We start from the raw sequence: 72089 nt of genomic DNA, 5'->3' as shown, positions 1-72089 counted from the left end.
ATTGGTACCCATTTACCAGGAACCAAAATCGAAAATCACGATTCCTATTCCCTTTTTATTGGAACCGATTGGAGTTGGGTCTAATATGGAATCTAACCAATAGGAACCAAAACCATCAAGTTCTATCCGATGGGTACCCGTGGGTTCCTAGAACCGATTTATTTTTACATTATACATGGTTGAAGGTTTTCCTATGTTTTAAAATAAACATATATCATATAAAGTTTTTCAAATTTCATATAAACTTAATATTGGAGCTTAAAATAGGTCATTTCTTCTTAAAGTTATTACTTGTTAAAAAGATGAATTTTAATTTTTGAAAATAGAAGTCATTAAACCATTTATTTAGTGTAACAAATTATTATTAAGTTGATCTTTGTAAATAATTTGTTAATTTTTAAAAGGAATTTTTTTTATATAATGGCTTTGAAATATTTTTTCCCATTCAATTCTTGAGAACCAAAACTGACAGGTACCCGTGATTTTTAGTGGTTTTGATTCCACTTATTTTAAAATCAGAATCGCAAAAATATAGTGATTATGGTTCTAATTTTCATAGGAACCAAACCATTGACACCACTAATATATATTAAAATAAATAATAATAAAAAATGTTCTCCTCATAAATACATAATCAAATAACTTAGTCAAGTATCCGACCAACTTGGTCCATTTAGATTGACTTTATCGAGTTGACAAAATGATTCAAAAAGCTGGTTTCAATAAATTTTGGGTTGAATCACCTTAAAATCCTATTAACTTGAGTCAAGTTGAAATAATGAGTTATGACAACGGATGCACCCACTTACTTTGTTTGTGAGTAAACTATTGTTGTGGTAACCATCTAAGGGTTGGTGAGATGGCCAAGACCATGCCTCAGGAAGTGGAGGTCTTGAATTTGAATTCCCCCTTAAGAGTCATCCTTAGGGATTTATCCAAGAAATTACTTAGTGGGGAGGGAGGTGGGGGGGGGGGGGGGGGGGGGTCTCCAAGGTGCTCTTGGGGAGGGAGAGTGGGGGGGGGGGGGGATTGCACATTCTCCAAGGTGCTCTAAGAGGTCCAAACACCACAGTGCCAAAAATAAATTAATATTGTTGCATTATTAGTTCATATATTTACTATTATAATGAGGGAAGGTGGACTAGAAGTGGTTCAACACCAAAATTTGAGTAGTCATAAATGCCCCAATTTATAATCAGATTCATTCAGGTCAAAAATCAAGAAAATTGCAATCTCACATCTCTAAAACAATGCTGGTTTAATTTTAAATATTACAAAATATCTTTTTTTACTGTGTAATCCTTACAATCACCCTTTAATTAATATTTTAAATTACAAATAACCCCTTCAACACATGTCACCTTCTAGTGAATTTTAAATCAAAAAATGGATTTTGGTTCAAGAATGAAATCTTACTGGAACTGTCCGTATCCGGTTCATCCTTCAGAACCATATCACATCCCATATCTGATGAAATATGATGAATTGAGACAGTATTTTGTAAATATGTAATTATCTTGAATAAAGTTGGTATATCACTCAAATGAGATTTAAAAAACAAAAATACTCATCATTTTTAATTGTCAGAAACTAGCATTAATGATATGTGGGGAAACCAACAACACTTGTAAATGGAATGGTTTCTGTGGAGGAATAAATCTTTGAGCCTCAGGGTCATCGCATTAAGTTAGAAGACCGCCCGATATATTGCATGATCGGGAAGTTCAGATCCCTTACGAGCCATGGAAAATCTGGTGAAGATTAGGGAAAAAAGATAACGCTTGAAAAGAGGTGCGCAAATCCCTAGATATTTGGGATTTAAGCGCAATATCCTAAGAAAGTTCCTATTTTCTAGGAATCTAGCTTTTCTTATCCAAAATAGAAAGGAGATAAGAAGGGAAACTCATTCTCTATAAATAGAGGAGAATAGTCATAACACAAGGTACGCAATCCTAACCCATAAAAACTTATGTCAAAATTTCTACAAGATCTAACTTAGGCATTGGAGGTTTTATGTTTCAGGGAAGAGGGACGATCTAAAAGGGATTCAGCGCACGAGTGGATTTGGACTTCTAGGTGATCACAAAAAACGTTTCTACAATGGGCTCCATCCGTGGGAACGATAGAAAGAAACACAACGTACATATGGCAAATAATAGGAATACGGGTAGAAGGATTACTGCGAGGACAGAGCCGTTGGGAGCGGAGGCCGCTGACTTGGCAACGACAATAGAAGCAGTAGTGGAGGGGCAAGACAACTAGCCCGTTGTAGGTGTTCAACAGTTATTAGCACAGATTAGGGGCAGTTCTGCAATGGAACCTGGAGCGGCAGTCAAAAGAGATACAGACATTGAGTCACGAGAACGAGCGTCTGAGGTAGCAAAGAGGAGAAGAATCGGGGAACCATGGAAGAACCGATAGAGAAGGAGGCCAGCATTCTAGAAACCATGACCCTGAAGGGAAAAGCAAAGGAAATCGGGTTACTACGGAACAATACGTACCACCAAATCCCCTCAGCCTAGGTGAAGTAGAGGATCTTCTAAGGCGGAGAGAAGATGACGCTACAAAATGAGGAAAAGTTGGGTGACTTGCCCAATCGGTCATCAAAGATTTGAGAACCTCCCAATTCACCGCCACAATACAATATGCGGAGCCACCGAGGAAGTTCCACATGCCAAAGTTTGACTCTTTTGACGGGACAAGAGATCATGTAGAGCACGTAATGCATTACAGGAACATGATGATCTTGCACCAAGGAGACGACACATTGATCTGCAAGTTGTTCCCCTCTACCCTCAGATCGGGTGCACTCTCCTAGTTTCAGGGTCTCCCATCTGGGTCGATCGAAATTTTCCAACAGTTGGAAGAACTCTTCGTGGCCCAGTACATCCATAGTAGATGGAGGAAGGTCAAAGTCAACATTCTATTTTATTTGTAACAAAAAGAAAATGAAAGTGTCCAGGATTTCACGGTTTGGTTCAAATCACAACTCCTATCGGTCGAAAGTCCAAACGACAACATGGTAGTTCAGGCGTATGTCAATGCAATCATACTTAGTACTAGACTGTATGAGGAACTGATCACAAATCTTTTGGAAAGAATGGAAGACCTTTATATGGTGGCCGAGAAGTTCATCATTCTAGAGGAGACCTTGGAAAGTAGGGCTCAGGAGATGGTAGCTATGGCAAGTACTGCACCCCCTACCAACGTGAGTTAAGGAAACAAAAGAAAGGAAGAGGCCAAAGGGCCAGATAGGAAAAAGGCAAGGGAGACAACGAGTTTGAATTCATGGAATTCGAAAAGAATCCTTAAACCACTGACAATAAGGCCTTCCGAGATACTGAGGCATATTCAAGATGACCTAAGCTTCCAACAGGCACCGACGAACTACAAGGGGCAGCCAGGGATGCCATATTGCAAATACCACATAGTGGAAGACCATCTGACAAACAACTATTGGAGACTGAACACATTATTCAAGACATGATCGATAGAGGCAAGCTCAAGAGATACGTGACAGCTACCACAGAGGAGCCAATGAGACAGGATTTGCCACCCCTACCTCTATGAGACCTTCCAGTCAGGAGGAAAGAGACCGGAGGGTGGTGGACATTATGGTGGTTGAATTAGGATCCGATGAAATGACTGGGGTTCCATATCGTGCTAAGATTAGAAAGTCACAGCATAAACAAAAGGTCTATCAGGTCACAGAAAGAGCAACAACAGCTCGAGTACTAGAATCGGTCTGGGGGAGTGAGGCAACGATTTTCACTCCTGAAGACTTGAAAGGGGTGTCTAGTCCCCATAATGATGCTCTAGTCGTTACCTTGGAAGTGGGTCTGATAAATTTGAAAAGTGTACTTATCGATACGGGAAGTGCAGTCGACACTTTATTTATATCAGTTGCCGAGCGAATGGGCATAATCGGGGGGTTAAAATGGTCAGATATCAGTATTTACAGGTTTAATGGAAGCCTAGGGCCTGTTTGGATACCAAGAGCAGAACTACTCTTCCAAAGAACATGAGCTGAAGTACTCTATGGAGGAGCTGGAAAAGTAATTCTGTGCAGAAAGGGCGTTTGGCAATCAACTCTGTGAAGTATTGGCAAAAGTACTTTTGTGCTGGAAGTTTGTTTGGGAACCATACTGACTTCTCATGACTTTTAGAAAAAAGACCAGAATACCCTTATATTATACTAGTTACTGTTTTTGACATTTTACCTATAAATATTAATATAATATAATATAATAAATATTTTTTTTTGATAAGTAATATAATATAATAAATATTAATATAATATAACATAATATTTTAAATATTAAATATAAATATAATATGTTTAAATCCATTATACTCAAAATTTTTAAAAAAAATTGACAGACTGTTTTTGACATAATATGACATAATATTAAAAAAAAAATTGACAGACTGTCTTTTAGTGTCATAATATGCCTTCAAACTATATTATTTTTGACATTTTAACTATAAATATTAATATAATATAATATAATATATATTAATATAATATAATATAATATATATTAATATAATATAATATAATATATATTAATATAATATAATATAATATTTTAAATATTAAATATTAATATACTGTGTTTAAATCCATTATACTCAAAAAATTTTAAAAAAAAATTAATATTAATAAATGTTTCTTTTGTTTGATTTAAGGGCAAATGAATTAGGAATATTTTCATAGAAAATTAATAAAGTTAAGAGTATTTTGGTAAAACGAACCGTTAGATTTTGACTCCCCGCAAGATGAGTTTTGAGAAATAGGTTTTCTCGACTTCTTCACAAAGAGTAATTTCTTGCTCTTGCGCGGAGTAACTCTTCGAAGGAGTTGTTCATCCAAGCGCATCCAAATGACTTCTAACTCCCCGCAAGAGTCAGAAGTAGCCAAGGAGTCCTATCCAAACGCCTACCTAGTGGCTCCCGCTAAAGAGATTACCTTACCCGTGGTGACTGGGCCTGAGGTAGTCATGACCAGGTTCGTGGTGGTCAACGCTAGTTCGATATATAATGCCATCTTGGGAAGGAGATGGATCAACTCTATGCAATCATTACCATCTACGTTCCACCAGATTATGCGTTTTCCGACCCACGAGGGTCCCATGGAGATACGAAGAGATCAAGCAATGGCTCAGCAATGTTTCTCCTGTGTAGTAAAAGAGGGGAGAAGGAAAGAATATCAAGAGAGAATCGATGAGGTAAGGGTTGACCCTTCCTCCCCAAAGGAACAATAGCAATTAAAAGACACGATATTGCCAAACTGGATATCAATGGTAGAATGGGTAGTAGAAATAGACCTGGGAGGAGACGGCACGCATCGAACCTACATCGGGTCAGAGATGAAGAAAGAGGAGTCAAATAGACTGATCGAATTCCTGAAGAAGAATAAAAATGTCTTTGCTTGGTCATTAGAAGATATGCCCGGCATAGATCCTCAGGTAACGAGCCACCAGTTGCACGTAGACCCCAGTTTTCGACCCATTCAACAGAAACCTCGGAGATTACCACCGAGGTTAAGACAAGGAGTAAATGAAGAGGTAGCCAAATTGTTGAAGGTCAGGTTTATAAAGGAAGTATAGTTTCCAACATGGATCGCGAACATCATGGTAATTCCCAAGAAAGACGGTTGGGTAAGGGTTTGCATCGATTTTACTAATCTCAACAGAGCATGCCCGAAAGATGAATTCCTACTTCCGAGAATTAACCGTTTGGTAGATGTTACAGCGGGGCATGAGAGGCTCTCATTCATGGACGGGTACTCAGGCTACAACCAAATCTCGTTATCCCCCGAAGACTAAGAAAAAACCGCCTTTATCACTAAATAAGGACTATTCTACTACACAATAATGCCGTTTGAATTGAAGAATGCAGGGGTTACATTCCAAAGGCTAGTCACAAAAATGTTTGAAGATAAACTTGGGGACACTATGGAAGTCTACATCAATGATATGTTGGTAAAGAGCAAACAATCGGAAGGCTATGTGTCCCATTTGGAAAATATTTTCGCCCGCCTTAGGGAGTACAAGATGAATCAGCTAACTTCCAAGGGTTAGAAATGCATATTCAAAGTATTCATAGATATACCCGACCTTATGAGTCCTAAGTAAATGCATGAGAGGCTGGAGGCTATTCACAGATGAATCGGCTAACTTCCAAGGGTTAGAAGCGAACATGGTATTGATCACATCCAGCAACGATCATCAAGAAAAGATAGTAAAACTCGTATTCGAGGCTTCAAACAATGAAGCGGAGTATGAAGTAGTGCTTGGTGGGTTAAGAATGGCACAAAAGTTAAAGGTACGGGAGCTACGGGTTTACTTAGAGTCTCAGCTTGTTGTTGAGCAGTGCAGAAGAACATATCAGGTGAAAGACGATAGGATAGCCAAATATGTGGAACTTATCAAAGAGGAAATGGCTAGCTTCGAAAGGGTAAAAATATCCAGAATATTTAGAGATGACAACCGCCACGCAGACTCACTCGCATACGTAGCTTCAATGCTTGGAGATATGGAAGTCTGAACCATCCTTGTAGACTTTCAAGCTTGGGCAAGCATTAATCCAGAGAGGAGAGAATTGCATGCAAGTAAACCTAGGTCCAAGCTGGAAAGATGGGATTGTTAGCTACCTTAAGTTAGGAGTGCTACCGGAAAGGAAGAGAGCAGCCAGGAAGTTAAAGCGAAAGATGAGACGTTATGTCCTCATAGAGAGAGAACTCTTCCAAATGTCGTACGGGGGCCTGCACCTAAAGTGTCTAAGTTCAGAAGAAGCACAGTTGATCATCGGTGAGATACACGAAGGGACCCGTGAAAATTACTCAGGAAGTAGGTCACTGGCTTACAAGGCTCTTTCATAAGGATACTACTGATCCTACATGCAAAAAGACGTTAAGAAATACGTCTAGAGGTGTGATAAGTGCCAAAGACAGGCACACATGATACACCGACCCACAGAAGAGCTCCACCCGATATTCAGTCCCTGGCCCTTCTCCATATGGGGGTTGGATATATTGGGACTATTCCCTTGAGCTATTAGGAAGAGGGAATTCTTGCTTGTTGGAACAGACTATTTTACTAAGTGGATATAAGTTGTCCCGTTAGCCCAAATCCAGGTTCGAGATACTATACACCGTCATAACCGATAATGGGAGGCAGTTGATAGGTAAGTAGGTCCTCGCTTATTGTCAAGAATACGAGATTCGAAGGATAAGTTTGACCCCAAGGTATCCCTAGGGGAACGGGCAAGCAGAGGCATCCAATAAAACGATACTCGAAAACTTAAAAAAGAGGTTGAATGGAAAGAAAGGACGACGGGCAGACGAGCTACACAGCGTGTTATGGGTATACCAGGCTACCATGTAAGGAGGAATGGGAGCGTCTCCATTTTCTTTGACCTACGTGATGGAAGCTGTAATCCCAATAGAGGTTCAAGTGCCTACAGTTTGAACAAAGGTGACCGGTGACATATTGAATGAAGAGCTACTGGCTCAAAACCTGGATTGGATGGACGAAACAAGGGAAAAAATATTAGAAAGGCTTGGGAGGTATTATCAGGTATTAAAGAGGTCATACGATCAGAAAACATGAAGAAGAATGTTTAACTAAGGGGACCTTATGCTGAGAAAAGTCTTTTGGAACACACAAGAACCAAACAACGAAAAACTTGGGGAGAAATGGGATTGGTCGTACATGATAGACAAGATCGGACAAGCTGGTGCATATTACTTAAAAACAATGGTTGGAAACTCGATCGAATCGCCATGGAATGCCTTTAACCTTAAGAAGTATTTTTAATAAAGATAGGGTAAAGTCTGGTAAGTAGGTAGGTTTCATTTTTCGAACAACTCAGTTTACTTCCTATGTCAACGTTTTGTTAAGTTTCTCGATGCTTGTTTTTTAATCCTTTTATTAGAGATTTATATTTATTGATCAAAAGTGTAGACATCGAATATGGCTAGGTCCTCACAGACCTGAGCATCATTCTATGCAGTGAGTGATACGAGACCTAATATGGCCAATTCCTCACAGACTCGAGCATAAAGCTATGTGATGATTGGTGCGAAACCCAATATGGTCGATTCTTCACGGACTCGAGCATCACTATATGCGGTGAGTGATGCGAAACTTAATATGGTTGGATCCTCACCAACCCAAACATCACTTTATGCGGTGAGTGATGTGAAATCTAATATGGTCGGTTCCTTATGAATCCGAGCACCAATCTATGTGGTGATTGGCGCCAAATCTAATATTGTTGGTTCCTCATAGACCCGAGCGTCAATCTATGCAATGATTGGCACGAAACCTAATATGGTTGGCTAATTATGTGATCTTTAACATGATCATTTCTTTACGGTCCTGGGCCTCGTTCATAGAGAGGGTTGTGCAAATTTTTAGATAAGGCAACAAAGTCAAAATCAAGACCTACCGAAGAAGAGAAATCATTACTTACGATTATATATTTTGATGCCAGAGGAAGAAGGATCAACATCAGTAGGAGTAGGGGGCAATGAGAGAGTTGTTGGAGGATGAGAGGTCGTTCAGATAACGAGAAGGTCAGCCTTTACCTTGGTGGTCAACCTCCTCTCCTCTTCCAAAGCATCCTCCCATTCCTTTACATTTTCATCCAGCTGACGTTGCAGGTCAGCTCTTTGCTCATCTAATATCTTGATCTAGAGCACTTTTTTCTCCTTGGCTTATTTCTTTATTCGATCTAGCCGACTTTCAAAAGCCAAAGTGCTTTAAGTCAGCTGGGTCTAAAGATCCTCGAGTTTCTTTTGCAAACTCTTAACCTGACCCTTGAGTTCAGAGTTCTCTTTTTTCCTTCGCTTCCAGGGAATAACGACAGGAACAAACACCCCTAAGTGCATCTGATCGGCCCCTTGCAAGGGCAAACAACCCATGTTGAACTTGGAAGACAGACATCGTCTAAAAGCAATTAAGATCGGAAAGCTATTTTGAACCAAGATAATAAAAAGGTCACAGAATAGGTTACCTGGGCCATCTGGCTGCAGAGGTTATCAAGGAAGGAGACCTAGTCCTTCTCAAGAAAGTCAGAAGTTACCTTCTTGTCACCAAAAAGAAGGCTTCCTTCTATCAGCCCGCAAGCGACCTTGGGGTTAAACAAAGCCAATGCCCTGAGAAGAATCTTCACGATAAGGATTTTCTCCTTGGGAAAGGCTCCTTAGGTAGGGCTTCCTCCTGGTTTTTGGACCCTCTAACATCATTGTCCTGGTCGATTGAAGGAAGATCTCTCTTTTGCTTTTTGCTCTGATAATCAGACCTGGGGCGTGCCGTCGGGTTTGTCTGGATGTCGCCCGTCAAGGGAGGTAGTGTTGGAGGCAACGGGATAACAGAAGATGAGTCAGAAGGAGGAATAACAGATACGGGTATAGGGGGAGTTTCAGAAGCATGGCATTTTCGCACGGAAGGCTTTTGGGTGATTAGTTGAGAAGACATTTCTTCCTCGGAATCTGAATTAGAATGCCCGAGGGAGAAAGAAGATGAGGTAGTAGAGGAAAGAATGGTAGTCTAGGAGAGGTGGGATGATCCCCTCCCTGGTCATAGAAGAGTGGTGAGGGGGAGAGCTGGTGAAAGGGAAATAGGTTTGTCCTTGAACTCTCTATCTGCAAGGATGGACTCGAGAACGGGGCCAGAAGGAGGGTTCCTGTCCTTTACTCTTGTAGAAACAAAAAGATAAAGCATGTTAGTCTAAGAGTAGAAAGATCAGAGCTCATACTTAGTGGAATGTACTCTGGTTATCCTTACTAGTCCTGTAACACCCTGTGTTTTAACTCGTATCTCGAAAAAATCAGATAATGTTAATTTGAGGAATATTCTGAAAAGAAAACTTAGAGTAAAGTACCCGGATTATACTATATTCGTTTTTGTTGAAAACCGACTTCGCCATTAGTTTCAAAATGATTGAAATATATACTTTAGCCTATAAGCAAGTTTGAATTCAAGATCAGGTGAAAAAATTAACAAATCCTCGAATTTCGTGTTGAGCGGGACCTAAAATAGAGAATTTTTGTTAGAAGGAGAATTAGGAAGATTCGATTACACCATTAGGACCGCAACGAAAAATTATTCGAAATGGTATACTCGTTTATCATTTTTCGAGTCCGGATAGTCAAGTTACGATCGAAACTAGAAATAATAAGGAAATTACAAGTATGCTCTCGCCCTTATTATAAAAGAAAGTGATTTTCTTTTAAGTCATTCTCTTTCTTCCCCAAATCACCCAAAACTCATATTTTCCCAAACTTAGGTTCTCCTCTCTTCTCCTCAAGATCTGTTGAGAACGAATAACCGTTGAACCCCGACGAAGAAGACAAAGTTGTCGGCTACAACGATAGCTACAACCTCGCCCTCTTTGTTAACTCATTCACGTCCATTTCCTCACCCTCCACCAAAAATCAGCAAGTACATTAGGGTATCATCAAACTCGAAGCTTCACCTTGTTAGTAGAGGCTCGTCTTCTAGGGTAGAAGTGAAGAAGAGTGTCGTCATCAAAGGAGTTGCAAACCCTCGCTTACTTTGCATCAAACTTAACTCAACATTGACTCTCTTGCCACCAACTTTGATCCTTGAACGAGTTCATTACCTTTAGTGTCCACAAAACAAGTAGGGGACTTTCGATTCCTATTGGTAACTTTAGATTTCGAAATGTGCATTTAGGTTTTGAAACAAAACTTATAATTTGCATTTAAATCGTAGAAAGTTGTTGTTTGATTTCAAATTCATGGTAGAAGTAGATATTTTGATTATGTTTTATCAAGTTTTAACCACAAACTCGTGGGTGGGTTGAATGATTCAAAGAACGGAAGAAGAATCCGAAAAAGGGATCGAAAATTCGAAAGTTCGAGTGAGGATTCAGTGCGGTCGGCGAGAAGGGTCGGTGCCACCGGCACCTACCGAAGGCATTCTGTTGGTCCCATCGACAGAATCAGGGTTCTACCACCGATGAACCCAAAGCTCGCGTGAAATTTTATGCTGTCGGCAGGAAGCGTCGGTCCCATCGACATCTGTCGAAAGCTATATTGTCTGTCCCACCGACAGAATCCTGATTCTGTCATCGACCATCTGCTGACAGAAACAGTTCTTTAGAACTGACTTCTGTCTTTTGTGTTGCCCTCCTCACACCTTGTAGTTGATTTCCCACCATTCATTTCATTTAAACCATTTAAGTAAATGGATATTTACTTTAAGTTCTTTAATGAAATTAAAATTTTATTTCCCATTTTGGAACAATGGGAATGGTTTCAAGATCCAAATCTCAATGGATCAAAATCCGAATTTTGGTTTCAAGAACAAAACGTAGTTTTCGACAAGTTTTCAAAATATAATAACTTTCGCATTACTTTGAATTAGATTACAAAAACTATATGGTGTCGAATCTCGTGATCGAGGCTTTCATTTCCAAAAACCCGTTTTCAATTTCGAAAACTTTGAAAATTTGAGTTTCCGACACTTAGCCAAATTTTCACCAATTTTCCTTATTTTTAACAGCTTTGGTCCCGTGCATCGCCGGGACCTCGTTTTGACTAAAACTTGATGGTTTTCGATGGAAAGACCGAAGATGACTTTGAAAGATTGGAAATGAATGGTTTGACTTGAAGAGACGAAAAGTGAGAATGTCTTGAGAATGGGCAAATGGATGAATCGGTAAAATGTCAAAGTCACACCCGAGGGGTGACGTCTACATTTTACATTGTATGTTGTGTGTAGGTTGGTGAAAGGATATCCAGGTTATTAATGAAAGGGTTTCATATTTATTTATGATTATGTTAGCGCGTGCGCTGAGTACTGTTATTTATTTTTAGGCCAGGTGGCCACAGTTGCATGGTAGGAACTGGATATCCATTCTCAACCCTGTTCTGTTAATTTCTTTTTTGTTTTAAATGAAAAAAATTATATATATACGTAGTTATTTTGTGAGCTGTTAAAGGGTTTGTGAATGTCTGAAGGGATAGTGCGTCACATCATCCGGAGGGGTGCACTATCCTAGGATGTACGGTAGGGACCACCAAGCTCATACGTGGTATGGGACGGTTATGAGAGTGGAGTCACAACTGGAATCCGGGTACATTCCTTTCTTATCTTTACCAGTGAACGTGTATTGTAAAAGTGGTCGTATACGAGTAGAGTGTCATTTTGGGAATCACATGCACGCCTAATAGGCATAGACGAAGATGATTGGTCAGTGATCATTAACAATCTAGTAGTAGTCGAACGTTCTGACACATCGAAAAGTAACCCATAGCTTACGATCACGTCAAATGGCCCGTCTGAGCCGGATAAATGGTCACCAATGTGGTAAGCGCAGCGACCGACCACAAAATCAGGAACTAAAAGCTAGATTTATGTTGTAACATCATGTTCCGACTGGGAACGATCCAGTCATGAATCCCAACGCTCAAATTCCATTACTTCACCACTTGTATTATGTATCTGTATTATATTTCGAATTATAAACTGAAAAACATGTCTATCTGTATGTGTCTACTATATTTGCATAAATGGAAAATGTATAATGAGTATGGATGATTGATGTTATGTGTAATTTTTAAATTGTTTAGTTACTCACCTTGACTATATGTACCAGTTAATCGTAGCTTCAATTGTAAAACTTGCATATTTTGAAATGATGCAGTATGATTATTCGATCACGTTAGGTTTGGTTATTAGTGGGAATTGTTTGTGGACCTACTGAGTAGCCATTGTTACTCACCATTTCCTTCCATCTTTTTTAGTTGCAGAGCCTACAGTTGGCGCAGCGGGTGTTGAGCTATTAGCTGAGGAACATCTGGTCGGTCAGATTGACGACCAGAGTCCGTTACCCAGTGAGCATTATGACTACTTCTACTAGGAGTCTGTTTGTCCTAGGAGAGGTCTATGTTTTTGGGACCGAGTGCTAGGTCTATGTTAGAGTGAGAAAAATTTTGTAATCCTGTATAACGCTATCCTTTTTTGCGCAACTCTGACCTTATTTTTTTTTGTTCATAAGATCTCCCGTCTTCCGTTTCTTATTCATTGTGGATATGTTGCTTTATACAGGATTGTTTGGATTTTGTTTATCAGGTTTGAGTTCCGTGAAACGCTAACATAAACATAGGAGACCATGCCGAAATTTCGAGGCGGCCTTAGGATTTATGTTAGCGTTTGGCGGGGCGTCACAAGTCCAATTAAAATAATAGTAAGGTCGGGAATTGACTAGCCCTCGGCATATTCCCATGAACCCGTGAGCTTCACCGAGTACAAGAACCATTATTTATCTGTCTCAGGCAGTTGAAGTGGTATCTCCCGACCTTTTTCTTTTCATCATGTAGAAGAATTTGGGCCGTTTGGGGGCATTAGAAAGCTTATACTGGGCCTAGATGTCGATTAATCCAAGCCTTTGTCCCTCAAGGAAACGGGTGTTCATCAGTTCGATCACGAAGATTAGACGAACGAAGTTCTTTGTCATTTTGTCATATGCCCAGGGGACTTGTGGTAGAAATTCAGTACCTCACGAGTCAAGGAAGACAAGGGAACTTTGAGACCTGCCTTGGATTGGCCCCAAAGGACAACGATTGTGTCATTCTCCCAAGTTTCGTTAGGGTCTAGGAAGTCGCACCATTCCGTGGCTACGAACTCCAAAATGGAGTACGTAGTTCGGAAGTCCTCCATGGATGGTCGAGTAGTCATGTAAGGTTTTTTACCCATGGCGAGTTGGGATTTTTTAGCGGGGAAAATACAAAGAAAAAGAGCGAAACATAATAGGCAGAAAGGGTACCTTGAACTAGAAGGAAGAAAGGAAATATGGATGGAACTTTTGCTAGAAAAACCAAACGGAGAGTCTTGGAAAAAAATCGGCAACAATTCGACGCAAAACATATAAAAGTGAAAATAAAAGAGAAGAAAGGCCTATTTATAGGTAAATGCCCTTGAGATGTGCATTCGATCCAAGGGCCAGAACTGCTTAGTGGAGAGAGCGCATTATGGGCTGTCATAGCCATCATTGTGCCCCAAACATGAGGCTGCGGAACACCATGCGTCCGGTGCCCAACCAATACAGGAGCGCCACGTGTAAAAAGCCCAAACCTTTGAAATGCCAAACGGTTGCATTTAATGACCGTCATAATGAGGCGACGACTCAGTACTACAGGCCTATCACTGAGAGACACGTGGAGTTACTAATAAATGCGTACATTGAGCCACGCTACCCATTTAATCGTGTCGGTCCATACATCTGAGGTCAGGGATTTAAGAGTATGAACATTGTTCGAGATAGTCTCGCGAAGATTCTCGAAAGGACATGATGCTCCTGACATTCCGAGAGGGGGCATTGTAGAGGAATAAATCTTTGAGCCTCAGGGTCAACGCATTTAGTCAGAAGATGGCCTGATATATTGCATGATGAAGTTTCAATCCCTTCTGAGCCATGGAAGATCTAGTGAAGATTTGGTGAAAAGATATCCCTAGAAAATATTTGGGATTTAAGCGCAATATCTTAAGAAAGTTCCTACTCTCAAGGAATCCAGCGTTTTTTTATCCAAAATAGAAAAGTGATAAGAAAGGAAACTCCTCTATAAATAGAGGAGAATAGTCATTACACAAGTAGGCAATCCTAACCCATATAAACTTCTATCAAACTTTTTGCAAGATCTGACTTAGGCATAAAGGTTCTATGTTTTAGGGAAGAGGGACGATCCAAGAGGGATTCGATGCACAAGTGGACTCGAACTTCTAGGTGATCACGAAAAACGCTTCTACAGTTTCTCTTAGTAGATTGGGTCCCTTTTAGGTGCAGAATATAAATGGATTGGCATTGAGAACACACTCATGGATTCACCCATTTATCTAATTCTCAGACCCATAACATCATTTAAAAATTTTCACCTTTAGGCTTATCTCTCCATCATTTAAATCTTTCCTGATAATTCTAACATAATTTTAACCCCTCAATCATAGTTTTTATTTTTATTTTTTTATTATTACGAGAGATTAACATAAAATGATCAAAATACCCTGATCTTTCCCGTACACACAACCAAGAAAACAAAAATCCATTTTTGATCCATTTGACTATTTTGGGTTATTTATTTTTTCTCAAAGAACCCATTATCTTTAACAGTTTGAACCATTGGCAAAGTCCTTTGTGGTAAAAACTATATTTATTATCTTCTCATTACTTTATTTGACAGTCTCTAACCTTTGCTCAGAGTCTGAACATCCCAGTAATATTGAAAGAGTCGTCTAGTTTTGTGCCTCTGGGTTGATTTTTGAGGTGGGAAATAGAAGGGTTTTTTTTATTTTTTTGAAGTAGGATAAATGCAAGGGTATTTGTCCAATTTATAAGTCTCTCACAGAAAACCATGGTTAAGAGATATGTCACAAGTCTGAAACCCAAAGGGTATCAAATATACAGCAAAACCCAGGCTGGTATGTCAAAAAATTACATAATCATTTTTTAAGATTTTTTCTTTTTAGATGGGATATTGTTAGTAGCCAAAGATAATTGTTTCACATCAATAAAATTTAAATTATCAACAAAAATAAATAAATAAATAAAATACTTAAAAAGACCTTCACAGAGGGAATTTTTTCTAAATAATGCCTAAGTTTTAAGTGGTCTCTTAATAGACTATTTAGTAAACTTTTCTTTTCTTAACAGTCCCTCTATCTCATCTCCTACATTTCTCACAATTGAATGTCCTAATCGTTCGAACTCATCGTTTTCATAAAAAAAAATTAAAATTTTGACATCTCAATTGAATTTTGGAGATTCCATTCTATTGAAAAAGATTTAAGAAAGAAGAAGAAGCCATTTTCAAGGGTTGAGATCATCCAAACAAATCATTATCTCAATTTTTTAATCGATCTTTTCATGTATTTTAGTCGAAAAAACTCAAAATTTGAAAATGGGTGAGTTTTACCAATGTTGAGTTCGACAGTAAAAATTGTGAACTTGACACTAAATAAAAAATCGTCGAGTTCAATAGATAAAAACTGATGAACTCGACTGTAAATAAAAAAGCGGTGAGTTTACCAATAATGAGGGACCATTAAGAACTAAAAAGTTTACCAAATGTCCTATCAAATTACCGCACAAAACTTGGGGACTATTTAGAAATTAATCTGGCAAAAGTTCAATTATTATTTTTTAAATATAAGCAAGATTAATGGTCAATAATTAGTAGGTGAAGTGAGTTTTAAACACAAGCCACGCTATCAACAATCATACTTCACAATCATTTGTAAAAATATATATATATCAAGACAATTTATAAAATTTAAAGAAAAAAAGAAAAGCTTCATCCGTGCATCAAAACAACTATGCATATTCAATCACTGCGAACAAAACTATAGAATCAACATAAACAAACAACCAAAAAAAAGAAAAGTCGCAACTCTTTTGACCTGACTTTCCTTAGTTTTACATTTATAACAAGTATTTAGAAGCAAATAAATGTTTGTTTCTTCAGATCTAAGAAGCAAGGCTGAGGTTGATCAAAATTTTCCTAAAACCCATTATAAATTTAAACCAGACTGATACACGTCCAATGCAAGCAAAGTTCAAATATCAAATTGGACAAATTGGATTTTCTAAGTAAACTTATTTGTTTTTTTAATCCATATCTAAGAAATAAATTCAAATGAGTTACCACTCCCTTTAATTAGTTAGAAAGACATTTTTCTTTTTGTTCTTCAAAGTCATGGAACAAGCCAAAGGAAGACAAATAATTTAGCTTTACAAGCAAATCCAAAAATAAGAATAATGCTTTTATGTGCAAATTCTTGAGGTGAGGCATGGTGTAAGCATCTTAAGTATGGTTTTCTAAATGACTAGTAAACAAGTAAAAAATAACTTCATAACAGGATAAATATAAGAAATTAGAGAAATTCAACAAAAAAAATATATGAGCGAATTGTTGATCTATTTCATATAGACAGGGAAAGAGATTTTTGTGGTTGATGTTACTTAATCTAGTTATCATTTAGAAAAGTGTGCCACTTAGCTAAGTGGTAAGATGTGTAGAAAGTTGTTCCCACAACCCAGGTTCAAATGCCCCTTGAACCCATACTTCTTATGCTAACCACTAACCCATCTTTACCAATCAAAATAAAGGCGTGAGGATGATTTACAAATTACAGAAAATGAAATTGAATCATTTAAGCCGCTTATGCATGTAAGTTATAGTGTCATACTTCTGCAACACCATAATAATACACCTGTGTAAAAAATTACACAAGTAGTGCATTGTTACAGGAATGTTTAACCTGAGCATGGATCCCTAGATATAAAGATGTATGTGATGAAAAATAAGAAATCAATCAAGAAACACAAGATTTACATGGTTTGACTAAGCCTACATTCACAGATGAGATGATGAGTTTGGTTTTTTTCCCTCCTGTTGTCTTCCTTATGTATAAATGATCCATTAATTCTCCTCCTTACGATGATCATACAAGAGATAATCCCACAAACTCATGTTATTTAAATAGGAGACTATATAGAGAAATTGGAAACAGTGAGGTAATCTTCCTATTTATATAAATCTAATTAGATCATGCAAGAAGTATAAGTAGAAGTAACTAAATAAGAGAAACCCAAATGCTATTAAAAAAAAGTTGCTTTTTTTTTTTCTAAATCATGGATGGACTGAGAAGGTCCATAATCAAAGACAGATAAAAAAGAGAGATTACTCCCTCCCATACTTACAAGGCTGACACAGAAGAATTGCAAAAAATGCAGCAATCCAACATTATAAGATCAATGATGCTTCCTTCTTCTACCTTCATCTTTCTACTCTGTTTATTCCATAAGTGAACTGCAAAACTCTCGCTATGAATTTGCCTGACCTTCGCAGATATCCATTTCGATTGGGTCTCATTTCTTGGTCCATGAAATAGGCTCTGAACTCTACTCCAATTGACCGGATAAAATGCTGGTGGTGGCAACACTGTGAAATTAAATCCGGGTCTTCCCCTCACTCTCGAAGCAACCCTTGAAACCAAATAAGGCCCATTGTGACCCCATTTGTTTCCATCAAAAGTGAGTGCAAATTCCTCTATAAATTTGAATAGGAGAGGATGCATCTTGTCGAAGATCATAACTGCATTGTTCAATCTACTCCAATTTCCCGTCTCAAGATCAATTGTTTGTGCTCCAATTGTGTTTCTCAAATTGCTAAAGCTCTTCAAAACTATAACATCTGCGTCTATGTAAATTCCTCCAAATTTGTACAGAACAGCAAGTCTAAGCAAATTTGAGAGGTTCTGACCCAGAGAAACTTCACCAGGATCCACATTTCCCTTCCTCAATCGATCAAACCAAGCTTCTGCAAATGTGTTCTTTAACATATAATTGAAATTTGGGGAAATTGCAGAGACCCGAAATCCTTGATCCTGAAAGGGTTTTAACAATTGGGATCCTCTTCTAGAATCCATGGAACTCGAAATTATTACCATACAAGCATTGGGGTGAGATTTAAAAACGCTTTCGATGGTGAATAATTCCCGAAAATCAAATGAATCCAAAGAAGAAATCCAAGTCATGAAGAAACGAACCTTACAAGAAGAATTGTTAGAATTTGAAGATGACCCAATAAAGAACTTCTTCACTCTCGTAGAAAACTGTCTTGAAAGGAATGTGGGCTGCAAAATCTTGAACACGGACCGGTTATCACTCAGTAATTTAGGGTTCTGAGTTGAAGAAGAGTTCAAAGGGTTTGATTTCTGCAAAAGGGGCAAATGGGTCTTCAGCTTCAAAGGTGGGGTTTTTTCTTCGACTGCGTACATGACTGAAGAAGACGAAGAAGTAGACCATCTTCGAGTTATTTCTCTGACCAAATTTTCCGGGGAGAATGCGTTAGATTCCGGTGAGGTTTCTTTCGGAAAAGGGGCGTGGAGGAAGAGAAGGAGAAGGAGAAGGAGGAGGAGAAGAAGAGAGAGGAGAGAAATGGGGAAGCAAAAGAGGTGAGTGAGAAGAGATCTCTTTATCTTCCGCAAATGAAGAAGAAGAAATGTAGTGGGGTCGTTCATGGCCGAACCGAAGCTACCCTAGATTAGATTTTGGTCCTTGTGGAGCAGTTTCATTGGCAGAGTGTAGCAGAGAAGCTCGAAAACCATTTTAATGGCTGACGCAGTAAAAAAATCAAAAACTTTTTATATTTTGGAACGAAAATGTTAGAAGCAATTTAAAAGAAAACTTGCTTTTGGTTATGTATAATAATAATAATAATAATAATAATAATCTAATCTAAAGAGTAAAGACTGCGAAGGCATGGAATGGTAAAGTATATTTAATTATAATAAATAAGAATAATTTAAGAGAGTTACTATTGCCGCACCAACTGTCTACAATCCTTTGGTGATGTACATAGGAATTGGTGTGGTATTAATAAAAATTGATGTGACAATAACATCTCTCTAAATTAAATACTAATGATTTTCTAACTTAAAAATTTTCACTCGATGTGTATTCGGCTGACATGGCAAGGGCACAAAATCGTTGATCATTTTTCTTGAGTATCTCGAAGGAAAAAATCTATGGTTCTGTGCTCTTGTCACGTCAGTTACGTACAGACAGAATGAAAATTTTCAAGTGAGAAAATCATGACTCTAAATTAAAAATAGCTAATTTAAAGATGAACTTGTTTGTCTTGAAATTGAGACTTTGGATTTCATTTGAATAGAAACTGAGACATTTGTCTTAATTAATTGCTAACAATTGAAGGGTAATGTACATTTTTGAAATTAAAATGAATAGTGCCTTGAAAATGAGAATTTTACAATTTTAAACACATATTTTGATAAATTAACCTAATAATAACAAGACATTTTTTATTTTTTATATATTTTATCTTAGCATATGTGTTAAATAAATTTTGTAATGAAAATTTAAAATTATATTCAAACTATAATTATTCAAGCAAACCAAATCGCAATTGAGATTTTCCTTTTTTCGGCTCAACATTAACTCGTCTTTGGCTCAACATTCAACTTATTTTTTATACTCTAAATCAACCTTTACCTCACTTGACTCAAACTTGGTATCAAATAATCTAGACTCTAATTTATATATACCATTCACTCATTATGTCAAAAAATTCATGTTGTGACATTTGCACATCAAACGATAAATTTAAATATGGTGTCCCAAGTAAAGATAGTTACCTACCGAGAGTTAGTTGAGATGGTATGAAGCAATTGGGTTTGCTCCTAAAGTCGTGACTTCGAATCTTTATACACCCCTTCATAATAAATGCGGCTACTTGCTTGTTGTAACACGTGATTGGGTGGGAAGGTGTGTGCGGTCTCAGGGAGATTAGTCTCACTAAAGATAGGGATACTCCCCGAGTTTTCACACAAAAAATGGCCTTAACTTTTTTTTTTTTTTAATTTCTTCTTGTTTATACAAGCTCTTTGATTTGGATTTCTACTCTAATGAGAAAAAACAATTCAAATTTTAAAACAAATTGATTATAAGAGTGAGAGAATGATAAAGAAAAATACTGACATTTAGCTATAATTAGATTCAAGGTGCAGTGGTTCCATATATTTTTTTTTCTTTTCACATGTTTTGTGTGCATATAAATAATTTTCTCAAGTAGTGTGTTTCAAAATAAGAGTCGGTGTAGCAACATAAGTTATCGTTTTTTGTATTATTTACACCAGTTATATTTTACAACATAATAAATAGAAATTTATAGAGTCACGATGAATGCACGCTATAAATCATACACAAAATCATAGAATTTTAAAATTTTGTTGTGGACCAAACTGCCTTCGTAGCAATCTTTTCAAATTACTATAATTGTCTTCTGGCAATTTTATCAATTTTCAAGGGTAATTTTATAAATCTGAACTATGTGGACGCAATGAGTAAGTAGGATTGCTGTTAATTGGCCTGTTAGTTAGAAAATTTGGGTTTTCTCTCCTCACTCACATCGCACTCTCTCTGTCTCTCACTCTCTCACTCACTGCACTATTGAACTCCGCCAAGAAGTTGGCAAAAACACTTTAATCCTAGTAAAGTTTTGGAATCTTGGAGGGGAACACTAGAGAAGACTTTTAGAGAGGATAATCCTTGAAAAATAAGACTTTTAAGAGTGTGAGAGAAAGAGAAAAGATGATACCATTGCAAAAAATATGTTCTTTGAAGAAAATGTGAAAGAAGACTAATGGTCCTAACAGAGAAAGAGAAAAGAGAACATAGAAGAAAAAATCTTAAAATAATAATAGAAGAATGATTTTAAAATGAAGAAGAATAGACGAAGGTAATTGTACTTATAGTGTCTGAATATTACTTTCAAATCAGATTGAGATGAATCAATTCTCGATGGATGGTCAAGAAGTGATATTTTTTCTCAATTAAGATTTAGAACTCTACTATATTCTTGATAAAGAATTTAGGATCTTCTTTGAATAAAATAAAAACAAGTATTTGGTGTTCATTTTTTCTGGTTGACATATGATATTTTATTTAATTAATTAATGTGTCACAATGAAAATTTGGTGCAGCAGTAAAAGTTCTCAATTTCAAAGTTAAGTTAATCCAAAATTCAATTGAGTTGACTTGATAGAGTTTTCAATTATTTCAGATAGATGATGTATTTAGTTAGTTAGGAAACCCTTCAAGTGTACATTTACCAAACCTTTCTTTGGTGTTGAATTATATATATTTTTTTCTTCTTTTCTATTTGCTATCTAAGAGCATCTCCAAATGACATCTCAAATTTTTGTGGTAATTCCAAATTTTGAAATTGTCACCTATAAATGTTCTCTCATACAAGTGCCACATGGACTCTTAAAAATAGAATATGCTAAATACAATATTATATTTGGTATTAATTGATTTTAGACTAGCTCAAAATTTGTTAGATTGTTGTGTTAAAAATGTGTATTTTAAATTATTCTTTTTACCAAATTGACATCCAAAGCATAAAAAAGTATTATTTTGGATTATTTATTTTACTAAATTATTGTCCAAATCATACCAATGACATTATTTTGAGAAGAGGCATGTGTCAAATATGACATTTTTTCACTCTATTATCTCAAAAGTGGAATTGAAAGAGGAAGCAATTCCTTTATAGCACACAGTTCCTGTAGCACAAATCCAACAGATGAGAGAGAGCTATCTTAGAAAAAAAATGAACATGTCAACCTCTTGTGATCATGTCTTAGATCTAATGTATAAAAATACATATCAAAAGATAATTTTTTTCCACCAAATCAATGTCTTTGTAAATGAATAGCTATTGAACACACAATATTTTAAGTGTGGGATCTAATTGTATGATTGATGTGGCGTTCTTTCAACCATTGGATCTGTGCTACAGAGTACTACAAGAACCATGTGCTATAGAAGATCCACTTCCATTGAATGAGGCAAATATAGCATTATCATTGGAGAAGTTCTAATCGCAAAATTCTTGGTATGGTTTAAATAAGAAATTACATGATTGAAAAATAAAAGAATTAACAAGGAAATAGATAATTGAAGATTTCTATTTAACCTCTAGTTGAACATTTTAATTATTCTTAGAAAATCCTAACTAGTAATATCCCTAATTGACATAGACATTCCAATACATTTATATAATAAAACACAACTTATTATATTGTGATATGATGCATAGATTGTGATTTCATGTATCATGGGCACTTCTCATGATTTTAGTCTTGGTTTTGTCTCTAGCTCGTTTTATTTATATATAAACAATATAGAGATGAATTGAACAAGTCATTTTGATCTCAAATGATTTTCAAGTCTAAGTCACATGTGAAAAAAAAAATTCAGCAAAGAAGAAAAAATTAAATCTTGATTAATACATAAAGTTCCCCCAATTTTATGTATCTTTTTTTACTTGTTTAAAAACAAATGCTAAAAACATGTAGTTATGAAGCTTGTGCCTCATACGGTCCCCAAAGCTTACACTTCACTCTTTCAAGTAGTCAAGCTCCTTGCAACCCAGCATACAAGCTTACAAACATATGGTGATTTGGACATATTTAGGTGAATATTTGCAAAATTCCTTGACAAAGGTCATCATTGAAAAACTAAAAAAAAGGGCATAAATGCCCTTATCTTCAATCTCTTGCCAAACTACTTGATTTTTTTTCTAGAAATTATCATCTTCAACTTTTAGGGTAAGTTTTTTTTTTATCCTCTTATTCAACCTTGAGTGTTAGAATAATTAAGGAAAAATTACTTAATGGATTCTGATATAAGGGTTTCCTTCTATATATATACCCTTAAATGTTGGACTATAACTTAATAATTCAAGTGATGTAGAACAAATGGCAGAGGATTTCATGGAGCGTGATGATCGCCAAAAACAAAAGGGCAAAAAGCATTAGTAGAAATTATGTGCCTCGGAGTCGGAAACATTTGGCAAGACCCATTCTTGAATGGAATCGTTGAGATCTTCAAGACACATGCTTTGCCATGGATTCTTCACTTGTAAGCCCAATTCCTTCGTTAACCTCCTATTTTATGCGATTTTGTTATTTTAGGAATGTTTTGTTTTGTTAATAACTTTAGTTTTAAAAGTCAGAATTAAGAACCATAGATTCTCCCTTACTTCTAGGGTTAAGTAGTTTCTATTTTCATGTTTAGTTCGTTTTTACTACTTTTAATAAATTTTGGCTATTTTCGTATTTTACTAGGATTAGAACTTTTTTTCTATAAAAAGGATGTAACTACATTGTAGAGATCATCTTCAATTTAATAAAATTTCTCTTTAAAAGTTCTTTTCCGGTAGATTTTAGATTTTATTAGTCTTTATTGTTTCTTGCAGTGTCAACTATTGTAAATTTTTTTCTTCGAAATACTCCATCACCTAAACAAAAGTTTCCAAGTTACCCAAAATACATTTTATAGCCTCTTTTAACTTGCCTAAGTTTTTCAATTGTTATTGTGATCCATTCTGACAAATTGTGACTACGAATTACGAATGGAGAACAATATACTCATAATGTCAAAGACTAGAACATAACTTTTGATCTATTTCGACTATTTGTGAAGCAAAGAATGACATATTCATAATGATTTAGTCGTAACTATCATTTGATAGCCTCCAAAAAAAACTATAATTTGATACAAATGTCTGTTTCATTAGCATTGTGTACGTGCTTCAACTATTATTATATATACAAATGTCCATTTTGTGCATATCTCTCTGGTAGTGAGTTCAACACTATAAAAATATAAAGTGTTGAACTCAATGTTTTGAAGCGTCAAGCTCGACACTTCTTGGTTCAAGCATCGAGCTCTCAACGATTCAAAGTGTTGAGCTTGACATTTCATATTTTTAACTTTGGAGGCCAAGTCACCAACTCAAAATTTTGGAGAAATGTCAAAAATTGGATACATCATACAGCTCTCCATTCTAAATGGTTAGTGTCAAAAGGTACAAATATCACCCTTTTCCTTCATAATCGGAGAGGTGATGGACCTTTGGTTGCTCAATTTCCCAATGGTAACCCAAAGATTTTTCTAGCTGATGTTTGGAGAGACAGGCAATGGCTGGAAACTAATGTAAGAAGGTTGGTTTTGGATGAATCTATTGCCCAAGAAATTTTGAACTCAACCATTGATCAAAGCACAACAGACAGATGTAATTGCATTCCATGTCTTCTCAACAAAAATCCATGGGACTCAGTCCACCTAAAATCACAGCAACATCATCAATGGAAGTCCATTTGGAATTCTCTTGCTTATAAAAATCAAGATTTTTGCATGGAAGGTGGCGTCGGAAGTTTGTCCGGTTGATTCAGTGACAAAGAGATAGAATTTCCAATTTTCATTGTGATGTTCACTCTATGGAAAATCAGGAGAGTCCATCAAGCATCTCTTCTTCGATTGAGGTTTTGCGTCTAAGCTATGGAATTATTTTGGACTATCAAAATATCAATCATGGGTTTTGTTGTCCATCATAAATTTCCATAACCTTTGCAAATGGAAATTAAAGGTTAAAAAAAAATCAGTTGGGATTTATAGCAAGAGTTACCCCTTGGCTGATCCTATGGACAATAATTGGTTGACCCAAAACAAGACCATATTCAATGATATTTCCCATTCCCAAGCGCTGTGATAAAAACGCTTCTAAGTTGGTGTTGGGATTTTTAAGGAACGTACCTTTTGTCGCAATAGAAATCCAATCATTGAGTCGTGTCACGTTGAGTCGATTGTCGGAGATTGGAAGTCCAAAATACCTGTCATGTCGACGCTTCTAGAGCTGTTGTTGTTTCCACGCCTTAAACCCTAGGGCCCTTTTGATAGAAACCCAGAAAATTGCCTTCTTAGAAAGAAGAAAATTATTTAGAGAAGTTTTTATTTTATTTTGTGTTTTTCACGTCCTCAATTCTTATCTATTTATAGATATAAATATTAGAAATGAGATTATAATCTCCTATATAGATAAGGACTCAATCTGATTAGGACTCTGACTCCAAGAGGAATCCTAATATGTGAAAAACATAGATTGGGTCCACATGGGCACCCAAAACAACCAACATCTCCCACCGTCCATGGTGGGACTTAAACAATCATCTCCTCATCTCAAGTTATATATGTATTTTCTTCATACAAGGGAATAAGGTGTGCGACCAACAGGAGTTTGACTTTCAGAGAGAGCATTATGCTAAGTTTCTATCTAGCTAACAAGAACACATTTCATCTCTTATAACTCACATATGCCCCAGATTTATTTGGCCACATCAGATTGAGCATTTTTTAAACCCTCATGAGCCTAAGCTTGGAACAATATTCAACCCTGTACACAATGCATGAGCTTTCTTTCCAAAAATAATTTGTAAATCTATACATTTTGTTAAATATACAATAGTATAAAAATAAAATAAAAAACTTTTGAAAGTATAAATATCAGTGCTGGCACAGGCTCCAGTCATTGTGTACAATCTATCATTAGAATGTGATACCAAATAATCTTCCTCAAGTCCTCATGTTACTTCGTTTTGGTTAAATTACTTTTCTAGTCATGTTCCATTAAACTTTATCAATCCTAGGCATAGGTAACATGCTAGAGTCAGTAAACATTAACCTTTACTTTACAACATAGTCATAAGTCACTAAGGGCACAATAATTACCTAATTATCAAAATACTCACAAAGTAAGGAAACATGGAATCATTCACTTACTCATATAGGTAATAAAAAAGGGTCAAAAATAAATAACGCATGTAGTATGACTTACATACTATGGTGGAGCTCATCAAGAGTTCGTCAACTTCAACGCCATACAGATCTAAGTCTAGTCACACTGTGAGCTCCTAACCTGAACTTCCCAATCCAATTGCTTACCAAAGCACTTGATTAGAGTTCACATCAGATTTTTTTAGGCTTTATGATTCTACAAGTCTATGAATCATAATCGGTTCCTATGAATCTTATCTCGACAATATTTGAGGTGACAAGAACACAATTATCAAGCTCACAATCATTGTGCCTTGTAAAATTGGTTCAACCCTTAAGGTTTAATTTTCTAAATAATACTTTCCTGTTCGTAGTCTATGAACCAGGGTGATCATTATGTGAGTAAATGACCTTAACCTGATGACAAATAACAATTCCATATTAAAAAACATAATAAAAATGTGTGGGCACAAGATAATCCAAAAAGAATGCAATATAATAATGATTTAATCAAATTAAAGGAATAAATATCTGTATAAAAAAAGAAAATATCCAATAATGTTAATAAAACAAAAATTTATTACAATCATAGATCAACACCTACGAAGTCCTAAACTCCTAACATGAGTATGATAAATGTCTCGGGAAATAGGTTTAGTCAGAGGATCTGCTACCATCTGACCTAAAGAAGTATGTGATAAGACTACCTCCTTCTGTGCAACCATATCTCGAATGTAGTGGTAGCGAATGTCATTGTGCTTCGATTTGCCATAGTATTTAGGATCATTTGCATATGCTAGTGCTGCCATGCTATCACAATACAATGATACAGGATATGAGGCACTATGCACTACTATATTGAGTCCAATAAGGAACATTCTCAACCACACAGCTTCTTGAACCGCAGCACTACATGCAATGTATTCTGATTCCATCATGGATAATGTAACACAAGACTATTTCTTGCTGGACTAAGAAACAACACCACCTCCAAATAAGAATGCATAACCTGATGTGGATCTACGATCATCTAAATTACTAGCCAATCTGTATCACTATAGCCTTGTAATCACAAATCTTCTTCCTGGTAATATAGTGAATAATCTGCAATCCCACGCAAGTATCGAAAAATTCTCTTTACTGCCTTCCAATGAGTAGTTCCTGGATTACTTTGATAACGACTGGCCAATCCTACTGCAAAGCAAATATCCTATCGAGAACACATCAAAACATACATCAGACTTCCAATTGCATTTTCATAGGATACTCGTGTCATCTTTTCTTTATCTGCATCCGTCATAGGGTAAATACTAAGATGTAAGGAATGTCCTTTCTGGATTGGAGTGTCTATGGGTTTACAATTTTACATACAGAAATGCTCGAGTACTCTACTAATTTAAGTCTACTTAGACAAACAAAGAAGTATCTTAGAGCGATCACGAGTAATCTTAATTCCAAGTACAAAATTTACTTCACTCATATTATTGATTTCAAAATTTGAGGATAACCACTTCTAAGTGATGACAATCAGCTCCATATCATTTCCAGTCATCAACATACAAAGACAATATTAAAAAACTTTTTTCACTCCGTTTAACGTATACACAATGGTCATCTTCCATCATCGTAAACCCATTAGTAGTAATGGCTTGATGAAATCAAAAATATCATTGCTTGGATGATTGCTTCAAACCATAGATGAACTTTTTAAACTTGCAGACTTTGCACTCATGTTCTTCTATTTTGAAACCTACAAGTTGATCTATGTAGATCTCCTCATCCAAATCTCCATTGAGAAATACCGTCTTAACGTCCATCTAAAAGAGTTTTAGGTCTAAATATACGACAATGGCTAAAATGAGGCAAACGGATGTGAATCTCACTAATGGTAAAAAAGTCTCATCATAGTCAATACCCTCTATTTGGGTATATCCTTTCGTAATCAAACGGACTTTATACTTATCAATAGTCCCATCAGATTTTCGCTTGACTTTTATAATCAATTTATTCCAACAATCTTGTGTCTAGGCAGAAGATCAACAAGTTCCCAAACTTGATTCTTCATCATAGAACTAATTTCATCTTGCATAGCAGTAATTCATTCTTTAGAAGCAGATACTAACAATGCCTCCTAGTAATTCCTAGGTTCATCATCATTAAGTAGGGCAGACATGAATGAGTCCCCTTCAATCTCAAATCGATGACGGGGTATTATTCCATGTTTACTCATACGTAGCTCAAGATCATCATCAGTAACATCTAGTGGTATACTTCCACTATCCTCGACAATCATTAGATCATCAGAAAGTTTATTTACCCCACCCTCATCGAGATTAGGTGAAGGTTCTTCTTCTGATTCCGAAGTTGGTTATATCAACTCATAAAACTCATGTGATATCTGAATTTTCTTTTTTGCTTGGGAAATCATTCTCAATGAAATCCACATCTTGCTACCCAATCTCTACCATTCCACCATTGTTTCATTCATAAATAAACACAAAACCCTTAGAATGCTTAGAATATCTTATAAACGTGTATTTCTTAGCTCTCATATCTAACTTCCCTACCTAATGGGAGGGAATATGAACAAAACTAGATGATCCCTATTGACGTAGATGAACCAGATCGGGTTTTCTACCTATCCATAACTTATAAGGGGTGGATGTAACAGATTTTGAGGGTACCCTATTGAGGATGTAGGCTGTAGTCAAAAGAGTATCGTCATACGTGGAGTCTCAATAAGCATAAATTATTGCTGGAAATCCCAGCCATACAATTAAAAGATATAAAACACATATGTCAATAAGTCAAACGAATACACATCAAAACATGATGTAATTTGATGTAGTTAACTTAAGAAAAGTTGTAATTTTCTCCATGAAATGAAGAAAAGTTCTTTCATCTCTTATCTTCCCTCTCTTGCAATGACATTAGGCTAAGTTCCCCTCCATTGGAGAGTGGAAAAGCCTAGAGCAAGTTCTTGTGTTATTTTTAATTTCATGCATTTCTTTTATTTAAAATGCTTATGAATTCTCTTTAAGTTTCTTGCACCTATTATTCTTAATATAGATACTTTATGCTTAGATTAGATCAAGATAAAGTATGCTTAAACTAGATAATTGGTAGTAGGAAGTTTTCAAAGAATTCTATTTTGTTATGTTCCCTTATTTCATTTCATTTGCAAAACTTTCTGATCTAAGGAGCTAACACCAAGCCCTTACGATTGAGTTATAAAAAGGCTTGAAACTAAGAATTGCTCATCAACATGTTCTAGGTAGATCCACCTCTAATGGTGTTTTAATTTCATAAGTTTACTTGCTTTTAATTTTATTTACTTTAGTCTCTTTTCTAGTAATTTTACATTTCTTATAAGTTCAAAAATACAAAGAAAAACAGTTTTAATTCCTTTTAGTTAATTTGAATTTTATCTTCTTAGCTTAACTCTATTCCTCCTTTCTCTTGGGTTCGATCCCCTACTTGCCCCACAAATAAGGTAAACGTAAGATTATTATTAACTCCGGTGAGAAAAACAACGATAGTCTCATCAGAATTTTGGCGCCGCTGCCGGGAAAAGGTAAAGGTAGTAGTGGTAAGTTTTGATTTAAAATTTATTTATTTATTTTTTTTCATTTTTATTTTATTTTCTTTTTTCTTTTGGTTTCTTTCTATAAGTTCAAGTGTTCTTGAGATTTTAAGAGAGAAGAAAGAAGAAAAAAACATTGAAAAAAAAGAAAAAAGTCATTCTCGTTTTCTTTTTCACCCTTGACAGCAGAACTTAAACTGACTGTAACTTTCTACTCCGATCTCCGATTATCTATTAGTGTATATCGATTTGGGGTAGAACAAAATTTTTTATAAAATGTAACAAAGTCAGCAAGATTGCGGTAAGTCAGATTCTGTTTTTGAGTCCATTTACTATCATTTCTGCTAATATTTCTGTTTTGCTTCTTGTAGGTGAACATTTTTTTTTCTTCTTTTCTTTCAATTTCCTTTAATCTTTAGTTAGGTTTATTTTTCTGTTTTAGAAACTCTTGTATAGGATTTCTTGTAATTTTTATTAATTATCCAAGAAGGCTTGGATTGTAATAGACTAAGGAAGGACGACGGGTGGATAATACCGTCACGGCTCCTTAGGTTCGCACACCAAAATTGGAGTTGGTGGCCTAAGTCGACTCAAACCGTCTTCACCCCGTCTAGCACAGGAGGTAATCCCGAAACACCCACGCCTATCTTTGCTAGTGGGTTACTCCTTGTCTTTGTATGTTATTTTTCCAATTTGCACACTTGGAATAGTTAATTAGGTAGTAAATAGCACCCCTCTCCTAGGGATGGCATGATAAGATAAGGATTGGAAGTCATTACCAATTCCTTGCTCTAATTAGGATAATCAATTCACTAGTCATCCAATTAAATTAATTAAAATCAATTAGACTTGACTATAGGACCCACGAGCTCAATAGGAGAAATTTCGCTTTAAGTTGTGCCAATTGCGCTTCTTGGTCATTTTTGTATCTAGTAAGATCTTGCCCTTTGAGGGGATAGACTCAGTCTATTCAAGAAAGGAAGGTATTTAAGCGTGCACTTGCTTATGCATTATGCGCCTCCTCCGATCTGGAGATCCGAATGATTCAAACTTGACTTCATAGAACCAGTTGGAAGGCTAGTTGCGCTATTTCTACCCAGTTAGGAGCTGTCTAGCTTTAGGCAACCTATTAGGTCCAGTCTTTTCTTTTCGTGATTGTTTGATCGACTGTGTGATTTGTATGCTTGGTAGACGTTCACAAAATAACGTGTTAGAACCATTTGATCCTGAGATCGAACGTACCATCAGTAGGATACGCAAGACACCATCAGTAGTTATGATGGTGATCGAGAGCGAACTCTCAATGAGCTCTTCGCTCCAGCTTCCGCATCTCCTCCCACATGCATTTTTTTAACCGTTGAACAATGCACCTCAGTTTGAAATTAGGGCTGCCACCATCAATATGCTCCCTAAGTTCCACGGTTTAGAGCGTGAACAACCTTACACCCATCTTAATCGATTCTTGACTATATGTCAAACTTTTAGAAATCAGAATCTAGATGAGGAGAGTATCAAGCTTATTCTGTTCCCGTTATCCTTGGAAGACCATGCAGCTGCGTGGTTGAACTCCCTAACACCCAATTCCATATCTACCTGAGATGTTCTATCAAAAAAATTTATGGCCAAATTCTACCCCGTGACCAAAACTGAGAAAATGAAGGACTCTATTTGAAATTTTAGAGCCCGTCCTGATGATGAATTTTCCCAAACTTGGGAAAGATTCAATGATTTATTGGTCAAGTGCCCACACCATGGCATTGACAAACACACAGTTGGTGCAAAGTTTTTATAGAGGATTAACAATGAATCAACGTACCTTAGTCGAGTCAATGCATAAGGGTCAGTTCATGAACCAGACTCCCAACCAAGCGTACGATTTCCTCGTAGAGTTAGCTGAGAGTGCTCAAAACTGGAGTACTAACCAAGAAGAATTTGATAGAGACGATCCGGTTAGGAAGACAGGCATGTATGAGATGAAGGCAGACCCTGATCTCAAAAATGTCATGTGTAGTCTAGTGAGTGGGATGAATAATCTCACGAAGAAGTTAGATGCCTTTACCATCTCAGCATCCAAACCTCACCTAGACCCTCGTACAATTTCGCAAGTGACTGTCGAACCGAGTTCTTTGTGTGTCATATGCGACGGCAATGACCATTTGGTCGAGTGTTGTCCCACCTTGCCTCAAATCAAAGCTGAACAAGCAAATGCGATTAATGGCTATAGTGTTTTTAAGAAGCCAACTCCAAACTCTTTTAGCCAAACGTATCACCCAGATAATAGGTTTCATCCTAATTTCTCATACAGACAGAACGAACCTATTCAATCTAGTGGTCCGTCAGGTTACAATAGGAGTTTTCCTAGGCAATCTGGTTCTTCCACAAACCAAGCCATTGTTCCTCAAGTCCCTTATCAAACCCAACAATCTATCGATTGCAGAGCCATCATACCAGATCCCATGACCAATTACCAGCAGCCTGCCCAACAACAGTCGTCTTTAGAATCTATGATTGCCGAGTTGATGAGGCAGCAACAGCAGTTCATCCAAACTCAACAGCAAACCCATCAAAATCAAACTCAGATTAACCAGGTCACTGCGCAATCCATAGCTAAGATGGAAGTTCAGTTGGGGCAGTTAGCTCTTTCCTTCTTGAGTGGAAGAGAGAAAGGTCAATTTTCTAGTCAGACTATCCCTAACCCTAGAGGTCAACCTTTGATTCCAAACGGATCAAAAGGTCAATACGAAGTAGGAAGCCATTCTGGAGCTCCACAAGACTCAGTCCAGGCTATCCACACCTTGCGTTCGGGAAAGAAGTGGACAACAAGGTCCAACCTATTGACACGGGAGAAAAGGTCTTAGAAAAGGACAAAGTTCAAAAAGAAGCCATAGAGTCTCCAACAGAGAAGAAGAAAGATTTGGAAAATCCTCCTATCATTTTGCCAATTCCAAAAGCTCCATTTCCCCATCGCCTTAGAGATTCTAAAAAAGGTAAGCAGTTTGAGGGTGTCTTAGAAGTCTTCCAAAATGTGCATATCAATATCCCATTCCTAGATGCCATTAAGCAGATACCTTCTTATGCGAAATTCTTAAGGATTTGACCACAGCTAAAAGGAAAACACCATTTCCTCGGGAAGCTATTATGGCAGCCCAAGCTTCGTCACTCATCCAACAAACGATTGCACCAAATTTAAGGATCCTGGATGTCCGACAATTTCTATTCATATTGGAAATCAAGTGGTCGAAAAATGTCTCTTAGACTTAGGGGCCAGTGTGAACCTTTTACCATATTCGGTTTATAAACAATAGGTTTGGGGGTTTTGAAACCCACAGATATCACGTTGAGTCTAGCCGATAGGTCCATAAAAATTCAAAGGGTATAGTTGAGGACGTGATAGTTAAAGTCAAAGATTTCTATTTTCCTGTTGACTTTGTTGTCTTAGACACAGAGCCAGTCATCAATTCGAACAGTCATATTCCTATCATCTTAGGACGTCCATTCTTAGCCACGTCTGACGCAGTCATTCGTTGTAGAAACGGAATTATGACTTTAGCATTTGGGGATATAAAAGTGAAACTGAACGTCTTCCACAATTTCCAAGGAATTGATGTAGATGATGGTATGGAGGAAGTGAACATGATAGATACGCTATTCAATCAAACGTATCAAGAATTAGGGTACTCTGATCCCCTAAAGAAATGTTTGGCTCACTTTGGCCTTGACTTGGACGTAGAAGAGTCTATAAGCGAAGTCAATGCTTTGCTTGAATCCGTTCCACTCTTAGATTCTGTGCGGTGGCACGCAAAAGCTGAAAGTCTTCCTGTACGCACATCCAATCTTGTTCCTTCTCATGTCGAGCCTCCAAAATTGGAACTCAAGTCTCTTCCATAGACCTTGAGATATGCATTTCTTGGCAAGAATCAAACCTTGCCTGTGATCATTTCCTCTCACCTCAATGAAGTCCAAGAGGGAAAGTTGTTAGGAGTATTAAAGGAACATCAAGAAGCTATTGGTTGGAGCATAGCTGACATCAAGGAATTAGTCCATCTGTGGTGATGCACCACATTCGTTTAGAGGATTTTGCTAAACCTTCCTTAGAACCTCAGAGACGACTAAATCCTGTCATGAAAGACGTGGTTCGGATGGAAGTGATGAAATTGCTAGATGCGGGTATTATCTATCCTATCTCTGACTGTCGTTGGGTGAGTCCTATACAAGTAGTTCCTAAAAAATCTGGTATCACTGTGGTAGTGAACCAAGACAATGAATTAATCCCCACTCGAGTCCAAAATGGATGGAGAGTGTGTATCGATTATAGGAAACTCAACTCGATGACTCCTAAGGATCATTTCCCCTTACCTTTCATTGATCAAATGTTAGAGCGTCTAGCAGGACATTCTTATTATTGCTTCTTAGATGGTTATTCCGGGTACAACCAGATACCTGTTGCTCCAATCGATCAAGAGAAAACAACGTTCACCTGTCCCTTTGGAACTTTCGCGTATCGTCGCATGCCTTTTGGATTATGCAATGCACCCGCTACTTTTCAACGGTGCATGATGAGTATATTTTCCGACATGCTAGAAAGATATCTCGAAGTGTTCATGGACGATTTTTCAATTTTCGGACCAAGTTTTGAGGAATGTCTCCATCACTTGACTTTGGTCCTTCAACGTTGCAAAGAGGTCAATCTAGTCCTCAATTGGGAAAAATGCCATTTCATGGTAACATCGGGGATTGTGCTAGGGCACATTGTTTCTGCTAAAGGGATTGAGGTAGATAAGGCAAAGGTAGGTCTAATTGAAAAATTACCACCTCCTAGAACGGTCAAAGAAATTAGGTCATTCCTAGGCCATGCGGGTTTTTATCGTAGATTCATTAAAGATTTCGAAAAATCTCGAAGCCTTTATGTGAGCTATTGGGAAAGGATGTTCCTTTCGACTTTTCAGAGTCATGTCTCTCTGCGTTCAACAAGCTCAAGTCCGAGTTTCGGCACCCATTATTCAACCTCCAAACTGGAGCATTCCATTCGAAGTTATGTGCGACGCTTCAGATTATGCAATAGGCGCTGTTTTTGGTCAGCGAATTGAAAAAAACCTCATGTTATCCAATATGCTAGTAAACCCCTTAACGATGCTCAGCTTAACTACTCTACAACGGAGAAGGAAATGCTAGCAGTGGTCTATGCCGTTGAAAAATTCCGCCCCTACCTTATAGGATCTAAAGTTGTGATCTACACAGACCACGCAGCATTGAAGTACCTTCTATCAAAGAAAGATGCTAAAGCAAGATTAATCCGTTGGATTCTACTTCTACAAGAGTTTGATCTCGAGATCCGAGACAAAAAAGGGGCAGAAAATGTCGTAGCTGATCACTTGTCTAGGATAGTTAACAAGCAAGCATCCGAGGAATCCTTACCCATCTCTGAATCCTTTCCCGATGAGCAACTTATGCAAATCTCTCAAGCCAATGCTCCATGGTATGCGGACATTGTCAACTACCTAGTTACAGGTCAATTCCCAGTCAAAATGACTAGTCAAGAGAAACTTCGTCTTCTGTCAAAAACAAAATGGTATTTCTGGGATGAACCATACTTATTTAAGTATTGTCCCGATCAAATCATTAGACGTTGTATTTCAACCTATGAGCAAGTCAGTATCCTAGAGTTTTGCCATAATCATGCCTGCGGAGGGCACTTCAGTGGTAAGAAGACCGCCATGAAAATCTTACAATGCGGTTTTTTCTGGCCTAGTATTTTTCGTGATGCCCACGAGTTTAACGAATCTTGTGATAGATGTCAGAGATTAGGAAAAATCTCTAAGAGAAATGAAATGCCTCAAAATCCTATCCTGATCATCGAAATTTTTGACGTGTGGGGTATAGACTTCATGGGACCCTTTCCTATCTCCCAAGGTTACCAATACATCCTACTTGCCGTTGACTATGTGTCAAAATGGGTCGAAGCTGTGGCATGTAGAACTAACGATCACAAAGTTGTGATAAAATTCATCAAGGAGACGATTTTTTCAAGATTTGGTACTCCACGAGCTATCATAAGTGATGGTGGCTCGCATTTTTGCAACAAGATATTTGCTGCGCGTTGATGAAGAAATACCTCATAACGCATAAGGTTGCCACACCTTACCACCCACAAACAAGTGGGCAAGTAGAGATTTCTAATAGGAAAATAAAGACTATCTTAGAAAAAAGTCAATCCTTCAAGGAAAGATTGGTCTTTGAGATTGAGTGATTCACTCTGGGCTTATAGGACTGCATTCAAGACACCCATAGGGATGTCTCCTTACAGGTTAGTTTTTGGCAAGGCCTGTCATCTCCCTGTAGAACTAGAACATCGTGCATATTGGGCGATCAAGCGCCTCAACTTTAATTTTGATAAAGCCGTGAGAAGCGAAAGTTACAACTAGACGAGTTAAAAGAGATTAGAAATGACTCGTATGATTGTGCCAAAAGGTACAAAGAGCGTACCAAATTCTTTCACGATAGGCACATTCTTAGGAGGAATTTCATTCCTAATCAAAGAGTTTTATTGTATGATAATAGACTCCACCTTTTTCCAGGAAAACTTAAGTCTCGATGGACTGGCCCATATATTATCCAAACAGTCTATCCCCATGGTGCTGTTGAAGTCCTTAATCCTAAGGACGGATCCACTTTCAAAGTGAATGGCCAACGTCTCAAACCGTTTCTCGAGTATGTTCCGCAGGAGGAAGTTCTTTTTCTCGATGATCCCGTCTATCAAAATTAACTATGTTTTCGTCTAGCTAAAGACGTTAACTTAGCGCTTCTGGGAGGCAATCCATGCACTTCAAGGGACATTGTGTTAAATATCAACAGGACTATAAGGTCTTTCTCAGGTGCTATCTAACCCACTTCATTTCATTTTGTCAATTTCAATTTTACCTTTGCATGTATATGTTGAAATATTGAGGACAATATAATGTTTAAGTTTGGGGGTGTATGGGTTGGATTTCCACTTATTATTTTCTTCTTTTATACAAAAAAAAAAAAATTTGAAAAATATTTGGTTGGCAACTTTGTTGTATTTTTCTCAAAGTCTTAGCTTGTATCTTTTAAGCACTTAGTGAAAATATTTAATCAGTCTTTCATTGGAAGCTATGATCTGGAGTCCCCATTTTGTTTCTCTCTTAGGCAAAAATTAGAGCAAAGTTATCTTTTGGTTTATAGTCACTTCTAATAAGGTTACCAAGAGTCTAGATTGTATTAAAAGAGCTTGTTACCTTCTTTCTACCTAGAGTTTAAGGAAAAACTAGGTTTGATGAACTTTGACTTCCTTGTTCAATTGGTTGGTTGATTAGAAGAAAAACAGAACTGGATTGTATACACCTTGTACAGCAACTATTGAATTAGACTGGGTACCTTGAAAAGGGCTGCCTACTTTTCTTAGAAAAATAGTGAAGATGTAATATATATATATATATATAAAAAAAGAGAAAAAGTCAAAGATCCAAAAGTTTATGTAAAGTTTTAGTAGGGTGAAAGTCATCAAGTGTAAAAATGTGAGTATACTGGAATATCACAGATAAAGCCCCTTAGAGGTATTAAAGTGAATATCCACACTTCTCACTACCCCAGACAGGATGCTAAGTTTAGAATTAAACCCTAAGTTACTCCAGTTATTCTTGAGTAGTTAGAAGGTTGAAACTCATTTTGGGAAATCGAATCTCTTAAATTTCTAAGTTAGAATCACTATCGCTCAAAGGTCAATTTAAGTCTAAGTTTTGTCGTAGAGAAATAAGGGTTGGGACTCTATACCAAGCAGTACTTCTAATTGATTGACAAACCAAAAAAAAGACTTGTGCTTTTCAATATAAGTTTTTTTTGACTATTTTTACTTCAAAGTTGTTTTCAAATTTTGTGTATATTTTCTGCAAACCCTCACGAGTCAAACTCGTCCACTAGGGGTAACCTAGCGGTTCAAGGCTTGCTGCATTCGCTAAATGCAGTCGAGGTGCCGAGGTGCCTGCGAAAGTGGCAGTTTTATTTTCTAGGGACTAGAAAAAGGTAAGTTTGGGGGTGTGATGAGTGTCTCCAAACACTCAATTATACGCACATTTTTCGAATATTTATCTTGATTTTTGTACCATTTCTTCTCTATATAAGATAATAATCATGATAAGCCTCAAACCACCACGTTGCATGTTAATTAAGCTTAATTATATATAAATAAATTCATTTACTAGATAAATCTAATTACGTGTGTTTCTTGTGCAGAAAATCAACAATTTGGAATCAAAATCTCAAGGCAAAAGCATTTGGGCCCACTTTGGAATGCCCTAACACTTTGGAATGCCCTAATCCTTAACTCATATTCTCCTCTTTTGTCTTTTTGTGCAAAGAAAAGTGGAGGCTACTTTTAGACTCTTCTACACACATTTTTCTCTATAATAGAGCCTTCATTTCTAGAGAAAGGGTCTCATCTTAGTTCTCTTATCCAAGACTCCTTTAATCTAAGGCTCTTTGCCTATTCTCTTATTTTTTGTATTTTCATTTTCTAGTTATTTCCTTTTGGCTAATTAGTCTTGTAAGAAGTAGAAGAAGAAGAAGTTGTAATTTTCTCCATGAAATGAAGAAAAGTTCTTTCATCTCTTATCTTCCCTCTCTTGCAATGACATTAGGCTAAGTCCCCTCCATTGGAGAGTGGAAAAGCCTAGAGCAAGTTCTTGTGTTATTTTTAATTTCATGCCCTTCTTTTATTTAAAATGCTTATGAATTCTCTTTAAGTTTCTTGCACCTATTATTCTTAATATAGATACTTTATGCTTAGATTAGATCAAGATAAAGTATGCTTAAACTAGATAATTGGTAGTAGGAAGTTTTCAAAGAATTCTATTTTGTTTATGTTCCCTTATTTCATTTCATTTGCAAAACTTTCTAATCTAAGGAGCTAACACCAAGCTCTTACGATTGAGTTATAAAAAGGCTTGAAACTAAGAATTGCTCATCAACATGTTCTAGGTAGATCCACCTCTAATGGTGTTTTAATTTCATAAGTTTACTTGCTTTTAATTTCATTTACTTTAGTCTCTTTTCTAGTAATTTTACATTTTCTTATAAGTTCAAAAATACAAAGAAAAACAGTTTTAATTCCTTTTAGTTAATTTGAATTTTATCTTCTTAGCTAACTCTATTCCTCCTTTCTCTTGGTTCTCCCCCTACTTGCCCCACAAGTAAGGTAAACGTAAGATTATTATTAACTCCGGTGAGAAGAACAACGATAGTCTCATCACAACACTTGGAAGTGTTTTGATCCGTCATTAGTAACACAGGTGGTGAGATCTACAACCTCACCATTCCAACCTCTCTGATGAAGCCACATCCGTTTTCTTTCCAAACAGAGGAATGTATTATGGTGAAGTAGAACCATGGGCGTACTTAATTTTCAATCAGAGACAGATCAGGTGAGTTCCTTCAGATCTCATCTATTATCCCTATTTTTCTCTATTTTGTTTATTTATTTATTTAGAAGTGTTCGATGAGGGTTCAATGAAAAATCCCCAAATTTTTTTTCAAAATTGATGGAGAATAAAAAAACCTAACTTTCTTTCCAAAAACGATTTATAAAAAAAAAATTCTTGTCAAAAGAGATCTTAGGTTTTTGTTCGATTGAGTAAAAAATCGATTTAGATTTTTTTATTAATTTGAACAACACAATGGAGCACGAAACAAATAAGGCTTTGATACTAATGTTAGGATTTTTAGGGAGCATACCTTGTGTCACAGCGAAGATCCAATCCTTGAGTCGTGTCACGTTGATTCGATCGTCGGAGATCAAAAGTCCAAAATACCCGTCACGTCAACGCTTCTAGAGCTGTCGCTGTTTCCAAGCCTTAAACCCTAGGGATTTTTTGATAGAAATCTAGAAAATTGTCTTCTTAGAGAGAAGAAATTTATTGAGAGAAGTTTATGTTTTGGTTTGTGTTTTTCACGTCCTAAATTCTTATCTATTTATATATATAAATATTAGAAATAAGATTGCAGTCTCCTATATAGATAGGGACTCAATCTTATTAGGACTCTAACTCCAAGAAGAGTCCTAATATGTGAAAAACATGAATTGGGTCCACATGGACGCCCAAAACAACCAACAGTTGTATTTTGGAATTGAATGAGGTTGGAATTTACAAAAAGCCTATTTCCCCATCGAAGCTGAATTGTCTTCTAGATCTGGGTATTGTTGTGAAGCCATATCATCCACAATTTTTTTTATCAATATCTTAGTAGGCTCCTCAAGTGCATCGGGCTGTAGTTTTGCTCTTAGAAATTGGGAAGGAGAGTTGATAACAACTGGGTGTTGGTCATTCGGCAGTGGCTCGAACAACATGGTTGAAATGACTGCTCTTTTACAAACACTTCAATTGCTCAATTGCCAAGAGTTGGTGATCATTGAGATGGACTCAACACTTGGTGAATGGCTTGAAAGGAGCTGTTATTCCTTGGAAAACAAAAGCAGTAATGCTTGGCATTAAGAAAGTTTTATCACAATTTAAATGGAAGATTCAACATACATGGAGGGAATGTAATGGAGTCACCAATGCTTTTGCATCCTTTGAAATTTTATGTAACTTTCCCTTTGTTTGTTTTTCTGTTCAAGACCTTCCTCCCTTGGCTAAAAAAAGCTTTTCTGGAAGATATGTTGAGGACTACCCATTTTGGACTTGTAAAATAGTCTTATCTTATTAATGCCATTTTGCTTAACCAAAAACAAGAAAAGACATTCACAAAACACCCAAAACATATCTATAATAATAGTGAAACATACATTTGAATCAAAAGTTACATCTAAATCTTCATATGAGTGTTGTTATCCATTCCTTATCACATATCGTCGGAATAGATAAAAAATTGCTTTTAAATATTTGAAATTATGAGTTCTCGTTCTTCATTTGTCATTTGTTGAAATGGTCCCCCGTTAAAAACTCAAGTTGAAAGAGATGGCAAAGGGTTGTTGTTACGGTGAGAGGCATTTAGTAAACCTTATATCATGATGCATTAAGTAATTTTCCCAATCATTAACCAAGAGGTTAAAGAGCTTAGCAATGATGATATTTGGTGAGGAAAATTATGGTGGTTTTGACACATCCTTCCGCATTTGAGTGAATGGTTGATATAGCCCTTGTATTTTCAAAGTGATAAATGCCTCATTGACCTCATTCTTTTTTATACCCTCATGAAAAATGACCAAAATGCCTTCATCTTCAACATCTAGCCAAAAATCATTGATTTTTGTATTAAAAAACATCTACCAATTTTAAGCTTTTCGACTTCTATGATAAATCATTTTTACATTTTGTAGTCCATCCTTTCCAACCTTGCCCCCCTTATAAAAACTTTCAACTTTTTTTCTAAAATTATACCATCTTTACTTCTCCAAGAATCCTATTTTGTCCTTTAGGCTATGTTTGGATTGAGAGAAGTGAAGAGAAGAGAAGAGGAGAAGAGAAACTCAATTTCTCTCCACCATGTTTAGATTGACAAGAGAGAACTTGGGACAACTTTGAAATTTTAAAATATCTTAAAAGAGTTCAAGGGGCAAAGTTGACATTATAAAATATTTTTAACAGTTTTCTCTCCTCTTCTCTCCACTTTTGGAGAGAAAGAAAATCCACCTTTTTTTTTCTCTCCTCTTCTCTCCCCACTTAACAATCCAAACAAGAAAAATGGAGAGAAATTCAATTATTTTCTCTTCCCCTCTCTTCTCTTCTCTCCATTTCTCTCAATCCAAACAGAACCTTAAGGTCTAAAGTGTGAAGTTGATAGAATCTTAAAATTGAAGACAAGATCAAACAAAATCACCCAAAAAACTAAAGATGACTGATTTTGAGAAAAATCAAAGATTTTAACTATATATTAAAGATGAGAGCACTTAGGTCATTGTTGATTTATCTACTTGAGAAAAACCAAGGTCAAGGGTCATGTTATTAGTCTGAAAATATAGGGGATATCTCAAGTATTCACCAAAATCAAAAGGAATATGTTTAAATCAACAGTAAAATTAAGGATTTTTCTTTTTTGACTGATGGTAGAAAAAGGGTATTAAGGTCTTTTAATTAATCTTTCAGAATAGACTGTGGTGAAGGGACACAGTTCACCAGTGGTGTCACAAATATTTAGAGTGATTTGATTCTTCTAAAAGATTCCCTTTGCTGTTAAGTAACAAATGTTAAAAAAGAAAAGTTTTCCTTTACGGGAAGGAAGGAGTGTTAGATTACGTAACGTCTTCTCACAGTCATAATCATAACCCGTGGATTTTATTATCTTCACCTACACGTGGCACTTGACGTGGGACCTATTATCACTGAAGTGGACCCACCTCTTTGATGAGTTGGTGAGTTGGAATTTTAAAATGACCAAACTGATGGAATATTTTTTTTAAATGACGAAAACATCCTAGCCATTATGCTTAGTATTCGTTTGGATTTCCTTATTTAATACATTTTTCAGAAATTCCATTTGAGCACTTGTTTGTTTTTTAGCTTTTTTTTTTTTTTTTTTCTCAAAAAATTAATATTCAAAAAGAGCAAAATTTAGACCTTTTGTATTTCCCTTTCACACAAAATTACTACTCGCTTGCCAATGTTGATGTCAGATGTTGTCTTCCAGATATGGTTCAAAATATCAGAATATATCGAATTGTATTTAAATGTAAGTTCGAATCAACTTTTTTATTGATCAAAATATTCTTTTGATAAGGTATTTTAAACCTTAATACTATTGTCAATGTCCTATTTCTTATTTTATGCTTGAGCTCTCTTTCTCTAATGTCCCTAGAAATACATAAGATATTTTTTTCTCTTTAATTTTCATCCATGCAAGGACTTCCAAAGTAGTTATTCTTTTTCATTGTCCATCCAAGATCATCCATAAAAAAATCATTCTCCTTTTTTATTTTTTTTATTTTTCATATTATTATTATTATTATTATTGTCATTTCTCATACCGTATTAAGTATGTAGATTTTATTTATCTCTTGTTCACTAAAGCAATCACTAACAAGGGCAGGGCGAAAGGGGGCAGTCCCCCCTCCAACCCCTTTTGGAAGATATATATATACTTATTATATTTTGGGGAATATTTGAGATACCCTTGTTTTCTTAAACTCATGACTTGCCGCCTTCAACTTGTTGCCCTCTCAATGTTCTTAGTGATTTAAATATCCTTCTATTTTCTATGAATAATTGAGAATTGAGATAGTCCACGTGTCTTTAAACTTATGGCATGTCCCTTTGAAAATTGCAGGCTTCGTATCATATCTAGTCTTAGAGGGAGGTGAATAGGATAATTAAAATTTTATTCAATTTATCCAAATTTTAACTTAGATTAATAATGTGACTATTTGTTCTAAGTCATTCACCAATCCTCGAATTTTGCACTTATGTCTCTAAATTGTATTTAATGAAAATACACTTGAAATTTAAACATTCATTTTATCATGTCATTTAACAATCTATTCATATAAGATTTACCTATTCGGCATTCATGGCATCTCATGACATTCAAAGTATTTAAGTGTAAAATAAGGAATCATAAACCATGCACGAGACATAAGACATCTAATGGATCGGTAATATGCATACATCCATTCTCATAGCTTATCTCAAGGTTGCAATGCAATTGAAGTTGACTTAGAATCTAAACAATGATGACATGTCATACATAACATAATATTCATTCATAGCATGCATTCATTTAAGTGTAAATTGATGAAAGTATTTTCACAAACACGAGACAAACAATTTATAGTAAATCGGCAATGTACCTACATCCACTCCCAAGGTCACATTCGCAAAGGTCTTGATGTTCACTAACGAATGAGGTTTATGGTTCACATCGACACTTAAGGTTTGTCAATGACGATCTTAAGTTCTTTGAATCCTTAAGCTCACAAGTGCGTCTCGACGGTTGGATCTTCTAATCAAATTTTCGAGTTTATCGACTCATTATAATCATTCTTTCCATCTTCTCTTTTTGTTCATTGCTTTTTGAATGTACTAATACGTGCAAGGTGATGAAGAGGTAAGTGAAGACGAATCAAGGATGCCTAAATTGATGAATCTTTCACTTTGATGCTTGAGGTCTTCATGTCCTTGATTTCATTAATTCCAACTTCACATTTTGCTCCTTGCTTCTTAAGTCTACCAATGTGTGTACAAGGAAAAGTTTGATGGTTGTAGTGGGATCAAGTGAGAGATCTAGATAGGTTGAGGGTAGGCTCACCTAATGTTAAGCTCTCATGGAGGTTGCTTGGCTTGAGGGTGCATTCAACCAAGACAAAATCTTCCAAGGTGTAAAGAAAACTCTATAAGGCCCCGTTTGATACAACTGCCTGAATCTGTTGGCAGAAGTTGAAACACTGAAAAGCTTGCTTGATAGAGCTTTGTAAAAGTGTTGTGCAGTTTACCAGAATCTGGTAATTATTGTTTGATACAACTTCTGAAATCTACTGTATTAGGATAAAATGACTAGAATACCCTGAAGGTTGATAGTACACCTAGAATGCATAAAAATTTACTATAATACCCTTATAAATATATAATTACATTATATATATATATATATAATAAATTTATAAAAATAATTATTTTAATTTTAAAAAGTTTATAACTCTTTAAAAAATTATAAAAAAATTATAATGCATCTCCTCTTAAAACTGGATATATGAAATTTTCCTGATGAACAAAATACCTGCATAATATGCAATCCAACATAGTGCACTCAAAATGCATCAAAAATTACCATATATATATATATATATAAATTTATAAAAACAATTATTTTAATTTTAAAAAGTTTATAATTCTTTAAAAAATTATAAAAAATTTATAATTCTATAGAAATTTCGACAGCATCTCCTCTTAAAAATGGACATATGAATTTTCCTAATAAACAAAATACGCAATCAAATATAATACACCCATAATGCATAAAAAATTACCAGAATACCCTTATAACTATATAATTACATTATATATATATATAGATATATAATAAATTTATATTAAAAATTTATAAAAACAATTATTTTAATTTTAAAAATTTATAATTCTTTAAAAAATTATAAAAAATTTATAATTCTATAGAAACTTCGACAGCATCTCCTCTTAAAAATGGACATAAGAAATTTTCTTGATAAATAAAATACTTGCATAATACGCAATCCAACATCGTATATACATAATACATCCACATTACATCGTATATACATAACACATCCACATAACATCTCATTTATATTCTGGCATCATTTAAACATAATAATCATAGCTAATATAATAAGTAAAGTTGAAATAAATAAAAACATGAAAAATATACATCCAACAAATGCATACAAAATATATTTTTAATTCTTCTTATTTGACTTTAGTATTTTATCTTGAGTAACATTATCATTGATAATGTCAACTTCATCTGCCCATACAAAAGACTTTGCATGTCTCTATAAAGTAAAATAACACTTGAATTAATATCAATCTAATTATATAAATACGCACCCAACATTAATATCAATGAGATATTACCTGTCAAGATTGAAACCTATAAAACATCTTTCCATAATTTTATGTTGTTTTAGATGTGACTAATGTCATTACTCAATCACATGAACAACATGGTGGATATGCATAATTTGTCATTAATGCTATTCATCATACACAAAAACATAAATAAATAAGCATGGAATCTTGAAAATATACTTAAAAGTAGTATAATCTTTATCCCAACATCGAATAATAGTATTTACATGTACAATACAAAGTAAAAAAATATAATATGAAAATGTATAAATTATTGCAAGTAAAAATGACATCAGCTATTGAATCCCTATGTATTTTTATTATTTGTTGACTCTGACGACTTATTGATAGGAGATACTCTTGATTAGTGATATATTCTTCCTCTTTCATTGCTCATTCTTCCTCGTATCGAACAAATTCTTCATCAACAATCGTATGTTTTCTGATAAAATTGTGCAATGTCATGCAAGCAACAACAATGTTTCGTTGTTTATCCAAATTATATGAATGCATCAACTTCAAGATTGGTCATTTTGCCTTCAAAATCTCAAAAGTTTATTCGATCACGTTCCAAAGTAAAGAATGTAAATGATTGAATAGTTCTTTTTTAACATTTGAGCGTGATCTCCTATAGTCTTGTAGATTGTATTGAATACCTTAATAAGGTACAAGATAACCATTTATAAGTGGGTATCTAGCATCTACCAGATAATATTTACCTATTATCCAAAAAAATTAATTTCTAAGATTTAATATAAACACATATAATTGACAAACTTTTAAAAACAGACCTGGTGGAGGATGTGAAAATTTAAATTGAGAATATTCAATCTCTCAAGGAAGACACGTGAATCATTAGCCGACCATTCCCAACCAACCACCACATGAGTGAATAATATGTCAAACGAACATGTTATTTTGTGTGAGTCCCTTATATCCTCGATATTGCACTTGTTGTGTTATTGGTACAAATGCACTAACGTGTGTTCCATCTATCGTTCCAATACAACCTTACAGATTTTTAAATTATATTAATATATAAATATTAATTAATAAAATAAATATATTTAAAGTATATATATATATATATAAGAAATCACCTTAAAATAGGGCAAAAAACAAAGATTGTTACAGATGTGCGGTAAAATTTTATTGAGGTCGGGAGGTACAATTAAGACATTGACAACTTCACAATCATCAAAAGAACTATGTTGAAATACTTGCTAACCGTTTCAAGTGAGTGAACGAAACGATTTGCGATTAGTCTTTGTCTTTGATTATGTCCTATCATGAATACAAACATTGCTACTTGTTCTTGAATAATAAGATATCGTTGCATCTTTAATAGACATCATTCCTCCAAAATGGAACACAGATTTACAAATACATGGCTTTCCATTATAAATAGTACATGGCACGTCGTATTATCATTCAGTATTTTCTACACAAAGTCAATCCCCTTGTACTGAAAATTACTATGTTCCTCCCTATTTAAGAAATTCTCGCAATAAAATAAGGAACCTAAGACAACTCTTCTCGTTACTATAATTAAAACATTGACTCAACAGTATTACTAGTATCACTATTTGAATCAATGGTATCAGTCGTATCATCATCTGAATCGATAGTATTTATGGTATCAACATCTGAATCCATATGACCTATTTATGAATCCATATTAGTGGTATATACACTCAACTTATGATACATAATATAGAAAACACAATTAAATGATATCCACCATATACAACAAAACTTATCATCTACAATATTAATCACAATATCCATCCAACAGAAAATAATATATCCATCTAACAGAAAATATAATATACATTCAACAGAAAATATAATATATATCTAACAGAATATATTGCACCATATTGGTACAAAAAGTAAGCAATGTATATTACATCCTATAGGTGCAAAAAGTAACCAAAGTTTATTGCACCCTATGGGTGTATAATAAAACCAACATAAATATAAAAGTAACATGAAAAAAAATGTCTAAAAATCTCTCCCATCCAAAAAATCAACCATCTCGCTCTCCAACCACCTAAGATGAATTTCTACTGATCGTAACCCACAAAAAACCTATCTGAATTTCTTGTTCTTCATAAACATCTTCAATGCAAAATGATAAAGATCACCGTTGGGGGTTACATTTGTTAGCTAGTCTAAGAGGTCAATTGACTCTTGAATACTGTCTTTCTTAATAGGAGTGAGATTGCTAAAAGTAGATGTCTGACTGTAAACTACATCTACGAGCTACTCCAATAACTGACCAATTCGCATAGCAGTAGTCATCTTCTACCTATGACCTTGAGGTTGTAAAGTATCGCCACTTCTGCGTCGAATAAGGTTTGTGGGTGGGGGTACAGTAGGAGTAACATCATCTTGAAACTCATCAGCATCATCAGAAGTAAAGTCTAGAGGTATTTAAGACTCTGGGGGCTGGGTCTTCATGACATCATCTAAATCATTTACATCAAGATTCTCTTCTTGAGGTGCTGATGTAGATGGCATTGTACCATATGCAGGTGACCACATCCAACTACCAGTAGCATATGTGCCTCCAAAGATGTCTAATTGCTGTGTAAACTTCAGAGGATTTGTTCGGAATATTGCATCTTTTGGATGATGCTTTAAAAAATAAAAATCCTAAATTATATATAAAAGAAATAATTTTTTTTAAAATAAATAAAATAAAAAAGTAACAAAAAATATACCTCTAACCACTCATCCCACCACTCTTCACTTGCATCTAATATGTCGGTCTTAATATCATAAGAGACGTCAGTATTTGTGCAAATCTTATTCCAACATCCCCAAAGTCTTTTTTGTCTATCCCACTTGTTTTTCATTTGCCCTCTTTCATAGTAAATGCTAGTTATTTCTTTAAACTCCTTTACCAAGGTTTCATATCTGATTTTATCATGTGGTCTCCTCCCCTTTTTAACTAATTCATAGCATATATCGAGTTAAACTTCATGTTGTTTGGGTGTCCAATCTATTTTTGCACTCTTTGAATTGTTATCTTCCATCTGCCAATGGTAAAAACAAGAGTAGTGCATGGAACGGAACATGTCATATTATACTTCAACTTCATCATTATTCTTTTGTAACATCTTTAGTTCACCAACAAAAAAAATTGCAAAATAAGCAGGAATAATAAAAGTATTGGATTGCACTTTCATAAACAAGCTAGATTGCATTACTAAACAGAACCAGATATAGAAACAACAATTGAGTAAATAACCGTTGAAATGTCAATCTTTCGAGTTTAGCTTGTTATTAATTAACTTCTGAAATAGAATTCAACATCCATACATAAATAATCCAAACAAACTACTAAACCATCCATATTGTAAAATTAGTACAAGTATACATGAGTATGTATGCAATATAAAATGACTCCACGTATTATGACTACACAATTTAAACTACTGTAACATGATTCATTGCCTGAACAATGATCTAAAACTACTATAATTATAGATCTAAAAATACAATTACAAAAAACGATCATAGTTAATAAAAATCATAATCATAGCCTTGCCCCATTTTTATATCATGATCTATTTAAACATAGCATTGCCCCATTTTGATTTGTAATTTTGACTTTTGCATAGTGTATAATCAAAGAGAGAAACTAGGAGGCAATGTCAGGTCCTATAGATAGTCTAAAAAATGCATAGTTCTCAGTCCCACAGTAAGGGAGTTATGTGTTTTCAATATTTTATTATATAAAATACAGTAATTGATGTGTGTGTGTGTGTGTGCGTATGTAAGTTAAAGAAAAGCATACATATATATTTTGACTTTTGCACAATGTATAATCAAAGAGAAAAACCACGAGGCGATGTTAGGTTATCCTATAGATAATTGGAAAAATGCACAGTTCTTAGTCACACGATGAGGGAGCCCTGTGTTCTTAATCTTTGACTGTACAGAATACAATAATTGATGTGTGTGTGTGTGTGTGTGTGTGTGTGTGTGCGTGTGTGCATGTGTAAATTAAAGAAAAGCACATATATTTTGACTTTTGCACAATGTTTAATCAAAGAGAAAAATCAGGAGGCGATGTCAAGTTATCCTATAGATAGCCAGAAAAAAGTACAATTCTCAGTCCCACGGTGAGGAAGCTCTATGTTCTCAATCTTTGACTGTATAGAGAACAGTAATTAATGTGTATGTGTGTAATATTTTTTAAAAATGTATAAATTAGATAATCAAATACCCAATAACATTCGATTAAAATACCCAATATCCATTTCTTCAAACAAAACAACTCCATTGAAAGAACATACAAGTTACACTTGCTAAGTTCTCTTTCAAATTTGAAATTTGGCACAATCTTCATAAAAAAATTAGTAACATTTTGTGGAAAACTTTGAAGATGTCATCCACAAATCCAAAGTTCCATAAATAAATAAAAAATATCAAAAACCCTTCTAACAATCTTTCAATTAGCGACAACCATGACCAAACAGAAATATCAAACAACATTACAGTTCAAACTTAAAAAAAACCATCACAGTTCTAGAACATCCAACAAACATGATTCAAATATTTAAACTTTAAAACTCAAAATTTCACAAAAAGATTTCATTGAATTGATAAATGTCAAGGATACCTGAACAATCGTCGTAGGAGAAGCTGGTGTCAAGATCGACTGATGTTGAAGGTGGGTTACTGGGGGTTAGGATTTTGTGAGGATTTGTTCAGTAAAAGAGGATTGTGTTATGTGAGGCTCTATCCAACCGTATCGATGTTGTTCAAGCACATGGCGATGGCTATTGAAGATTCAAGATCTTATAAAAGAAGCCTGACATGAGTAACGAAATGGATGAGAAATCCAAGAGCGTAGCTTCAGAAAAGTTTCAAAGAGAAAGCAGAGATCCCAAAAATAAACATCAGGTAGATATGCAAAGGATCAACACTATTATAAATTGATAAATTAGATTATCGAACACCCGATAATATTCAATTTATAATTATATATATATAAATTTATTATATAATGCTTATCGAATACCCGATAATATTCGATTTAAAAAAAAATTATAAAATTATAAAATTATAAATTTGATTATGGAATACCTGATAATATTCGATTCCATCTATTAAAAAAATTTAAATATTTATAAATTAGATTATCGAATACCCGATAATATTCGATTCAAATGCATCAAAAAAATTTATAAATTTTAGATTATCGAATACCCGATAATATTTGATTCAATTTATTAAAAATATTTTAAAATTTATAAATTATATTATCGAATAACCGATAATATTCGATACGAATGTATCAAACAATTTTATAAATTTATAAATTAGATTATCGAATACCCGATAATATTTGATTTGAACACATCAAACAATTTATAAATTTGATTATTGAATACTCGATAATATTCGATTTAAATTTTTTTTTATAAATTTATAAATTTGACTATCGAATTCCCGATAATATTTGAATCGATTTATAAAAAAAAAGTATAAATTTTTAAATTTGATTATCAAATACCGAATAATATTCGATTCAATTTATTAAAAAATTTTATAAATTTATAAATTAAATTATCAAATACCTAATAATATTCGATTTATAAATTTAATTATTGAATACCCGATAACATTCGATTTAAAAAAATTTATAAATTTGATTATCGAATACCCGATAACATTCGATTCAATTTATAAATATGCTATCAACCAAAACCATTGATTTTAAAGATGAAAATTAATTATTTTTTAAATACAAATCGAGGGTTTTTCATCTTCAAATCGAGAGTTTCCAAATCGAGGGCTTCCAAATCGAGGATTTTTAAATCAAGGGTTTCTTTGGTAAAGAGAGAGAGAGCGTATACTTGAACGATCTTCGCAAAATAAGATGGTGTCTAGATCGGCTCGTCGGAGAAGTTGGTGTTGCTGTTGAAGCACTTGAATGTTATTGCTGTGTGAACTTCTATCAAGAACAAAAGGGTAAAAATGGCTGAGGGTTAGGACTTTATGAGGATCTGTCGAGAAGAAGATCTAGAAGGTTGTGGTGTGTGAGGTTCAGTCGAGATGAAGATCTAGAGGGCTGCTGAGGTTATATCAACAATAACAGCTACAACCGTCGAAAAGAAGAGAGAGAGATGAAGAACAGATGTGTGAACGGATGTGCGAGGTTTTTTCTATAAGAAGAGATGAAGAAGAGAAGAACAGATGTGTGATATGTTGAAAAAAAATGAGATGTTGTGCGGTTCTGTCATAGAAAAGGGAAGAAGAGAAGTAGAGAAGAAATCGGGGGCATTACGATCTTTTCAACTGAATCGTTTTTCGGTGTTGGATTCTCCCGCAAACACAAATTGAAAAAGTGCCTTTTACCAACTTTTCATATCTACGTTTAAAAACGCAAATTTTGAACGTAGATTTTGTTGTCAAACTGTAATTTGATATGCAGACGCAAATTCACAACTCAAAAGCGTAAAAAAGTGCTTTAAAAAGCGATAAAAAAACACCCACTAAGTGTGGAGAGGGGAGAGCTCAAGTTCTCTAACTATTGATCGAACCCACAAATAAACTCAATGATGAATTTTATAGCCATTTGGAGGGGTTTTCAAGACTTACCAGTGGTGTCGTGGTTATTATCGGTGGCACCGAAGGCTCAACAATCAAAAATATGACTATTGGAGTATGCTACTGGTGGCCTACGAGTGGCAACAGTGGAACTAGAGTGCTTGATGCCTGCGCCCCTGGTTATGTTACTTGGTGGCGTCGATAAAATTACCAAAATGTCTTTTTGGGTCATTTTAGCCATATCTTGCTCCCAGAAGCTCTAATGAACAAATTGTTCGAAAATTTTGTAGATCTTACTAAATAGAAGGTCTCCAAACTTTTACCAAGGGCTGGGTCATGGCCTAAGTAGGTAAAATTAGCCAAATACCCTTTTATCCATTTCGGGCTAAATTGAACTCTCGGGAAGTCCGATAATTAAATGACTTGGGGATTTAGTAGATCTTGCCTATATAAGATCTCCCAACACTCACCAAGGGTGGGTAATGGTCTAAGGGTGGTAAAATTATCAAAATACCCTTGATAACAATTTTTTAATCCTAAAAGTTTTAATGAATGAATAGGTCAAGGAATAAGATTTCCTTACCAATATGAGCTGATCTAACAGTCATCTAGGTGTTGGGGAGGGTCTATCTGGTCTCATTATTTTTTAGGTTTTGTCCATACACATATGGAGCATTTTGTCGATGTGTTTAAGGTTGAATGATTTTACCGTAGTTTTCACATGTTTTCAAATGTAAATCGATCCGATACTCAACTTAAGTCTCGGGATTTACAAAATATAGAACTAACAATCTCCCCATTTGTCAATTACGAGATAAAATCTAATTTAGACCAAATAAACTGAGGAACATTCTGAGATGACCAACACACTTTAACTCAATTAGAATCTTACAAAAGTGTTTAAATTTAAAAACCTAAGATTCTAACTACTTCGCTCCCCCTTAGGTACTGCTCCCTCTGAATGGTTTACCTGTAGAATTCACTAGGACAGTACGCACGGGTCAAAACTACATTCTCCTCTTTTTTTTCAATAATTGACAAATGACGTAATAAACCAATGTCAATATAATATCTATACCAATATGCATAGGGGAAAAAATAAGCATGCAAACAATACATATGACTATCAAAGCAAAATGCATGGTGGAAACAAACAGAGACATGTCAAAAATAATATAACTATAAAGCATAGGCAGAGCATGATAATTGACACATAAAAAGTATAACTAAAAGGAGTAGTGTCGTAACATGCATACGTGTGCAAAACAATATGCCAATGAACATTCAAATGCACACGTGACAGTTGTAAAAGATTTAACTATAGAGAACAACTATATAAAAAATTAATATCAAAAAGATTTTATTATTGAAACATTTCTACAACATGCTAACAAACTAGTAAAGATATACAAATAAGAATTTAGCAATTATGACATGACAAACGTTTGAAGAATTTAAACTCTAAAAGTAGAGATCATTTACACGAGATAGTTTAACAACACATAAATTGTGCCATGTGACCACGTTTGGCCATTATACTCACCAAATGATTTAAATATGAGAAATATACGAAAATGAATCAAGTTTAGGAGTTCAAAAGGCGAATAAAACACATGAGAAAAAATTTATTTATTTATTTTTTCTCTCTCTTGTCAGTTGCTACTATAAGCCGCTAGCCAGAACTCTGACACTGTCGGTGGGGGACATTTTTGGGCAAAAAAATATTTTGAAATTCTTTTATTATATTTTATGTTTTATGGATTCCAAAAATCAATTTCATTTGCTCTAATTCTCTCTCAAGAATTACTAAAAATGTTTTACAAATTGTGTCAATTTGTAAAAATTTTGAGAATCCTAGAAATATAACATGCGCCAAAAATGAACTAAAAATTTGAGTGAACCTTACTATGAAACTTAGATGAGATCCATGAGTCCAAATATACCAATAAAATCAAGTTCCATGATTGCTCAAATTTCGAAAAAATTGGTCATAATGGCAAAAGTGGCATGAAAAATTTTCTTATAGGAAATTTTTCAAAAGATGTCATAACTTCAAGTTTGACTATAAAAATATTGAATAAGTCTTATTACTCAAAAATTTTCAATATTGGCTTCAAGTTGGTGGACCAAAGGAGTTCCGTGGTACACACAAGCATCCCATCAATTTGTGACCGGAAGCAAAGAGGCTTCAAATTCCTTAAATATACCAATAAAAGCAATAACAAAGGTTTTTACACTTGATGTGCCAATTTAGTGCAAAAAATGAAAATAAAAAATTGTCCAACGTGTATACGTTTACTTGGAAAATTGTTGACGAGAAGTAGTGAAGCATTATCGTCCATAAGTGGACCCATTTTAAGAATAGTATGAGGATACAAGTATCCAAATTTACCAATAAATAACATGTTCTTGAAATAAGATGGATTTCTGGATGATGTGGCCACACTAACTTCAACAACAACAAAATTTCTTAAAAGAAAAATCCACAGAAATGACATCTTTGTTTGGTGTAGATTAAATAAATAAAAATAAAAACACAATAAAATCTTGGCAAACAAAGATTGATCCATAAAAACAATGTTGATCCAACTATTCTTTCAATTCAAAATTGATTGGAATTCGAAGTTAACAAATTAAAACAGTTTTTAGGAAGAAATTTAAACTAAAATAAAATAAAATACAAAAACTATAAAAGAAATGTTAGATCAGTCAAATCCATCATAGCATTAATCTTAAATAAAAATAAGTATTGAATCTTTTTTATCTCAATCTACTCAGACAAAGCTAATGCCCATAAATCGAAAAGTGAATATGATTTAACACCTATAATAATAAAAGATTATGTTATTTTTTAAATAAATAAATATTAAAATTCTAAATCAAATTATCGAAAATTAAGCATAATTTAACTAAGATTAAATTATCAAAACTTATGATAATTTAAAATAATTACTAATTAAAAGTGAAACACATTATAACATAAATCAACATGGATTCATATGCAAGTTTTAATTAAAATAATTATTTGGTTTCATTGACCTCTTTAATGGAGGTTTAGCCAAAAAACATCATAAAATAATAAAATAGAAAAATAAGAGAGATGAGAGAAAGAAAAATTATATTCTTTTATTGATCTTGATCTGAAATTGGCAGCTTCTCCTTACAATCTTGAAACTAAAAAAGAAATAAATAAAATATGAAAACTTAAAACTAAAAGAACAAAAGAAAAGAGGTTGATCTTAGCGGAGATGAGATGAAAGATTTGGCTCTGATCTAGTCTCTTATTTATAGAGACTAGATTAGAGTTTTCTAGGGTTCGAAAATCTTTCGTAAACAAAATAACTTCAAAAGCCTACTTCAATACGAAGTATTTGTAATTGTTAAGATCTTGCACAAATCTCGAGGAATTATTCACCGACACCACCACATTGTCCTACCCAATCTGGGTGTCGCGGTCCATGTGGGCCCAATTGGTCTGGGTTTTGATCTGTTGACTTCGTCCGAATCCTAGATCACAGTGAATTCTTCGGATTTTGTAATTTATTTTTGAAAATTTATGACTTTTTCTTGTTACACGAAAATAATAGTAATTAGTTCCAAAATACATCTTTTTATTAAAATTAATAATTATTATGGACTAACAATGAATTATATCTAATAAGAGAATTTAGTGTATAATTTACCCATAAAATTTATGTAATTAGGGCTCTAAAAATCACTTTCTAGACCCTAGTTAGTCTTAACCTCAGATTTTACTAAAAACCACAAGAACCTGGTGTTTTCGATAACATAACAGTAATCGGATGTGCGAAGACTTCTCATAATCAATTTCCCATTAATATTTGAGATCTCACACACCTTGCGGTTGAAACTTATCGATTGTTCTTTATCGCACATTTGAGATATGTTGAGGAGGTATATTTCAAACCATCTACGCAAAAGACAATTTCAACCTTGGGCAACCCTGGTCCATTGATTGTGCCACACCTAACAATCCTAACGATACAATTATCACCAAAAGTGATAGAAATTCTATTAAATTCTACCAAATAACTGAACTAGCTTTAGCCACTGGTCATGTGTTTGGAGTAACTACTATCCAAATACCATTGTATGAAATTTCTTACCTTAGGAAGGATGTGAATCATGAGATACTGGTTATCCCTAGATTTGAATTTTCAATTTAAAACAGACTCTTTTGGATGGGAGTGTAAAATCCTGAGTTTTCAATTCGTGTCTCGAGGAAAAATAAATAGTGAAATTTTGAGAAAATCTTGAAAGTAGGATTTATGGGTAAAACTTTAGGATGTTTCTGATAATTTTTAATGAAATCCGACCTTATCATTGAATTCAAAATGATCGAAAAACATACTTTAGCCTGTCCGAACATAAAAGTTGTAAAATCCTTGATTACCGAGTCGGGCTAAGTTAAAATTGTGATTTTTTGTTAAAGCAAGAATTTTTAAGATTCGATCACAACATTGGATTCGTAACAAAAAATTATTGAACATAGACTATTTATTTGTCATTTTTGGAGCGTAGAAAGTCGAATTATCATCAAAAATGAAAATGACGTCAATTTTAGGGGTCACCTCAAATCAAAAATGTAAATTTTTGTTAGAGATAGAATTTGTAGAAATTGACCACACCATTAGATCCGGAACGAAAAATTAAACGAAATAGAATTTTCATTCGTTATTTTTGGAGTCCGGACGGTCAAGTTATCATCAAACGAAACAATAGGCAAAATACCCATTTCGTCCCAAAATTTATATAAATAAAAATTTTAATTTTTTTTATTCTTCGTCTTCTCCAACCCATCCAAAACAGCCAACGAAAATTAAAAATAAATTTTTTTTTTTTAATTTCAACCTCATATTCATGACAAACGGCTCACCGTTGTCGACTGACGCAGAAGGGAGAAACATCCACAGCCGTGTTCTCTAAAAAATCCACCCAACCTCTTTCCATTTCATTTTCTTTTTCACCTCGTATCGTCAAAAATCAGTCGTATTTATATACGGGAATTTCGAAACTTTGACCTTGGATTTCGTCCGTTTCGGGATCAAACCGTCATCCATCGCAAAAGGGAAAAAGGAAGACGGCGTCGAGATCTTCGAAACCACCGGGCCAAATCCAAAAATCAGCTTCTCGAAATTCAGTCTGTCTCAATTTTCTTGCCGTTCGCCTCAATTTTCGCACACGTGCTTCGATCATCTCGCACAAAAATAGTAAGGAACTTTCAATTTCTATTAGTAATCGCAGATTGTGAAAATTGCATTTAGGATTTTATTAAAAATTTGTGATGTGTTTCCAAAAATATAGAATTCTTTTTATTATTTCAAATTCACGCCAGAACTTTCATGTTTAATATGTTTAACTGTATTTTATAACAAAATATACGTGGGTAGGATATATCACTGAGTTATTTTCATCAGGTGGGTCCTGTACACCGCTCGGACCCTGTTTTAATCGAAGTTTTATACTTTTTCAATGTTATTGATAAAAATGAATTTCATAATTGAAAAAATGATTAAATATTCAATTAACTCATATTGAGTTGATGAATATCAAAAAATGGATATTTCGTTTGAGAGATTGAAAACTGTAAAATTCAGAAAAAGAAAAAAAGGGTATGAAAACGGTAAAATGTCAGAATCACACCCGAGGGGTAATGTCTGCATTTTATATTGTTGTGTTGTGTGTAGGTTGGTGAACGAGCATCTAGGGATAATGTTACTAGTTGCATGTTTATTTACTTTCTATTAGCGCGTGACGCTGTTTACTTTTCCGTTTTGTTATTTATTTTAGGTCGGGTGGCCACACTTGCATGGCAGGAAACTGGATATCCATTCTCAATCTTGTATTGTTAATTTCTCTTTTATTTTCAAATGAAAATAATATATATATATATATAGCTATTTTGTGAGCTGTTAAAGAGTCTGTGAATTCCTGAAAGGATAGTACATCATATCATCCGGAGTGGTATAATATCATGGGATGTACGGTAAGGACCACCAAGCTCATACGTGGTATGGGACGCATATGAGAGTAGAGTCACAATTGGAATCCAGGTTTATTCCTCTCTATCTTTACAAGTGAACTTGTTATATAAAGGTGGTTATATACGAATGGTTTGTATATTTGGGAATCACATGCACGCCTGATAGGCATAGACGAAAATGATTAGTCAGTAATCAGTAACAATCTATAATAGTCGAACGTTCTGACATATAAAAAAGAGACCCATTGCTTACGGTCACGTCAAACAACTAGCCTAGGCCAGATAAATGGTCAACCAAGCATGGTAAGTGCAGCGACCGACCACAAAATCAGAAAATAAAAGCTAGAGAAGAATTGTAACATCATGTCCCGACTGTGAACGATCTAGTCGTGAATCCCAACTCTCTAATTCCAATACTCCACCATAATGTATTATGTATCTGTTACCTTACTTTGATATATAAAATAAAATGCATGTTTAATATTTTTATTTGGTTAATTAGATTTGTATATAAAGAATATGCTATAATGAGTATTGTTGATGATGTAATGTCAGTCTTAAAATGTTTAGTTGCTCATCCCTAGCGCTATATGTACCAGTTAATCGTAGTTTATTCTGTAAAACTTTACATAAGTTAAAATGATTTCGTAGGCTTATTCGTTCATGCTAGAAGAGGTTATTGGTAGAAATTGTTTGTTGTTTTACTAGGTAATCATTGTTACTCACCCGTTCTTTCCTATTTTTTTTAGCTTCAGAGCCTGCAGTTGGTGACGCGGGCGTAAAACCAACGAGTGGGGACCATCTGGTGGGTCAGATAGACGACCAGAGTCCATTACCTGGTGAGTACTGGGGTTATTACCCCTAGTGGTATCGATTTGTCTAAGAGTAATATAGATTTTGGTTTTGAGCGTTAGGAATTTTGTTAGAGTGAGGAATTTCTGTATAATAGTGTATATAAACTTCTTCTTCTGCACTCTGATTTCCGTACGTTATTAGATGTATATAGGCTTCCGCTAGTATTCTATTTTGTATGTATATATGCAGGATTGTATGTCATTTATTAGGTGCAGATTGATCGTCTTGGAATGCTAACATAAACAGAGGAGACCATGCCAAAATTTTGAGGCACCACCTAGTGCCTCGAGATTTGACATGGGGCCTTGTGTTAGCATTTGGAGAGGCGTCACAAGGAAATTGATTTTAGGAAGAGAAGGGATATTTCTATTAAGCTCATAATTCTCCATCTTTGGTGAGTTTTTAAGTGGGGGAACAACTATTTTTAGGTGATTTTGAAGGTGATATCATCTTCAAATTCCTTTCTGTATTTATATTGCTTCCACTTGATTTGAAAAACTCTCGAGCTTTCAAAATTAAGAAAGCAGCCTGATTAAATAAATCCCTCACAATATAGTCTACTTGTAGACATGGGATTTCGCCATTACGATGACCACATCTATAATGGTTTGGAGTCGCCACCATTCATTTTTGTAAGTGGGTGTGAATGGTCACCAGATATACATTTTTTTTAAAAAATGTGACATTTTTGGTATTTGGTGACTCTCGATGGATAAGAACTAATCAAACAATGAGATTCGGGGTAAGTGGCTCGATTGGAGAAAAGGGAAGGTGTTAGGCACCCTTTTCTCCCCACTAAAGAGTGGTAACCTCAACTCAACTAGGTCATTTTTTATTTTAAAAGGTGTGAAAGACAACGTGCCACGTGGGTGCATTTGTACCCTAGATAGGGCTTCATTTTCGACTTGATCATAGGGTCATTCCATTGATGGAAATGACCCTTATAGACCTTTAGCCTTGGGGTCCATTCATCCTAAAAAATAAAATGAAGGGTAGAGGGTGATAGAAGAGGGAAAAGGAGAGGGTGTAGAAGAGAGAGAGGGGGGGGGGGATTGCCTTGAACCCACCTTGTATCTTTTTTCTTCTTTTCTTCTTCTTGAGTCCTTAGTATTTTATTAAAATACAATTCTTGTATGGTTGAAGGAGTAGAGAAGAGATGATGAGAGAGATGAGTGGAGTAAAATATATTTTTTTTATATGAGACTTGAGGAGGATTGGTGATGGTTGTTAGTAGTGAGAGTTGGAGATAATTTGGTAGTGAAAGTTGGGGGTATTTTTGGGAAGAGGAGGAAGGTATTTATAGATGTTGAGGAGTTATTTTAGGGATATAATGGGGTGAAGTGAAGAAAAATGGTAGAATGGTTATGAGTTTGAGAGAGAAGTGGGTGTAATTTAGAGGAGATTGGAGAGTATTTAGGGAAGGGGGGTTAAATGGGTGAGTTTTGACCCAAATGGTTTGGATCCTACCTAACCCATTTGGGTGGAGTGTTTGGTGAGGTGAGTTTAAGATGGTGGTTGTGATTAAATGGTATTTGATTTAAGAGAATGGAGGATTTAAAGAGGTGGTTGATGATATTTTGGGAGGGTGAAGGAGATGATGCCATGTGTTAAAGTGGGTGGAAATGAAGGGTTGGGATAGGTTGATGGGAGAGATTGAGTGTTTGACTTGAGAGGATGGTGTAGGTTTAGGTTGTAGATGTAGGTTTTGTAGAAAATGATGAGGGTAGATTAGGGGAGGTATAGGTTAGGGGTGTGGGTAGATGTGTTTGATTTGAGAGAAAAGGTGATGGATTGATGTGTGGGTAGATGAGATTTAAAGCAAATTAATGGGGTAGGTAGTTGGGTGAGGGAGGTGAGATGGGGTGATGACATGTGTCATCTTTGATTATCAAGATGGTGATTGGTTGATGTTGGTAGTGGTTTATGGGTTAGGGTTGTGGGTTGGATAATGCATTGGATATGGTTAATGATTTGTGGGCTTTGTAGTGTTGGGCTTGGATTTTAGAAATTTTTGGGTTTAGGGTTTGGTTGAGGGTTATTTTGGAATGGATTTTGAGGGTATAGGTTGGTTTTAGATTTTAGGTGATGTGGGATTGATTTTAGGCTAGGGTAAGATGAGAAATCGATTTAGGAAAGTGTTGAAGGCTCATGGGCCTTAGGTGGGCCTATGGTTTTTTGCGGATTCGGAGGCGGAGCGGTGGTAGTAGAGGAGGGGTAGGCATCCCAAGTCTCACATTTTTAATTTTTTAATTTTTTTAGATTTTTGCAATCATTAGTTTGATCAAAAATGCCACGTGTTGGCGAATCGGGCTTTTTAGGCCCGTTGGTGAAATTTATCGAAAATTTGGCATTTTTAATTTTTGGAAGCGGAGTGGTGAATATTGGGAAAGCGTAAGGTTGGCCGAGTCCTTTTGGTAGGCCTCCTAAACCATTGAGAGGTCTTAGGGGCCTCGGTTAAAATGTCACTTTTCAATGACTTGGGCCCTTAAGGCCCGTTGGCCCATTTATTTGGAAAATCGATATTTTTGGGCCCTTTCGAGAAGTGGCTCGTTCAAATTGAGGTGTATACAGCTGCCCTTCTTTGCAGGAATTGCGTGCAAAGAACTGCAAAGAATAGACTAAACCCCTATTTGTACGGGCTAGAAAAATTCTGTAAAAAACACAATCTCGAATTACCGATTGTATTGAAGATTTTTGTGGAAAATGGCTACTCAAGCACGGGGTCTGACAGAGTTTTGCCTTATTAATTCATTGATCTCGATGGCGCGGAGCTCGTGTGAGATCTTTGATTTGATGAAAATTTGATGAGTTTTTAAAATCCGACTATTTCTTCGATCGTATTTTGACAAATCGGAGTTGAGTGCAACTCGAAAGGTTTTTGAAATTCTTTTGATTTTTTTGATGATTTTTTTTTTTTAATTTCCTCTTCATTACCTTCCTTTGTTGATCTTGCTATGTTTCTATCATAAGCTAACCCTCTCAATTCGCATTGTCTCTTGATACCTTTGATCCTTTCAATGGTGCAAGCACTGAGGTTGTTAGCAGTCGCCACAAATCCAAGAGAAGTTTTGCAGTTGGAGCACAGTTGACCAAGATCTGGAATGCGACAGTCCAAGGATCCACCAGACCCAACTTTAGTAATTCTACCTCTATTTACTGTTAGCTCATCGGGGAGTATAGCAAAACCAGGGGGAATGAGTGCTACACAGTCTGGGTCTCCCCCATTTAGAACCACGTTCATTGCAACAATATCCACAGGAGCATAGATTAAAAAGCCCGTTGCATTGGTGCTACTCTCTTGTAATATCAACATGTTGTTCTGACTGGAATTTGGAGTATTAACTCGCGGTAGAGAAACACAGTTACCAGGGTCTCTACCATTAGCAATATGCGGTAGAGTCCCACTCACTTCTAAAGTTCTCATCGCGAAGGAAATTGAAAACTCCCTTTGGTGGGACTGGAAGCCGGAAAGAAGTAGCTGCACTTAGCACAATAGCAGGAGGCCTGCCGGGATCATCTATGCTTTTTCCAATCATGGCCCTTACATCTTCAGCGCCACTTCCCGATAATGTTGTCCATGTGTGAGCAGTAGAAGCACTTACACCAGAACAAAAACTCATCACCATTCTCTCAGCTAACTTCAACATACTCTTTCGCCCTTCTTGACTTGTGATCACACCAACATCTCCAGCGGGCATGTTACTAGTCATAACACTTGCAAGGCGTTCACATTGTCGATCTAGGGTAGCAACCCAACGCTTTGCTCCAAACCCAAGGCTGGAGTTAACTAGTGTTTTATATATACTATGAACTGTTTTATCATCCACTTCTACGTGTTCGACCCATATAACCTTGGAGTAACCATTTGAAATTTCTTGGATTTAAACAACCTGATGGCCTTCTTCGACATCTCGATATCGGGCTAGGACGCAAATGATCCAAGGAAACATCGACCACCACCCAACTTCCCTCAGCATGTTGTTTACAATACCTTACAAAGAAACTCTCTCGAGTCGGAACAAGAGGTGAAGGGACTTGAAATTCTGTTGTCATCACTTGAAGAGCTCCATTATAGTTTTCTGCTACGCCTATTGATACGACTTCAAGAGTTGTTGCTTTTGAAACAATGTTAGAAAACATGGTGGACCACTGATTCACATCCATAAGGATCTCAACAAGGTTAATGTGATTCATGATAACAACGGCAGTTTCTCGAGAAGCTTCTGATTTCAATCCAAATAGTTTTGGTCCAATTTCCCTCGGGAATGTTTGTATGTACTCATCTTCACTTAGAATCTCATAAGCATCGTTAAGGCCACGCATCCATAAGGGTTTCCCTAGTTAGGTTATTCTTATAAACTCTTCCATTGCTGCAACTGTAAGTCCGATGATCAATGGTTTATCTACCTCAGTAGGCCCGGGAGTGATCTTAGGAGGGGCTTGCCTGCGGTCCCTTCTTCGATGCCTTCGCGTCTCGTCTAGTGAGTCGTCATGATGAGTCAGGCTGAAAAATTGATGATGAGTCGGGCTGTCCGGCTCCGTGCTTTGTAAGAATGCTTTGACTCTTTTTTTCATGATGTTTGATTGATTTCATTACAAAATGTTGAAAGATTAATGCAAAGAAAATAGGTTTTGTACTTACTTGGCCTCAGGTGTATCTAATGCTTTGAAAACTTGAAGTTTGAATAAGTCCTAGAATCTTCATCATCGGCCAAAATAGTAGTTTTTTCTTTTTTGAAATTTTATGAAATATCTTTATCAAATGAGTACGATAAATTCAAAGTTTGTAAAACCTTTGGTTGCGACGATCTGGTGTTTTTCCAATCACAGAGGATATAAACGTCAATTACTCTTTTGATTCCTTTAGAGTCATTCCCAGTGCCATGGTATTGGAAGACTATTTTGGGTCTCGGGATTTTGGAAAGATTTTGCCGTTCACAGTTTATACTCTTGCGGGCCAGGAGTTGTTTTTTTTTTTTTTTTTTTTTTGTTTTTTTTTTTAACCTTTATTGCCCCTGATGCCAATTACGATTTTCATCAGACCCGATTTCCACATTTTTACGCATCGACGTCCTTTTTGGGATTTTCATCGTGCTGGTGGCTTTGATCTTGCCATAGTCTGATTCTTTTACTCATAGCGCCCTTTCAGGTTTTCACTATGCCCTTTCAGACCATACTTGTATTTTTCTAGATTTTTCATTACAATTCTACTCGGAGTCTCTGTGTCTTTGTGGTTTGGTGACTTAAGTTGAGCTGCAAGATCGACGACTCTACTCTTGTAATGGCACTTTTTCTTGAGTAATAGATCTAGATTCCCCTCTCGACCTTGCTGACGACTATTCGTGGTTTGACAACTCAAGTTGAGCCGCGAGATCGACTACTCTACACCTCGAGTACTTTTTTTTTTCGAATATCCGATCTGGATTCCCCTCTCAAGTCATCCAACAACTAATAAGACTTTGAGGTCCGGACCAAGTTGCAAGATCATTGGTGCCGTCACTGTCATTATGTTGCCTTAGAACATTTCCTGATCAAAAAAGACATTAAGTAGGACAAAACGTTGGCTTAGACTTATGGTAGTGGAAGGTTACAAAAAGGTTAAGGTTTGGGTCTTAGTGGAATAAACATGGGGTTCGTCTATTTTTGTTTCGGAAAAGTGATCTATGTCTCCTCCCAGCGTCTCTTGAACTTGTTTAAGCTGGAGATTTGGGTCGAGCCAAGATCAAGTGTTCGAGTTTTTGACTTTCTTGATTTTTTTATATTTTTAGCCATTCACAGTTTATCCTCATGCGGGCCAGGAGTACTTTTGATGCTTTTGATTTTTCTATTTTTTCTGATCTTTTTTTTTTTTTTTTGTAGTTGTTGACTTGCCCCAGTCTTAGGTTAAGAAATGAACGTGATGGCTCAAAAGGGTTGACTAGGGTGTGATGGTTTGTTTGGGATAACAAAAATGGCCTTTCGTCATCTCAGGGTCAGGTCTTAGGCGTAATATTTCTTAACAGTGTCAGCATTGATCGGTTGCGGGAAGACTTGTCCGTCCATTTCTGTGAGAATCAGAGCTCTTCCTGTCATTACCTTCTGTACGATGAATGGTCCCTCATAGTTTGGTCTGAACTTTCCTCTGGCGTCTTCTTGAATTGGTAGAATCTTCTTTAAGACCAGGTCTCCTGGCGAAATGCCTAGGCTTAACTTTCTTGTTATAGGCACGAGCTATTCGTCGTTGATAGATCTGTCCATGACAAATGGCTGCAAGGCGTTTCTCTTCAATCAGATTCAGCTGATCAAACCGAGCTTGAATCCATTCAGTCTCATCTAGCTCTGCTTCTTTTAAGATTCGGAGGGAGGGAATCTCAACCTCTACGGGTAAGACTGCTTCCATTCCGTAGACCAATGAATACGGAGTTGCCCCAGTCGAAGTTTGAACGAAGTACGGTAGGCGTGTAGTGCAAAGGGCAACATGTCGTGCCAATCTTTGTATGTAACTGCCATCTTCTCGATTATTTTCTTGATGTTCTTGTTGGCTGCCTCGACTGCTCCATTCATCTTAGGTCTGTAGGGTACAGAGTTGTGATGGGTGATCTGGAAGTCTTCGCACATTTTGATCATATCTTTGTTCTTGAAGTTCTTGGCATTGTCAGTTACCAATCCACTTGGAAGTCCATACCGACAAATGATGTTGTTTTTGACAAACTTCATGACGTTGCTCTTAGTAACATTGGCGTATGATGCAGCTTCTACCCATTTTGTGAAGTAATCGATAGCAACAAGGATGAAACGATGCCCATTTGTAGCTTTTGGCGAGATTTGCCCAATGACGTCCATGCCCCAGAGTGAGAAGGGCCAAGGAGTAGTCATATTATGTAGTTCTGAAGGTGGGCCATTGATCTTGTTGGCATATATTTGGCATAGATGGCATTTGCGGACATGCAGTAGCAGTCACTTCCATTGTCGACCAATAGTATCCCATCCTCATGATCTTCTTAGCAAGCATATGACCATTCATGTGAGGTCCGCAGACTCCCCCATGTACAGTCTCAATTAGTCGTTTCGCTTCTGTTTCTTTCTGCCACACACACCTAAGTAAGATCTCATGGTGCGACTTCTTGTACAGAATACCGTTGCTCAAGAAAAATTGTCCTGCTAGCCTCTGAATGGTCCTTCTATCATTTGGCGTTGCGTCTGAGGGGAGTGTTCGATCTTCAAGATATGCCTTGATGTCAGAATACCATGTCTTTTCTTCAGATTCTTCTACTTCAACGGGTAAGCAATAGGCTGGCTCATCTTGAATTCCAATCTCAATAGGGTCGATGATTAAGTCTTCCGAGATGTTGATCATAGGGCCAGTGTAGCTAGTGCATCTGCAAACTGATTCTTAGCTCTCGGCATGTACGTGAATGAAATCCTATCGAAGCGTGAGCTTAGTTCTTCCAGATACTCATGGTAAGGGACCAGTCTTTGCTCTCGGGTCTTCCATTCTCCAGTCGTCTGATAGACTACCAAGCTTGAATCTCCGAAAACATCGATTTCATCTACCTCGAGATCCAGTGCTGCCTTCAACCCTGCTATGCATGCTTCGTATTCAGCCTCATTGTTGGAACATTGAAATTTTAGTCTGATTGCGATTGGCACGTGAGATCCACCTGGCTTGATCAGAATTGCCCCTATTCCGTTTCCTTTCTGATTGGCTGCTCCGTCGAAGTACATTTTCCAGCCTGGTTCATCATTATCGTCTTCAACCTCAGTGATCAGTATGGCTTCATCAGGAAAGTTAGTCTTTAATGGCTCGTAGTCAGGCAACGGATGCTCGGCTAGGTGGTCGGCGATTGCTTGTCCTTTGATGGCTTTTTGAGTGACATAGGTGAAGTCAAACTCAGATAACAATAGTTACCATTTTGCCGTGCGACCTGTTAATGCTGGTTTTTCGAATAGGTATTTCAGGGGGTCCATCCTTGCTATTAGCATAGTCGAGTAACTCAGCAAATAGTGACGTAATCGTTGAGATGCCCAGACTAATGCGCAGCAAGTCTTCTCAAGCGTTGAATATTTTACTTCGTATTCGGTAAATTTCTTGCTGAGATAGTAGATGGCCTGTTCTTTCCGTCCTGATTCATCGTGTTGCCCTAGCACACACCCCATTGACGTTTCTTGTACCGAGATGTACATCAGTAAAGGTCGTCCTAGAGTAGGAGGGACTAGGACTGGTGGATTGAGCAGATATTACTTAATCTTGTCGAACGCTTCCATACAGTCCTTGTTCCATTTCTTCGGTGTGTCTTTCCTGAGTAGTTTGAAGACTGGCTTACAGATAGGCGTAAGCTGTGCAACGAAACGGCTAATATACTGTATTCTTCCTAAGAATGCCCGAACATCTCTCTCTGAAACGGGTGCTTTCATCTCGAGGATATACTTGATTTTTGCCGGATCTATCTCGATGCCTCTTCTGCTGACGATGAAACCCAGTAGTTTGCCCGATGTTGCCCCGAATACACATTTTGCAGGATTTAGCCTTAAACTGTATTTCCTCAGCCTGTCGAACAACTTCTTTAGATTTACCAGATGATCTTCTTCAATGCCGGATTTAGCAATCATGTCGTCTACGTAGACCTCCATTTCCTTATGGATCATATCGTGGAATAGTGCGGTCATTGCCTGTTGGTAAGTCGTCCCCTGCGTTCTTCAGCCTGAATGGCATGACTTTATAGTGGAAAGTACCCCATGGTGTGATAAATGCAGTCTTTTCCTGGTCTTCTTCCGCCATTTTTATCTGGTTATAGCCTGAAAAGCCGTCCATGAACGAGAACATGCCATGCCCTGCTGTACTATCGACTAGAGTGTCGATGTGTGGAAGTGGGAAATCATCCTTAGGACTGGCCTTGTTTAGGTCCCGATAGTCAACACACATGCGTACCTTCCCATCTTTCTTGGGTACTGGGACGACATTAGCCAACCACTCAGGGTACGTAGAGACTGCAAGAAATCCGGCTTCGAACTGTTTCATGACTTCGTCCTTGACCTTGAGGGTCCATTCTGGCTTTAATCTTCTCAATTTCTGCTTGATCGGCTTGCTTCCGGAGGCAATTGGTAGCTTGTGCACAACAAGATCTATGTCCAATCCCGGCATATCCCTGTACGACCATGCAAAGACATCTTGATAATCTTGTAAGAGTTTGATCATTTCTTCCTTTTGTTGTGACGTTAATAAGGCTCCGATCTTGACAATTCGTGGGTCCTCTTCGGTACCAAGATTGATTGAATCTGTATCCTCAATGTTTGGCTGAACACCTTTCTCGTGACGTTCTACCAAGTCTTTGATTTCTTTAGGCGGGTACTCCATTTCGTCCTCAGACTCTCTCTTCGATCCCCATGAGGTCAAAGTCGAGTTCAAGATCGAAATCATACTCGTCCCTTTCAAATTCTGTTTTATCTGGGTACTCATTTGATTGAGACATATCCCTTGAAGACTCTTTTTTTGACTTTTGGAAAATATCTATTTTTTTGTAATTTTGAAAGCTTTTTGATTTTTTTTACTTTTGAGAAATTTTTGAATTTTTTGTTTTTTGAGGAATATTTGTTTTTTTGTTGCTTTTCGAATACCTGAAATAAGAAGAACAATCATGCGAATTCATTAATAAAGATAGGGAGCCCTCAAAACAGTCTCTACCTGAGGACGAGGGCTCGTAATGATCCTCGGGCAAACTAGATTCGTTTAACGGCATTTTTTTTTGGAGGCCTCAACAGCCTCAAGGGTCAATGGGAATTCCTCCCAATTGTTCAAAACTTCCCCTGCTCTGAGGGGGCGGATGAGATGTGAAAGTGATTTGTTGGGTGATTTGGTCGGTGGTTCGGAGACAACCATGATCTCCGATTGATTTTTGTCAGATTGGGGCATGGTCCCTCCCAAGCTCGGTGGGATGACGACTGATGCCCAGTCGATGCAGTGGGAATGGTGATTTTTTCTCTTGGCTTGTGGTGATTTCCACTTGGGTGGATTCTAAAGTGGTCTCTGATGATTTTCATCGGAATCCCCATTGAATAGAAAACCAATGCCTTCTATGAAGGATGATTGGGACTCAACGACTGGGTGCACTGGTTTAGGATTTACCATTTTTGGCTTCTTTGCTGATGGCAGTTCTGATAGGTCGTCAGGTCTGATATGGGATTTGGGAAGCTAACATTGATGTGAGGAACTCGGCCCAGATTCCAGATGTTCGGATCACGATTTTGCTTTCTTGCTAGCGGGAGCTCCTTTTTCTTGTCATTCATTCTGCAATAATCCCTCTTTGTGGGCCTAAACCCTAGACCAAAATAAGGAGTATGCTTTTTGACTTCGACGGCTTAGTTCTCCCTCTTCCTCCTGGTCCCAACCCTTGCTTGGGTCGATAACCTGTCCTTTTCATAACCCGACCAACCATCAAATTTGGTCTGGATAGTTTTACTTTTACCTTCTCCTGCCCCTTTTCAATGTGGTTAACAGCAGCAAACTGATAAGAATGATATAACGCCTTATCTTTCGTCATCTCTATGTCAATAAAGGGGACGTCCGGAGCTCTCCCAGCTGGAATCAAGTTTTCTGCTAGTACAGTATCATCCTCTGTCCCATAATAAATTGACTCTTTGATGTAAAAGGAAGGCACTGCCCCAGCAATATGAATCCATGGCCTGCCCAGCAGTAAGTTGAAGTTGTAGGTATTTCCATGACCTCGAGTTACCTCGAAGGTGCAGGGTCCTATAGTGATTGGTAAATCTATCTCTCCTAGAGAGTCTCTTCTCGAGCTGTCGAAACCCCGGACAACCTTATTGTTGGGTTTAACATGCGACCAGTCCGCATTAAGTTTTCGAAAGTTTCGAGAGGACAGACATTGAGAGCTGAACCATTATCGATTAACACCCTAGCAACCATCATGCCCTTGCACATGACCATGATATTTAGTGGCTCGACGTGCCCCCGTCCTCTAGCACGAACTCACTTTCTGTGAAGATATGGGATTGGGGGCCATGATTTGACCCACCGTTTGTTCTAGTTCCCGGCGAAGTAGTTGTAGGTACATGCGATTTTCCCAGAATTCTCAGTAATGCTTCTTGATGTTCTTCTGACTTTTGTAGCAGACCCAAGATGCTGATCTGAGCCGGCTGTTTGTTCAGTTGATCCAAGACATTGTGCTCACTCTTACGAATGAGTTTAATGAAATCTGCTGCTTCCTTGTCTGTCACCTTCGCCTTCTCTTCTTTTGTTCCTCCTATACATCTTGCCCTTTCCCTTTACTTTCTCTTTTCTCTTCATCGGTCACCCTTTTACTTTCTTCCTTGATTTTCACCTACACCCCTTTTTGACAATTTTTGGCACTTTCCTGCCTGCCCTGTCATATGTCATATCAGCACTATTGCTTTCTTCATGGTCTCAACCGCCGCGGTTGTGGTGATGGTAGTCTCGTAGCTCCAAAGAATTGCTTGGTTGGAGCTATAGGGAATGGTTTAGGTGAGCGGATGGTCATTGGAGGTGGGTCAGGTTTAACACTGAGAATGAGGGGTGGTGGTGATGATTTGGATGTGTGAGATAGAAGGAGTTGCATGAGGAGTTGATGGCGTGTATGAAATGACGAGTGGTGGACGTGAGATGCGGTGTATGGTATGTGAAGAGGGGTCAGGTTGATCCTTGAGCATTGGTAGTATGTAGGGGATAACAAGAGGAGGTCGGGCAAGTTTTGGTGGTTTGGTGATCCATAAGGTATAACTAAAGGCGGTCGGATTAGTATTTGATGAGTGGGATGGATGGTGAGGTCGGCCAACCTGAGTGGTGGTAGTGAATTTTGAGGTGAGCTTGTGTGTGGTGGTTGACTGTGCTGATTGTTGGTGCTTCTGATCCCTGAGTTAGGTAAACCCTGATTTTGGACCCGATAGGCGCTATTAAATCTGAGGGATTGAAGTCGAGTTCTCCACAGACAACATTTACCCTATGCCCACTCCCCTCTCCATTGTGAGTAGGTAGGGGATTTTGGTTGATGTTTTGTTGTTGGGGTGGGTTGGCGGGCCCATCTAGGATGAGAGCCTTTTTATCGATCAGGTTCTGTACTTGATGCTTGAGCTGCTAGCATTGATCTGTGGAGTGCCCTGGTGCACCCATGTGGAATTCACAGAGCAGGTTAGGGTTGTACCCTAGCCCTTTCACAACCTCAGGATTTGGTAGACGTTTTACCAGATATTCTCCTCTGAGTAAGAGTGGCAGTAATTCTGATAATGTCATGGGCAATCTGGTAAATACTCTGTTTACCCTGTTAGGTCGTGCCTGCTGGTTTTGCCCATACTGTGGTGCTGGTTGTGCTTGTAGAGGAACTGTCTGAAAGGGGTTCTGCGATGCTGGAGCCCAAGCAGCTAGAGGTACTGGCGCCCAAGGGGCTTGTGGTGCCTGCGGCCTCTGAACTGGTGCCTGAATGAAAAGAGGTTGGCTGGGTTGTACATTGTTGACTTGAGTTTCCTCTTTCTTTTTGACAAAAGGCATGAATTTTTTCTGTGCTGATGTCCCTGCCGCTGCACTTAGGGCTGTGAAATCAAATATTAAACCAGTCCGGATCCCGTCCTCGACCCGGTCTGCCACTTGAACTAAATTTGAGAAGGTGCCTGTGGTGTGTCCAACCAGATGAGTATAAAAGGCATGCCCTAGTGTTGAGATGAACGTGGTGTTCATCTCTTATTCAGTCATTGCAGGCCTTACTTGCGAAGCAGATTCCCGCCATCTCTGAGCGTACTCTTTTACTGTTTCCCTTTGCTTTCTAGTCATCTTGGCCATATCATTTCGATCCAAACCTACATCTGTGTTGAACCGATAATTATGCCAAATCATTTCAGCCAAGTCTTGCCAACTTTTGATAAGCGTATGGTCCAATCCGGAAAACCATTTAAGTGCTGGCCCTGTCAAGCTTCTTTGAAACAATTGCACTAGTAGCCTGTCATCTTCGCCGTATTGGCACATGGATCCGCAGTATAGTTTTAGATGTGACAGAGGACACCCCACCCCACTGTACTTCTCAAACTCCGGACATTGAACTTGGCCGGCAACTGTGCATTAGGATAAAAAGCAAGGTCCTTGAATCTTGTCCCTCCTAAAGTATTTGTACCCTTCATCCGTCTCATTTCTTCTTGGAGAGACTCTATCTGCTGGGCCATTTTGTTATCAATGGCATTTTTGGCCTCAGGCACCCTGAAGTCACACTCATCATCTGGGATTACCACCGGAGGTGGTTGATTCTGTGGGATGTAAAGTGGAGGGCCCTGATACATTGGCACCGTAGGAGGTGTGGTGGTCTGTTGATCTGGTCGTGTCTGTTCAAGGGTTCCGGATTTGATCCAGATGCTTGGTGCT

The 72089-nt window shown here is 36.4% G+C and overlaps 1 protein-coding gene and 1 pseudogene across 1 annotated transcript; both read right to left on the bottom strand.

Moving 5' to 3' along the window:
* Positions 1–17611: 17611 nt before the first annotated feature.
* LOC147406265 (uncharacterized protein At4g19900-like) lies at positions 17612–19262 on the bottom strand. Its single transcript, XM_086434228.1, has one exon. It carries the CDS (start codon positions 19053–19055, stop codon positions 17730–17732), a length of 1326 nt encoding a protein of 441 aa, XP_086290354.1. The 5' UTR covers positions 19056–19262; the 3' UTR covers positions 17612–17729.
* Positions 19263–26550: 7288 nt separating this feature from the next.
* Positions 26551–63307, bottom strand: LOC147406264 (homeobox-leucine zipper protein ROC2 pseudogene; annotated as a pseudogene).
* Positions 63308–72089: the final 8782 nt, after the last annotated feature.

This window comes from Akebia trifoliata, chromosome 3 (assembly GCF_017979445.1).
Source record: "Akebia trifoliata isolate Shusen 1 chromosome 3, ASM1797944v1, whole genome shotgun sequence".
In the NCBI taxonomy this organism is placed as follows: Eukaryota; Viridiplantae; Streptophyta; class Magnoliopsida; order Ranunculales; family Lardizabalaceae; genus Akebia; species Akebia trifoliata.
Note: the sequence above shows the minus strand (reverse complement) of the source record. Positions and strands in the feature narration are given on the sequence as shown.

What these genes read in the sequence shown, in the direction of transcription:
- LOC147406265 (XM_086434228.1), bottom strand. Translation starts at nt 19,055, where the DNA reads ATGAACGACCCCACTACATTTCTTCTTCTTCATTTGCGGAAGATAAAG.